Below are 60,948 nucleotides of genomic sequence, written 5' to 3'. Positions count from 1 at the left end.
TCTAAATCTACGATTCAATGCAGATTCCACTTATACATGGTGTACGTGCATATGCTTCATAATTTCGACGTGACTTGACGAACTTGCACGTGCGACTGTGTGTCTTGATGACATTGATATTTCTATTAATAGCATTGTTTTTAACGTGATAGTTTTATTTAAATGTCTTATTGTGGCAGGAAAGCAGGAAACAAGCTGTTTAATATTCATTGAACTCGAGATTGAAGTCATGCTATGCTGATGCAGATTGTGACTCCACTTTGATCTTCTAATACATCCTATTTTTGTATGTAATGAAGAAAGGTTTATGTTGTCTTATATACGGATTAAAATAGTTTTAGTCAAAATATTTAAGACTTTAATTTTGCTGAAGCAATGTCGATTTTGAATATATTTACTATTTGATTTGAATTATTTAGATATACAGAATAATCGGTAGTTAACTGAAATTTTAACAAGGAGTATTGCCATATTATTAAATACCTAATTTATTATTACATTGTGTGCAAAATTATAATATAAGTGAGATATATGGCATTTAAAGGTTTCCCATCACAGGTAGAAAGTATTTTAATAGCATGCATTTTGTCGAGGTACATAGAACGTGATTAATTTATGTAAAAGTATCGCAGACGATGGCGACTCGCCAGAGACGTCAGCATTTTGAGTAGCCGCACGCTTTGCAGCTGGATCAAACGAGACCGATTAAATGTAAAAACATAGCGACAAATGGCGTCTAGCCAATAAGCGGCTGTTACTACCAATAAGGTACAGTGCGTGCCGTTTTCAGTTCGGATTCACTTTTACAAACTTCGCTTTCTCTGTGAGCTCGAATCCGCTTCGAATCGCGGCTTCTATTTTCGAAACGTGTAAAATGTGAATGAGCTTTCGCCGAGATATTCCATTAGGATGATTGATTGTTATTTGTTTACATATTACAAGCATTACATGAAAATATTAATAATTTATATTAGTAATAAGGATTTGATAAAAATAATATTTTCACATCTGTCACATTTATTTCGTTTTTTAAGACAAGATGTTTGTTAATTTATTTTACGATTGACGATAGAGGACGGCATGATTGTGTGTAAATTATGTTCTTGACGATAGGTCCGTAGCTGTTTGTAAAGCTTTCGCGGATGCGATAGACAAAGTGAAATCCCGACATTACAAAATATCTTCTGGCATATCTAGAATCGAACAAGACTAACTCATTCAATGTTAAGGACAAGAAAGAACCGGAATTTCTAACGTGCACATAAATATTAATGAAGACGCGAAGACAATGGCATCATTGGCAAAAAACGCATTGTACAGTAGAATAGTCCATTATGAGTTTATAGCCATCATACTTGATCATACATTTCTAATGGTTTGCACGCCGATATTTAAAAGTACGGAATAGAGAGAGTAGGATATAAAATAAAAAGTCTTTTTGATCGCGAATGATGATTTCGATTTAAGGGAATTTAAGATATTTTTATATACAAGACAAATTTCTCTTAAACTTGTCTTATCCAGTTTTTGCACGGCTAAGTCAAGGGCTTTGCCTCGAATAAATCGTTAGTGAAGAGGTGTGGCGAGTGATAATAAAGTGTTTTCGATTTGAGCAGAGACGAGACACGATGATGAAATCCGTCGAGGCGCCCAAAGGAATTTCATGGAAAGTGCCTCCCACTCGCCTCTCTTTCTCTCTCTCTGTCGAGATCGACCGGTCCAGGCATTTTCCTTTCTCGTTTATCCCGATACTCTCTCGCTCGGCGTTAGCGCGTGTCGACTAATAACGCGTACGCATCTCTCGGAAATAATTCTCGTGTTTCCCATTTGCAAACGCACATTTATCACAAGTTTATGAGAGACGCGCGAGACGTCCCAGTGATTGTTGAGAGAGGAAGAGTTCTTTAAGTTATCTTTCTAAAAGACGTCTCTCAAAAATCTCTTTATTTTATCTGCTTGTAGATATGTCTAGTAAATGAAGTCGCAATGATTACCTGTAAAAGAAATGTATAAGATGTCACGAATAATGTTTTCTCAGTAATTTTAATATAACACGCACGCGCAGTTTAACTTTAGCAGTAGGATCTTTTATAACTTCCGTAGTTATTTTGTAATCTATACTATTTTGTAAGAGTGTTATTGTGATACAGCACAGAAACTTGCAGAGACATTGATTTTAGGTTTCTTTAAATTTAATTCCTAATCGTTTTTTACTTCGATTCGATTCATTAAATAAAATCTTCACCTTGTGTCCGAGCAGCGCCTTCTCTCTCTCTCTCTCTCTCTCTCTCTCTCTCTCTCTCTCTCTCTCTCTCTCTCTCTCTCTCTCTCTCTCTCTCTCTCTCTCTCTCTCTCTCTCTCTCTCTCTCTCTCTCTCTCTCTCTTTTTCTCTCTGTCTTCGGAGAATATCTACCATTGTGTTTCCTCACGTAATGACAATATATTACCACCTCATCAAAGAAATAACGGGATAGAAGTATGAGAGAAACATAACTGTTCGAGAGGTCGAAAGCAAAACAACGACATAATTATCTTATCATATTACAATAAGATTATTCTTTACTTACTTATGTCTTATTTGTATTATCTTTTATTCAAGTAGTAAACGTTACATATCTCGTAAGATTAAAAAAAATGTTTAGAAATTTTTTCAAAGAATAACTTTTTATTATGTGATTACTCTTTTCTTTTTTCGATCGTGGATATTTTATACGCATCTAATGTGCGCTATTGCTTTACGAAATGCATCCCGTCCGAGAATCGCTCGTAGAGAAAGATCTCGCGCGCGGCCGGGCATTCCGGTTTCGCGAAACCGGATATCAACTTGACCTACTTCGCACCGCGACGATCGCGAAGTTCTACATTTCGTTATATGCATAGCAGGGAATATCGCACAACTATCGTCCAGGGATAAGCCAAACGAAAGCAAAACTATGAATAATGGAAACTTGGGCGAAAATAATAGAGGAAAGTGCCCTATTATGAGACAGGATCCTAATATGAGATATGTTAAGCTAAAAGGCCCTATATAGGCCCTATCTGTTGATCCCACCATGAAAAAACCCCGCCATCTCATATTAGGATCCTATCTCATAATAGGGCACTTTCCTCTAATAATTTTTCAACTATAAACAGTTCTCTCATTTTCTCTTCTGCTTCTGATAATTAAAGTTTAAAAGAATGCAAAAATTAAGAGATAAAAGAATCTTTTTCTTCAGTTAATTTTAAGTCGAGACGTCTTGCATGAGATTAAAATGACCGATAATGATAACTTAAGTTATTTAAGGAACACGATAAAGACGAGGAAAGTGTACTAATAAAATTATGACGCTATTAACATTACGTGGCAATGAAAATTCTTGTCGTTCTTGTATTTAATGGAAGCAGATTCTAAATAACGATATGGAATAACGTAACGTTCTGAGGCGCCTCATTTCTTTACTGGTGATAGTTCTGTATGGATACCTTGTATGGTGACCTTAACATTGATACACACATACGCGACACGTGGCACCGCGTGTCGTGTGGGCGCCCGCCGCCCAATATCAATCGCGGTGTGCCGGTGAAAAAACGTTATAATTATACTGTCACTCGTATGTTATGTATCGCTTTTTCTTATATCGATATGTTAATTCAATATCGCGTCGAATGCATCGTATTCTCCGTGAATGACATCGTACTTCGCGATATGATTCGCAATTGAGTATAAAAAGTTGCGCAGGCGGTTGGATAAAAAAAAACCAAATAAGCATAAGTCTCGTAGGCGAATATACGGATTTATCGCTGCAGTCATCGTTAGGTAACAGGCCGGTTTAACAATTACAAATTCGTCACGGTGAGTCGTCCCATTCTTTCGAACAACTTCTTGTAATTTCTGCTTTCTCGCTTACAGTTGCGTGATGATGCGCCGCTCACTGATTTTTCCGGATTCATTGAAACTGTACCCTATTTTATTTATAATCAAGCGAGAGCGTTTATTTTCCTCGCTATCGCCGCGCTGTCCTCGTCGCTGTTGATCCTGCACGTTCAGCACGCGTGGACGGACGCGATATCAGGGAAAGTGAATAAGGATCTCCTCTCCGCCCGAGAGAGAAAGTCCCTTCCTCTTCCTCCCAACTCCTCTCTCTCCCGCGCGGATATTTCATTTTACTTTACCGCTGGCCCCACGTTATTATCGTTCATTGATTTCGCTGATCAGGATATAAACCGCTCGAGTCGCAATCCAGCTCGCTACCGTCGTAAACGTCAACGACACTTGTCGCACCTTTTTCTTATTGACACGCGTTCAATCGAGACAGGAAAGCTGTTAGCAAACGAGACATCCTGTTCGCGATTCTAAAGATCGATACCAGGTTGATTAATCGAACGATCAGAGACACGTGACACGCGATTCTTCAATATGTGCGTACTCTTGAGTATAAAAGAATTTATTTGGTTTGGGAGAGGTGGAATATAAGTATGGCTGTAAGTTATAAGATGTCTGAAAAATATCTCTGAACCCCTCGTTAAAATATATTATTAAAAATAAAATACGCATAATTATAAATCTCTTTTTAGGAGATATAAAACAGAGAATATGAAAGAGATATAAGAGATATAAAATTATTACTTTTAGAAAATGTAAAAAACATAATTTTGTTTTATTTTATTTGGTATATAAAAGATATGAAATTTACACGGAAGTCTTCTGCAAATTATTCTTTGTAAACCATCATTCTTATCTACTTAGCTAGCTGGTTAGTTATGTTAGTCAGTATACTATTATTATATTTTATTTTATACATACTTCCTGTATAGTTCTCGCCAACATTTCTCACCGAGCAATAGATAATATCTCATTATTATATTGTATCATCCTGCGAGATGAACAATGAACATATTTGCACCATCGTCGTGATGCGACGTCTTGTGTAATCCTTAGCCTCGCGAGAAATGATATATCAGGATGTCTCTTTCTAACGCAACACTCTCCTTTATCCTCGCAAATGAAATGTAATTACGAGCTGTTATAGCGCACGTGTAATCAGCAAAGACACTTATTCGTTCTTGGAGGATATGCACTGTTACAGTTTGTGCAATACGCTGAATTATAATGCCATATTTCTATAATCGTTTCCTTATGTCGCAATGACATTTTGTCGGCGACAGCGAATGCAATTGCAGTTTGCTGAGATGCACGCGTTCGTCGTCATAGTCACGTTTGTCGCGAAACCGTTTTCTTGTATAATTATTATGCTCACTTTCAATTATATATTGCTTCCTCATAGAGGAAGCTTTGTTTTCATGAATTTCGTATATGAACTTTCGATTGCGTTTAAGTTGGGTTTAGTCAACCAAATTTAAAAAAATTATATATGAAATAGGGGTAGAAGAAACCAACGAAGAGATTGGTTTTTGAGTTTTTTCTGCCAATATGTTCAGATTGTTGTAAAACGTCGAAATATCGCCTAAAAAAAATGTCTGTATGTGTGTGTGTATGTATGTATGTATGTATGTGCACATTTGATGTTGTGGTTGCTCTAATTTCCGCAAATATTGAGATATCGAGCTGTTTTTTTTTTTAATCGATAGAGTATCATTCAAGGAAGGTTGGTATTAAATTTGGCGACAATCGGTAAAGGGGTTCTTTTTTAAAAAAATTTTGAATTTTTTTAGAAATGTCCGTGGTTGCTCTAACTTCCGCAAATATTGAGATATCGAGCTGTTTTTGGGGTGATGATGATGGTAAAGGGGTTCTTTTTTAAAAAAATTTTGCAAATTTTAAAATCACAATAAAAAAAGTGTGCAAGTAGAAACTTGCACATTGTTCTTTAAGATTTGGCGAAGATCGATGAAGGAGTTATGGATTTCTGCTCAAAAAGTTACATGTATAAGTTGTATATGTAATTTTATATAGAGTATCAGTCAAAAAAGATTGTATAAGCTGATAATTTCACATATTATATGTCAGTCATTTTAGTAATCTGTCACCGAGACGTTTGAATGTACTTTAATATATATTTTAAAAGATATTTAACGTTTATATTTATTGAAATGGAAAATTTTAACAACAAAGTGAATGAAATGAGTGAAGAAGTTAGAAAAAGTAATAATTAATAAGTTATTATATAGATATAATAATTTCATTAATAATAATTATAATAATTTAATAAATAATAATTTAATTTTTTTAAATAAACAATAATATATTCTTTAAATAGTTTTAGATGATGGTATGGACGAGAAACTTCTAGTTAAAAAAATTTTGAATTTTTTTAGAAATGGCCGTGGTTGTTTTAACTTTCGTAAATATTGAGATATTGGGCTGAATTTTTTTTTAATTGATAGAGTATCATTTAAGAAAGGTTGGTATTGAATTTGGCGATAATTGGTAAAGGGGTTCTTTTTAAAAAAATTTTTCGACATATTTGTTCGATTGATTTGATCTGTGAAACAAGCATTTAGAAATGATATCTCTAATTGTCAATTTAAAAAAATGACTGAATAAGTTGCTTGTTTCACAGATTATATTTCCTTTTTGAATACGGGTCTTATAGAAAAACGTAATATACATAGATTTTGATATATATATATAGATATATATATATATATATATTTCTTTATATATTTCTCACGTTAACTAATGATTGGACGAAATCTCTGCTTCCTCTATGAGGAAGCAATGTGCAAGTTTCTACTTGCACCATTTTTTTATATTTAGAACTACTACTAATTATAAAAAGAAACATCTAAAGTCTCAAGCAATACAACAAGTGAACTTGCCTACATCTCTAAATTTAGCTTCTACATCAAATTCTTCATCAAGCTTGTGGAATGAAGAATTGAGTATTAATTCACCTGGTAAATGTTTTCAAAATTTTTACCGCTTTTTTAATATGTATTTAAATATGTATTCTTCATAAAAGTTTCCTATCTTAATTTCGTTGCTAGAAGAATCGCGACGGAAAAATCAGAATCACTCTTTTTATTCCGTTTTTTGTTTGCTTTAGTAATGCGATTCTGTTGAATATTAATGTGCTCGATCATCAGATAACTGAAACATCGTACACCTGAACAATTACGAATTACAAACAAGCATAAATTTCAACTCGGACGTAGTTCTTACAATTCAAATATTCTTCCCTAATTAAATTTCCTTCATTAAATTTCACTCGTAACATCCAGTTGTAATTATCATGAGATTACGACTTTATTTCTTTTTCTTTTCATATAGATTTCTTTAAAAGATTCCTTAGTTTTTTTAAATTTCCTTGGCTTTCTATGAAATTTTTATATATCTTTTTATACAACTTTTACAGTTGTATGATAATTCTCCTAATAAATTGTCCACGCATGTTTTTTGTAACCTATCCATCTATTTTTGATTGAGAAATTGGCTTTATGCCGGTCAAGTAATATATGACGTGAGATTCTAAATATTTTGTCGAGAAACGCTGAAACTTAAAATTATTTTAGAATCGATCATATATAATACAATTATATATATTCAATTTTACAGTAATATATATGAATATATTATATAAAAAATAATTTTGGTAAAAAATGAAAAATATGACGAGATATATTTATATCGATATATAAGTTTATAAAGATTTGCAATCATATTATATTATTTAATTATAATAACGCGATTAATGATTAATTATAATATCAATTGTGCGGGAATTTTCTTTTTTTCGAATCTCACGTCATTTATTTTATGTATCTTACTTGATACATTTTCATTCAATAGGTATGCGTGTCGCATGAACATGCACAATCACGCATCTTTGTATTTCCGTTTGTATCGGTCGGTTTTCGCGGTCGGTTTTTATCGAGAATTTTTCCGATTATTAATTTTTTAATTTTGTCCGCATTATAAATTTCAATTTTTTGCGAGATATAATTAAGGTATTCATATATAACGTGAAGTAAAATTTTTTTATGTGGGTACTTGATTACAATTCCAAATTTAAAAAACGGTTATTCAATATTCTCAAGTAGATAAAAGAATTAGTGATAGAAATATTTCTCAATGTTCAATTGAATTATTGTACAGTTAGGTTAGGTTAGTTAGTTTTATGAATTAATATACATATATATTTTTTAAATTATCTTCTCGTTGTTTTTGATACAATCGATGCTAGCGTGTAATTCGAATCGAACATAATATTATCTTTCGGCGATAATGATCCGACAAGGAAGGAAACAAGGAATTTTTCTCCTTCCTTTTGATCTGGTCGAAATGTGACTAGATTGCATATGGCCAGGAGCGACAAAGGTAAGTCCATCTGGCCCGAAGAAAGAAGATTGGATACATTAAAGGTAAGTGGTCAACATTGACCACATTGCAATGGTGAAATAAGGTAACATGTAAAATGATTATATATATATAGTATATATATATATATAATTTATTTATTTACTTATTTATTTGCCCCAAAGGGCTATCTTCTCTATATTTTCTCGCATAAATGCGAGATTGGAAAAGCCGCAATTAAATTTCAATCGAGCGCGTGTTAGAACTCCCAATTCCACTTTTCTCACATCTCAAGTGATCGTGTCACTTGGAGATATTTCGTTCATCAGGTATCCTACTAAAATAACCAACAAATCAGGCCCCTTATAAATCGTGTCGCGGTCTTCATTAATGTTTTGTATATTAGATTATAAAACTGATAGGTAGGAAAATGGATATAGGTAGGACTATAGATCGGAATACGGGTAGGTAAGAATTCGGGTAGGCAAGGACAAGGGGATTAAATTCGATAGAAAAAATTGTAAACAAATATTAAATAATATTAATTTTTATATTAGAAATTAGTATTTTATAATAAATATCAATTTTTATTTTAAATAATACCAATTGTTTATACATAATTGTATTATATTGCATTTTACTGTAAATATTATGTAATTATTATGTATATATTATATATGTGTATCCTGTATAAATTGTGTACATTATGTAATTAAATTATGTATATTATAATAACTCTTTTATAATGTTGTACATTATATTATTATATTGTAAAGTAAATTGTAAGAGATTGTTGTCTGCAAAAGACATCACGCTTGAAAAAAATTAAGCGTGTAAAAAATCTTGTCTGCTAAAGACATCACGCTTATAAAGTTAAGCGTGTAAAAAATCTTGTCTGCAAAAGACATCACGCTTGAAAAAAATTAAGCGTGTAAAAAATTTTGTCTGCTAAAGACATCACGCTGATAAAGTTAAGCGTGTAATAAATCTTCTTTCCAGGGGGTGGAGGGAGTCCTCCCGGACCCTTTAGGGGCACGGGGGAGCCCTCCACTGCGGGTTTTGCGCACCCGGAGTACCCGAGCACACCAGTACCGTAATCTACGGCAGCCCTACGGGTCTGTCGTGGACCGGGGAGTCCTTTTAAGGACTCGTGAGGTAAGCGGCCTCTATAAAAAGTCCGCTCGGCTGGTCGGAGCCGTGAGGGAGGAGCTTACCCAGGTAGCAAGCACTCGTCATTTTGACGTCAAATGACGTCAAAAGACGTCAAAATGACAGACTTTTGACGTCAATTGACGTCAAAATGACGAGTCTTGCTACCTGGGTAGGCTCTCCTAACCGACCTAAGGGAAGGAAAACCCTGACAGAAAACCGGGGGTCCGGCTGCCCTGCTTAGGAGTCTGTTGTTGGCTTCGGCCACCCAGACTCCCGCGTCGCGTTGTCTGCGGAACGACACCCCACGCTTCGAAAGTTAGTTAGGCTAAAAAACTTATCGCGTCGCGTTAATTGTCTGCTTGGCGACACCCCCGGCTTCGAAAGTTAGTTAGGCTAAAAAAACTTATCGCGTCGCGTTAATTGTCTGCTTGGCGACACCCCCGGCTTCGAAAGTTAGTTAGGCTAAAAAAAACTTATCGCGTCGCGTTAATTGTCTGCTTGGCGACACCCACGGCTTCGAAAGTTAGTTAGGCTAAAAAAAACTTATCGCGTCGCGTTAATTGTCTGCTTGGCGACACCCCCGGCTTCGAAAGTTAGTTAGGCTAAAAAAAACTTATCGCGTCGTGTTAATTGTCTGCTTGGCGACACCCCCGGCTTCGAAAGTTAGTTAGGCTAAAAAAAACTTATCGCGTCGCGTTAATTGTCTGCTTGGCGACACCCACGGGAGCTAGTTAGGGCTATATAATAAACATTAAACTCGTGTCTGCTTGGCGACACCCACCGGAGCTAGTTAGGGCTATATAATAAACATTAAACTCGTGTCTGCTTGGCGACACCCACCGGAGCTAGTTAGGGCTATATAATAAACATTAAACTCGTGTCTGCTTGGCGACACCCACCGGAGCTAGTTAGGGCTATATAATAAACATTAAACTCGTGTCTGCTTGGCGACACCCACCGGAGCTAGTTAGGGCTATATAATAAACATTAGACTCGTGTCTGCTTGGCGACACCCACCGGAGCTAGTTAGGGCTATATAATAAACATTAGACTCGTGTCTGCTTGGCGACACCCACCGGAGCTAGTTAGGGCTATATAATAAACATTAGACTCGTGTCTGCTTGGCGACACCCACCGGAGCTAGTTAGGGCTATATAATAAACATTAGACTCGTGTCTGCTTGGCGACACCCACCGGAGCTAGTTAGGGCTATATAATAAACATTAGACTCGTGTCTGCTTGGCGACACCCACCGGAGCTAGTTAGGGCTATATAATAAACATTAGACTCGTGTCTGCTTGGCGACACCCACCGGAGCTAGTTAGGGCTATATAATAAACATTAGACTCGTGTCTGCTTGGCGACACCCACCGGAGCTAGTTAGGGCTATATAATAAACATTAGACTCGTGTCTGCTTGGCGACACCCACCGGAGCTAGTTAGGGCTATATAATAAACATTAGACTCGTGTCTGCTTGGCGACACCCACCGGAGCTAGTTAGGGCTATATAATAAACATTAGACTCGTGTCTGCTTGGCGACACCCACCGGAGCTAGTTAGGGCTATATAATAAACATTAGACTCGTGTCTGCTTGGCGACACCCACCGGAGCTAGTTAGGGCTATATAATAAACATTAGACTCGTGTCTGCTTGGCGACACCCACCGGAGCTAGTTAGGGCTATATAATAAACATTAGACTCGTGTCTGCTTGGCGACACCCACCGGAGCTAGTTAGGGCTATATAATAAACATTAGACTCGTGTCTGCTTGGCGACACCCACCGGAGCTAGTTAGGGCTATATAATAAACATTAGACTCGTGTCTGCTTGGCGACACCCACCGGAGCTAGTTAGGGCTATATAATAAACATTAGACTCGTGTCTGCTTGGCGACACCCACCGGAGCTAGTTAGGGCTATATAATAAACATTAGACTCGTGTCTGCTTGGCGACACCCACCGGAGCTAGTTAGGGCTATATAATAAACATTAGACTCGTGTCTGCTTGGCGACACCCACCGGAGCTAGTTAGGGCTATATAATAAACATTAGACTCGTGTCTGCTTGGCGACACCCACCGGAGCTAGTTAGGGCTATATAATAAACATTAGACTCGTGTCTGCTTGGCGACACCCACCGGAGCTAGTTAGGGCTATATAATAAACATTAGACTCGTGTCTGCTTGGCGACACCCACCGGAGCTAGTTAGGGCTATATAATAAACATTAGACTCGTGTCTGCTTGGCGACACCCACCGGAGCTAGTTAGGGCTATATAATAAACATTAGACTCGTGTCTGCTTGGCGACACCCACCGGAGCTAGTTAGGGCTATATAATAAACATTAGACTCGTGTCTGCTTGGCGACACCCACCGGAGCTAGTTAGGGCTATATAATAAACATTAGACTCGTGTCTGCTTGGCGACACCCACCGGAGCTAGTTAGGGCTATATAATAAACATTAGACTCGTGTCTGCTTGGCGACACCCACCGGAGCTAGTTAGGGCTATATAATAAACATTAGACTCGTGTCTGCTTGGCGACACCCACCGGAGCTAGTTAGGGCTATATAATAAACATTAGACTCGTGTCTGCTTGGCGACACCCACCGGAGCTAGTTAGGGCTATATAATAAACATTAGACTCGTGTCTGCTTGGCGACACCCACCGGAGCTAGTTAGGGCTATATAATAAACATTAGACTCGTGTCTGCTTGGCGACACCCACCGGAGCTAGTTAGGGCTATATAATAAACATTAGACTCGTGTCTGCTTGGCGACACCCACCGGAGCTAGTTAGGGCTATATAATAAACATTAGACTCGTGTCTGCTTGGCGACACCCACCGGAGCTAGTTAGGGCTATATAATAAACATTAGACTCGTGTCTGCTTGGCGACACCCACCGGAGCTAGTTAGGGCTATATAATAAACATTAGACTCGTGTCTGCTTGGCGACACCCACCGGAGCTAGTTAGGGCTATATAATAAACATTAGACTCGTGTCTGCTTGGCGACACCCACCGGAGCTAGTTAGGGCTATATAATAAACATTAGACTCGTGTCTGCTTGGCGACACCCACCGGAGCTAGTTAGGGCTATATAATAAACATTAGACTCGTGTCTGCTTGGCGACACCCACCGGAGCTAGTTAGGGCTATATAATAAACATTAGACTCGTGTCTGCTTGGCGACACCCACCGGAGCTAGTTAGGGCTATATAATAAACATTAGACTCGTGTCTGCTTGGCGACACCCACCGGAGCTAGTTAGGGCTATATAATAAACATTAGACTCGTGTCTGCTTGGCGACACCCACCGGAGCTAGTTAGGGCTATATAATAAACATTAGACTCGTGTCTGCTTGGCGACACCCACCGGAGCTAGTTAGGGCTATATAATAAACATTAGACTCGTGTCTGCTTGGCGACACCCACCGGAGCTAGTTAGGGCTATATAATAAACATTAGACTCGTGTCTGCTTGGCGACACCCACCGGAGCTAGTTAGGGCTATATAATAAACATTAGACTCGTGTCTGCTTGGCGACACCCACCGGAGCTAGTTAGGGCTATATAATAAACATTAGACTCGTGTCTGCTTGGCGACACCCACCGGAGCTAGTTAGGGCTATATAATAAACATTAGACTCGTGTCTGCTTGGCGACACCCACCGGAGCTAGTTAGGGCTATATAATAAACATTAGACTCGTGTCTGCTTGGCGACACCCACCGGAGCTAGTTAGGGCTATATAATAAACATTAGACTCGTGTCTGCTTGGCGACACCCACCGGAGCTAGTTAGGGCTATATAATAAACATTAGACTCGTGTCTGCTTGGCGACACCCACCGGAGCTAGTTAGGGCTATATAATAAACATTAGACTCGTGTCTGCTTGGCGACACCCACCGGAGCTAGTTAGGGCTATATAATAAACATTAGACTCGTGTCTGCTTGGCGACACCCACCGGAGCTAGTTAGGGCTATATAATAAACATTAGACTCGTGTCTGCTTGGCGACACCCACCGGAGCTAGTTAGGGCTATATAATAAACATTAGACTCGTGTCTGCTTGGCGACACCCACCGGAGCTAGTTAGGGCTATATAATAAACATTAGACTCGTGTCTGCTTGGCGACACCCACCGGAGCTAGTTAGGGCTATATAATAAACATTAGACTCGTGTCTGCTTGGCGACACCCACCGGAGCTAGTTAGGGCTATATAATAAACATTAAACTCGTGTCTGCTTGGCGACACCCACCGGAGCTAGTTAGGGCTATATAATAAACATTAAACTCGTGTCTGCTTGGCGACACCCACCGGGAGCTAGTTAGGGCTATATAATAAACATTAAACTCGTGTCTGCTTGGCGACACCCACGGGAGCTAGTTAGGGCTATATAATAAACATTAAACTCGTGTCTGCTTGGCGACACCCACGGGAGCTAGTTAGGGCTATATAATAAACATTAAACTCGTGTCTGCTTGGCGACACCCACGGGAGCTAGTTAGGGCTATATAATAAACATTAAACTCGTGTCTGCTTGGCGACACCCACGGTAGCTAGTTAGGGCTATATAATAAACATTAAACTCGTGTCTGCTTGGCGACACCCACGGGCTTCGAAAGTTAGTTAGGCTACAAACTTATCGCGTCGCGTTATTGTCTGCTTAGCGACACCCCCGGCTTCGAAAGTTAGTTAGGCTACAAACTTATCGCGTCGCGTTGTCTGCTTGGCGACACCACGCTTACAAAGTTACTTACGGGGAGCGCGCTTTTAGCGCTATAAGCGTGCTCTGTCTTTGTTCAACTTTCAGTAAGTAACAGAGATAGAATGACGTTGTCAGCGCTAATAGCGTCTCCCCGAACGCACCTTTAATCGAATCGTTCATTTGAATGTTTCAGAAAATAACGACGCAGAAGATGACATCGGAGCAGCGAGGGAATCCTACGAAGCTGACATCCCGAGCAGCCTGAGAGGAGGAGGAGGCCTAGGATAGGCATCGGGCATCGGCGTACCAACACTTCTGGTGAGTGTTACTTTTTATTTTTTTCTAAAGAAGATATTATAGAATCCATTTTTTCGTTTATCCTTATTTAGTTGCTACATTAAACCGTGTTTTAAAGTATAAATTAGTAAAAAGAAATAATTTGAAAAATTTGATTCAAGTTGATTCTAACGTAGAGACCTTTTTGCAAAGAAGTAATTTAAATGTGTATTAATCTGAATAACGAATAAAATATTCAATTCGTGTGACAATTACCTAATCGATTCGATTATTTTTATGTTACAGAGAATATCCACGCGGGAAGAAGATCAGCTTCGCGGTAGCGTGGGGAAATAAGCGTGTAAAAAATCTTGTCTATAAATGACATCACGCTTATAAAGTTAAGCGTGTAAAAAATCTTGTTTTTGAAACAATGACAATAGAATTTAGAGTAATTAACCGGAAAAAATGATACCTTTAGAATCAATTTATAATTCCAATATATACTCAGAAAATTCAAATATGGTAATATATTGTAAGACAAACATTATGCATTCTATGAAATATGCCATAATCTATATATAGACGTGTAGACAGGTGTGTAAAAAAATTAAACATAGAAACATGATTACTCTCCTGCAATCTCTTCTGCGACATTATCGAAAGGTCAACATGGGACTTGTTGCATTGCCCACAGATATTTCTGTTTGCACTTAAAAGTTGTATATTATGACCATCTCAGGCATTTAGTTATGTAATTGACTATAATATATGCAGTGTGGAGTTGAATACGAATATATATTTATACAATTATTTCATCATTACGGCAGATAGAGATTCAGAAATGCATAACAGATAACAAATTCTTGCTTCATTGCCAGTGAATCTTAATTTCATAGAACATTGACTCTTAAACTCGCAATTACTTTAATGTTAAAAATAAAGAAGTTGCCGACAAAGGTGCGATATTCCGTGTATTTCTTCGCCAAGGAAAAGGCGTTCTTAAATTCGCTAGAGAATCCGTAGACAAGAAACAATCAGAGAATGGATAATGTTCGAAGATAAAGTCAGGTTTAACCTTTGCTATAATAACAGCGATAATAAATCGTGACGGTAAAGAGTCTCAGCCGCGCGTGCAGCCTGAGAAATCTTAAATAGCCACGTCAAAATTCTTCTCTCTTCGCTGCACGCTATTTTTTTTTCGTCCGTCATAGATTGAAATCGCGCGCGCGTTTATTTGTTTCCTTCGTTTATGACTTTCCTTCCGCAATAACGATAACGGTTTCGCTGCGACTGAGGGAAGTGTACGGTTGTAATAACGACGGAGGCTGAGAGAAACGGGAAATTCCTGATGGAATGTCGTCACGATCAAGGATGACCGGTAAACCGGGCGAGATCACTCCGGATTCACGATTAGAATCTTACGTAGGCGCTGTCGCAAAAGTATTGTCCATATATGCGTGTATCTTCGCGTCTTCGTTTGAAAGCATCCCTTTAATTGTTACGTTTGCCGTAATGTGTTAATACCGTTTCTTGATTTGATCATATTATATATCTCTTTCTCCATTGAGTTTAATGTCGATTTTTCGGAAGATAAATGCTGAGCGAAGTTGTTGCTAAGTTGCAAATATATCATGATTCCAAATTCCTTTATGTTTTTCAGAAGGAATTTATTTTACGATTATCTACCGTATTTAATTTCGTATATTTTATAAACAGCTCAATTAATATTAACTATTCTCCCACTGTGGCTTATAAATGTCAATTTTTTAACTAGATTTTTTGCTGGTTTCTTCAGGTCGAAACGTCTTGTTCTACCTATGACATTTCCTTTTCTTCTCTGACTTCTAAGAATAGCATCGATCCTTCTGCTCGCAAGTCACCGACGTGCTTTCGTTTTTTTCCTCTCCTTCTCACCTTCCCTTTCGTCGTTCGTGGCCAAAACGTTGCCATCCCGGTGTCAGGACGCGGCTCGGATGTTCTTTGTGAGTGAAATGTTTCTCGTAAAGGCCTCAAGGCCGACCAGATGCCACCTCCTCTCACTTTCCTGTCATATACCTCTGCTCTTACGATCCCCGTCGTGACCACCTTTCTCTCTCTCCCTCGTTTCTTTTCGTGTTTTCTAGCATTTTATCCACAATCTCTCCCTTGGATACTTCGGCGGTTCGTGGCCCTCTCGTATCGCGATTTGCAATCGACCCAAGGCTGCACAGGACAGCCGAAACCATAAATCCCCTCTATAAACCCCGCCCGATAAAATTGAGTCCACGATGAACTTTAAAGTTCAGCGCTCTCGTGCTCACGAACGAATTACAATCGCTTTAGGTCATGTAAACGCCGACGTTTCGATTAGTTTTGGAGTCCAGTCGCAGATTTGTATCGCGACCTGCCGATCGTAGTTTCCAGGATTCCAATCCTTTGTGCCGAAAACCCGTTATTGTCAATGTGTTGTAAGAGTCAATATGTGTGTTAAGATGTGCAATATTGAGCGACGATGAATCACTGGTACTCTTTCACTTTAAACATTTGTTTTATGAATAATATACATATTTTGCGTTGTCATTATACTGTCATAAACTACATTTAATTAGAATATGCTTTAATATTATTTCCTGATAGTTACAACGACAGCTGACTTGTTTAAGCACTTTACTTTTTAAAGCTTGGATCGTGCTTCGTGTCGATCGTACCGAGACATTTCTGCATATCGTGAGTTTGGGTGTGCAAGAGACATTTCGATGGGGGTGAAAGGCATTAAACGAGCGTTGTGAAGAGGTCGTGATTGGATTATTTATTGGCAATAAAGTGGGTCGGTCGCACCAAACTTTCGGAGTTTCGGGAGTGGTAATGCGGCACTTCTCGTGCGGCACACTCGCATAATGTAAGAATGCGGGAGTGCACGCCCCAAACGCCTCCAACATTCCGAAGTTCGTCGTAGGACGTTTTCTCCCGTGTGCACATTCCGCGAGGATGCGTGTGCATTATTTTTACACGACTCGAGCATTTGCGAACTGTGACGGGACAATAATGGAGAACGTTAGGCGTCCGGCGCCGATCGGATGAGTCAGGGATTGAATACGTTTGTTACAAAGTCGCCTAAATCTCAAACTATAAATTACGAGTTTAAGTCTACTTTCTGACTTCCAAAAAGATAAAATAGTGAAAAAGCGTATAAGAAATAATAAAAGTAATAAATATAGTTACCTACGAGTTTTTTCTTCGGTTTGCTGCCAAATAACTGTAAATAACTAAAAATATGTAGCGTGAATTAAACAGAATAATTAAAAAGAATGTTTCTGAGTATACAAGTTGAGTATATAGATAAATATTTAACTGTTTTAATTATTAATTACATACTCGTATAAATGTAATGTAAATATCTCGAAAATCAAAAGAGAAATGTTATTTGATTCTCTCCCGGTAAAAATAAAATTTTGTACGCGCACCAACAGAACGTTGTTTTGCAATTTTTGTTATACACAATTAAGATTTTACACTTGACTGATGATGTAATCCAACGACGTTTATTTTTCTTCAATTACATCTCATCTTTGTTTTGAAGAACAATGAGTTATTGTATTTTTTTCGTGAGATTATTAAAGTATATCTCATAATGAAACAAGTTTTACAGCACATCTATACTAATTGAAAAGATACATAAGAGATAATTGACTGAAATTTAAATTAAAAATAGTCGTACTTTTTTATCTGCTCGCAAATAAATTTTAAATTCTATTAAAAAATAGGTAATAATAAACAAATATTTTATTGGAAGTTATAAAAGTAATTGATATTGATTACTTTTTATAAATGTAAATGAATTACTTTTATTAATTTGCGTGTGTGTAATTACACTTTAAATTTGCATTATAATTAAATATTACTTTCATTCATATTTTTATCATATTATTTTTTTCCTTGCATCCTGAATTTAGTTATCACAGTTTAAATTTTCTTTAATATACACTATAAAAAGACTACGTATAAAAAAATGAAATTTTACAGAAGCTAATCTCGGTTTATAAATTTGTTTCAAATTTGATTTTAAACATTCCGTTTTCTCTATATTCATGTAACATAATTACCATTCTGTGTTAATGATAAAGTATCCTTTTAGTAAGATTTATGTTGGGGGGACAATTGAAAGACTACATGGAGTAGAGTCGCTTTCCAGAGAAACTTTATTGTCACATTAATTTACATTTATACAATAACTGATTTAGGTGCTTGACGGATGACAGTGTTTTGCTATGTACACATCATTTCTCCATCATCCCCAACATGCACGCGTCGATCGAAGCTTAGTATGGCTAAGGGGAAGATCTCATTCCTTTTTTCGATTAACACTCGTCGTAATAATCGATACTTCCCAGCTTTCTGTTGATCGTTTATATATTTAATATCGCGCGGTAAGACATAAACGAAGTTATTGTTCTTCGAGAAAGACGTGATGTCTCCATATGACTCCATATGATGCACAAAATGTACTACAATTCTTTAGTGTAATTAATTGTGTATCGAAAGTTCGCGTACACGGAAATCGAGACTACGGTATTCCGAATCTACGGTTCCTAAGAATTCGGCAAGTAAGACTGTTTTATAAAATCGTACAAGAAAATCGTGAGAAAGACGACGGTTTTCGGACACTGATCGGTTGTCGAATTCGATTGATGCGCGTTCTAAGAAATCAACAAGCTCAGGCAACTCTTATCACGAATCGCTTTAACTGCGCCTGCGGTAGGAGTTGCCTTTAGTTGGCTTTACTTGGATTTCCTCCCGCTGGGTCTCTTCAACCTCCTCCTGAACAGTCTTTCCTCTTCCTCCGAACCTGCCGCGTCCTAATGTTCTTGCCTCGTTACCTACGTTACTTGCGTTACCTGCGTTACTTGTGCTAGCCTTACGATTGTTTGTGCTGGCTCTGGAAATATATCATGCCATTATAATATGTACATGTCTCGCGTAAAAGAAACATACGACGTTTAAAACAATTATCTTTATGAGATACTGTTATCCTTTTAAAATAGAAGTCATTGTGCTGTTGAGAATCATAGAAGATCTGTTTTTTTTTTAAACATTGCTTTACTTTGACTTGGCTGTGGTATGTTCCACTGCAGAATGCGTGGCGGCAGTTTCACGTGAATGACTACTAGGTCCAGTTTGAGCTCTTCGTCTCTTCAAGGCAGCCAAAAGATCCTCGTTTGATCTGAAATTACATAAGCGCATACCTGTTATAAAATATCCGGATAAAATATCTACGGAATATTTTATCGTATAAATATAGTAATATAGTAATTACCTGAAGGGCCTGACGCCACCGTTATTTCGAAGTTTCTTCGCAGATTCAGTCGTCGTCGTAAGCGCTTCGTCCTGATTTTCGTCAAGCGCGTCTTCGCCTTCCACCTCTTCTTCTTCGGGTGCTTGCTCTACCGGTTTCGATGTTGTTGATTGTGCCTAGAGAGGGGAAAAAAAGAGAAAAAGATATAGATATTTTCGTATATGATTAAGATGTTGAATTTATTTTAATATTATTTTAAATTTACTTCGTATTGTCGCACAACGCGTTAAAAGATGTTGAACTCACCGGTGCTTTCTTTTTTCCTACATTTGGTACATTGACACGTCCTCTCGAAGATAGAAGACCTCCCAGTCGACCACCTGCTGGTTTTGTCGGCGCCGGTGTCACCGGCGCGGGCGCTGCTGCCTCCTCCTCGTAATCATATTCCTCTTCGGCTGATTTGCAGACGGCTATTATACAGAGGGCCAATATTCTGCAAAGAACACATTTACGTGAATTATAATTTCTCACTATACTAGCGTCTTTTTCCAATTTACGTTCCCGTTGCTTCTCAGAAAAAGCACAAGATTGTAAAATTCTTTTAATGTTCAGTTATAGCATAACCACGTTCAAAAACAGAGATTTATATTTCTTTATAAAATACACGTAAAAGTTGCAAATATTTAATGCGACATCATGCATAAATATCGTGTCAGATCGCATTGTCAGATACGCGACAGTTCAAGCGACAGATGCAGGTTACAGCATACGAACCACATACGCAGATCACGTCCTTAGAAAACGGTTTTTCTGATCGAGAGAAAAGTGCCAAGCCATCGAACGATCGCATGAAAATCGTGACAACTCTTGCTGCCGCTATTTGCGCTTAAAAAAGTATGTTATTCAAGTAGTAGCGTAACGCCGCGGCTGTCGCGAAACAAGTTTACGGCGTTTATTGCGGTTAAATTGACAGGCCGCACTTAGAAGACAGCGGAATACGCAAGGCGAAATATTGCCTAGAGAACTTAGTAGCTGGAACGCGAGATTATGCGGTTGTTATTTTAAGAACTTAAACGTAGGAGCCATTTTATGTATCGCGAGACTCACTTCTTATATAACTCACATCATGACTTTTATTATTTCGATTCGACGATCTTTATTTGATCTTTTAATGAAGATCTTTTTATTGGAGAGTAAGATTACTTAACATCCATTTTGCGTACACGTTTCAATCTGAATTTTTATCTCTATAACGTTATTTAATTCTCTTTGATTCTTGTTTCTGACTTTGGGATTTCGAGGATTTCCCTCGAACAGATTTTTGAATCTCGACAGCCACCTGCTTCTCGAACGTAGAATTTTTATTTGCGAGAAGCCAGCGAGTCGAGTTTCTATTTCTCATTTGAAACGAAAATGGGTCGAAGCGTCGAACGAATTCACATACGCGAGTTTTGCGCAGGACATACGCAGGACGGTTGTCCGGTCGCAACTTTCGCCAGGATCGAAAAAGGAATCCGAGGACAAAAGATCCTACTCACGACGTGAGCTGCAACGATTATTACGTACGCTCGGCGCGGTGCGGCGCGCTGCCCGCTCGTTCGCATGTCGCGTTCGCGTTCGCGTTCGCTCGTAGTAGATCCGCGTATACCAGGTGGATGTTGACCTGTGACATTCACGTACACGGGACTCACTTTCTCTGCGCGGTTCTCGTGCAACTCGCGCGCCGTGGCGCTCAGGATTGGCCGCGCCGTTACGACGGGACATTCATACGTGAGGCGGCTCACAAATGTCAAGAAAACCAGCCGAACTCGGGGCCCCGAGTAAAGAAAGGGGGAGAAATTTCGAGGGATCCGCGGGAGACGACGAGTCCGGCGATCTCGATCGATAGATCGCCGCAGGAATACGCATGCTGGACGATTGCGAAAGCACGAATTCGAAACGCGAATTGAAACGAGAACAATGACGGCATCTTTGACACATGAAGATAATCGGATGACAATTTGTTATTGTTTGAAAAAAAAAACGTGTTGTTTCTTTAAACCTAAATATTCTTTAATAGTAATTTTCAAGTTTTAATATCCTGCAATATATCAGGAGATAATTTTGTTACTTGTAGGGTAAACTCGGGTAAGATGGCCATAGAGGAAAGATGGCCAACCTATGTTCTTTCAATCTAGCTCGTCATGAAACATCGAATGAACATGTGTTGGTCATCTTTTCTCTATGGCCATCTTATCCGAGTTCACCCTATATGAATCCAGATCGAAAACTGTGTAAGTTATATTATATAATTTTATTTCTTTAGTCATCGAGTGCAATTATCGATCAGAGTTGATTTACGTTTGAAATTAATTCATTCATTTATCTTTTCATTCATTAATTAAACTCGTGCTCACATAGATAAATTGGCACGTGGGACGTAATGATCGGGTTAAGACGTACTTGAATTCTTTGCGAGAGATACTTATAGAAAATAAATTATTTTTTATAGTATCTACATTAAAATAATTCGGATAAACATTTTTATGTAATGATTCGCGAGATTTAGCAAAAAATTTCGTGCTTTCGCATTAAATATAACATAAATAATTCCGCACAGATAGTCGACATTTACAGTGCCGTTGTATTCGCGTCCTCAATTCCCAACAGACATTTTAGGATATATTACAACACGTCCAAACTTGGCCATTGCTCGTGCAGAATTCGTAAGCAGATTCCCAGATGCATCTATTGATCAAATAGCGTCGTCTGCGATATGATAATTTTGCCAAAATTTCTCAAGATTACCTTGTATAACGTTTTACGACGAGTGCTGTTAACAAATTTCAAGGAGGTTTTAATACATCTGTAAAACTTTGTAAACCATACGCGAATTTCAATGTGGGTCCAGTATAAATAATAATAGTGGGTTGATGTGTAAGATCGCGAATAGAATGTACTTTAAGCATAACAACACAGTTTACATTCATTATACTATTATCTATATATAATATTTTTATAAGTAATATTGACATATATTAATTTTTTGAAATGCCATTCGTCCGGACAGTAGTATTTTTCATCCGGTGACAAGCACGAGTCTCGCAGCTAATATCAACATTTTCACCGTCTTGAGCTAAGTGTCCTTTTTTACTTTCACAGTTTCGAGCTTCTCATTCTCTTTTAAAGGTTACACTTTAACAGTTTCTTGACGCAAGTTTCTTTATGCTTCTGGCTATATAATCACTATTACCTCTGCACAGAAGTCCTTTATTCGCGAGTAATGATCAAGCTCCTTGCTGAGAGAACACACTCTGAAGAATAAAAATTGTTCCGCGGCCTGTTCTCTGTATGCGAAGTTAATTGAAAATAACGCGTATCATTTATCAAAGTGTGCCTTGATAACGTCTCCGATGAATATTCTTGTATTGTGGATGCATTAGCTGGCGCTTCATTAATATTCTAGATGAATATCCTCTCTGTGTCGGAGATAAAAATCCGACTCCTGAGTTCTTCGAAGCGGAACGTTGTTGCTCATTATTCATCACGTGATACCATGCTTTTACCGTTAGCAAGGACATTTGCCGTCTACGCTTAACGGGATTAGAGTAACACAATCCGTACATTTTAATTAAAGTACAAACAGCATAAGCATTGAAGATTAAGTTTAACTTTGTTGTTCTCTTTGGGCTTATTTTTTTGTTCTACTTTTACTTTTAAAATTCCATGATTCTGCAGGTAGATTGCAATTATTTTTTAAATTATTTTATTAATTATTTCTTTTATTTAAATATGTATTTATAAAAAATATATCGCGCACAATCGAATTTGATTAATATCATATTAAATTTCGCATTATTGCAAAAAACTTGCAACTTTCTGGCATACATAGCAATTAGAAGTGTCAAACAAATATTAAAATTATTTATTATTAATCCTGGGTTTTGTTTTAATTTGACATAGAAAAATATTTTAAATAACTTTGATGATGAATTGCTGAACAATAGAAGGCATCTAATTTAAATCAGCAGGGAAGTTGCAGCCATTAACTTACCGATTCATTATTACTAACGAGATGTAGAATTGCATTCATGACATGTTTAAGTCTATTTTATGTCATAATATAAATGGTAATGCGGTGACGCTCACTGATTGATTCACGCTGGTTGATTCTCATTAGAATCGTCGTAATTTCTTAACTTCTTGAAATCGTGTCTTATTTTTCTTTACCATTTTTCTGATATTTAATTTAAGATTTTATTTTAATAAAGTAATAGAAATGTTGTGTGACTACTATCATTATTATCAGCCAAGAACTCTATTTTGAGAATGCATAAATATTTTTGCAGCAAAAGAAGTACGGAGTTTTTTTGCGATTCAAAAAAAATGTATCGAGGATACGAAGTGACAATAATTGATACAGAGGTCGTAGTGGAAAGTTAAAATGAAACACAAAAGAAGTCATATTCGTGCAATTGATTTACCCACCTGTGGAATCTGTGATCTAACTTTTTCTCTTTAACAGCGAACCGGTTCACCGGTAAACGAGAATAGCCACTCGGCGTAATTAATGAGCATAATCCTCGTTGTATGCGGGGGACTGCGAAACTGTCCGAATGCGGAATATATTTTCGCGTTAGAGCATAATACCTCTCGACGTACGCAAATCTTGATTTATATCTCGCGAAGTAATTCATCGTCCATCCGACTACTTCGCGCCGTGACGCGGGATCACTGAACTTGCTAGAACTTCGCCTTGGAAGGAAGCGATTACATTTGTATTATATTCCGCCTGCAGGATGCCGTTAGCGTTTGTGCGTGGGCTCTTGTCCTGCATAAAAAACCTTGTCACCTTTGATATTTCTCATCTTCCTCTCGCCATTGTGTTCTTTCTAATATTTTAGCATTTCTTAACATTTTAGCTTGTCCCTTTATACATCTTTTTTTTTTGAGTTCGGTGAAAAAGATTTATTATGTTTGTCACACAAGTTGAAGATGGAATCGTAAATCTCTGCAATACAAGTTTCAATGGAATTTTAATCAAAGCGATTATCGTCAACTTCAACGAATACATTTCTTCTATGAAAGGAATGCTTTAAACTTTTTTTAAAGAAAAATTGAAACGGAATTTAATTTTGTTTAAAATACAATTGATTATGTTTTGTGTAAACTGAGATATAATATTATTTTTGATTTTCTCTCTTTTTATATTTTCTTTTCTTTCTTTTTTTCAAGTTAAACTTTTACTTTCTTTTCTTTTCTCTTCCTTTGCTTTATTTTCTGTATGTCTCTCGGTTTGTTTTAGTATTTTTTATTCGAATCTTCTCATTTCTTTGACTATAATATGAATTTATACGCAGCATTTTTATTATGTGCTTAAGAAAAGTCGCTTCAGGAGAGACATTAAAATATAAGTAATAAATGTCTCTTTCTGTTTTTTTTTTCACGCTGACTTGTAACACAGGAACGAAGACACATTACTACGCTCATTAGTATAATGTCAAGGAGAAGTAACGGTGATATTTATACGAATTTCTTCTCGATTAAACGGACATGTATTTATTAATCAATTTCAATAATAATCGCTGTTATGCGCTCTCACTGTCGTTACGACTTTTCTAATCAGTTTCCTGGTCAGAACCAGGAAAGGACTCCAAGCAGCTACTGCAGTCGTTCGTTTGCATAACGTGCCTCTCTGCATCCCGTTATTAATACTCGGCTTGCAGCCGCCTGAGTATGAATCCGATCGAAATGTCGTCGAACGGGAGCGTAGCGTGAAGTAATCAATAGGCAACGCGGTTTATAAAACGCGGTGATTGAATAACTTCTTATAGAGCCAGGGCACGTGTTTTATGGTCGACAACCGGTATGCGTTATCCTCAATCCATGTGGAAACACCATGCTAAACGATCCAGGATATATTGGCTATTAAGCGTCATAAATCCGCGATCGAAAGTTATCGACGCTGGGCAGCCGCAATTTCCGCAGGCGTTAGCAATTTTGATTACAGGTAACAGGATGACAGATATTAAGCCTGAAACGACGTATACGGGTAACGTACATATACCTTTCAGTCATGAATGTATAACCGGCCTTGAAATTATCCAGGTTGTCTTAAAAGTGATCTGCGAATAATCCACGATCGTGTTTTATAAGGGCGAACGATTAAATTGTTAAGCGTCATTAACCCTTTCTTATTCCAATCGCTTATTATTGCTGAACAATGTTAATACACGTAAGTAAATCCATCTCGCTTCCCGATTACTGCAAGTGGGTAATTTGTTTCTTAATTTTTTAATTCTTTCAAACGCGTATACCTATAAGATTACAAAAGAATTTGCCACCTGCTCTCATAAACGCTCGATGAGGAAAATAGAAAAGTTTGTTGTATAAGCATGCAATTCTCTGTCAAAGTGAGGCATGATTGCGATTTCGTTATCATGAAAGTAGTTGGAATCGGAGAAGAAATCGATGAGGTCTATGCGAAAATGAATAGATCCATACCTTGTAAAGATTCTCTTTAAATTGCGAAGTCGAGAACCATATAAATTATGGATTTCATTTTCGCACTGAACCAATCGGTGATTCTCGGTGAACACACGGGATCGTGAGCCGTCGACGGCGTACTCACGTGAACAGCGTAAGTTTCATGGTGTCGGCGGCCTAGGGCGGATTCTGTTGGTCCTCTGCGAATGCCCTTCTGAGGCTTGCGAACGTGCGGAAACCACCGGTCTGTGGCCGACTGTTACCACTGGCGCGAGGCCCGCGAGGGAATGGATATCAGGCGACAACCTGGTGGAAGGAAGCCGAAAGAGCACACCACTGCAATCGCGGAGGCTGTGTACTTTGGAGTGCTGAGTCGAGTTTCCCCTTCTCTCTATATATATGGCACTCTCACTCTGCCAGCAACCACCCGTGCTAAAGCCGTTCGCGATAGCGTACGTGCGGTACCCCCGATATCTGATACGTCGCACACTCACCCCCTTACGTCGCACAATACGTGTGCAATGTCGCGAGTACCCGGAGCTTTTACGCTAGCTTTCGCACAAAGCCAATAAGTCTTGAGTGGTAGATCACTTACTCGCTTTATATACTTACTTGTTACCTTTTAAGCTCACTACAATCCATTGATATGTTTAGAGGATGAATATTAATATGACGATGCAATAAAATCAAAATGCAAGATACCTTGCATATTTATTGCGTAGTAGTCTTTGTATTTTAGTAATCGGGAATTTTTTTTTTGACATAGCCATTTCCACTAAATATTTTAATATTAGAGTATTAAACAAGTAGCATTAAAAGATTTGGAGAGGAGTCGACAGTCTTGGGCAATATGGCGCACCTTTTCACATTTCGATTGCAGAACATTTGCCATATATGCCGGCGATGGCGATGCACGTTGCCCGATAAATTGACGCGACAATATTTTCGAAGGTATTATTTTATTTCGCAAAAGTTTATACGTAACGCGTGATAAATCTCAGATAAATATTCTGCAATTCTGGATAAGAAATACTAACTGTTTCTCCCGAAATGCAGTATTATAAATGGCATTTTCAAGCAATCATCGAAATCGACGTGCATGTGACTTTAACTTTGGTTATTTAATTAAAATGTATTACGCCATGCTACAATACATCGCAATAAGAAAGATATCGCATTTAGACGTGCGCGTTATTCAAATTTATATATAAAAATATTTTGCTCAGAAATATTATATCGCTCTTTGCATAATGTTATTAAGTAATTAATAACTACGTAATTTAAATAATAATTTTATTAAAGTGCAAAAAATATGAGATGTTACACATAAAGGCGAATGCAGTAAGAAGTAGCATCTCAAGAGATGAGGCAGCAATGATGCTGATGCTCATAAGTCTAGATATAATTAATGGATACAATTAATATAACTAAAAAAGTAATATTATCTTATATTATATAATAATATTATCTAATAAAATAATATTCTGATGAATAGAGATAATTAATGATTCTGTAGATTATAGGGATGTGCACCGGGCAGAATTAGCCTTCCGTGAAATCTCTGAGAGGAATAATCGAATATTAATCTTTTTTTCTATCTCTTTCTCTCACTCTCACTCCGCCATCCGCGATCGAATCCCGAGGAGACGGAGGCGTACAGCTCCTCCTGTAATTCTTCCTTTCCCTTTCATCTGCGGTTTAGAAGACGATCGGCGCCGCATACCCACTTGTTACTTCTTTTCAATGTTCCCCCGTCTCACTCTCTGTCATCCTCACTATCTCGATTGCCGGCGCCGCACACACACGTTTCGCGAAATTTATGCCACGCTGGAATCTGTGAGCTCGTCTTCGCCCAGCGCGATGTAAATTCAAATTCCAATGGACGGTCTTGTCGCCGATGCGAACGGCAAAGGTATTGTCCGGCTGGACGCCGGAACAGACCGATCGCGATCGAAAACGATTACGCTATTATATCTAGTCGATCGAGATTCATAAATTACTCGATTGTTATTCTCTCGTGTTGGCTCGTGGCCGCGTTTGGCCATCCTGACAGCCCTTCGGGATGCAAAATGATGTTGCCGCGAGCGACAACATATCTTAGATCAGACCGCGAGCAGTGAAAGTAAAGACACGGACTCCTACAGCACCTTGTGTTCAAGAATGCCAGGGCACCCTGCTGGCTCCTACGGCGGTGCCCTATCGCCCGTTTCGTTTTGTCTCCGTGTCACATGAAAGAAATCGCGGGACCAGTGTCTCTCTCGGCGGCCGTGAAAATCGCGGTAAACTCCTTTTTTTCCGTTTTGCTCTTTTGAGAGAAGAACTGGTCGTTTTGCCTGACACGCTGGGCGATGCGAACAACGGCAGGTTTCACGCGCAGTCTCAAACACAAAAAATCGACAAATAAAAAGAAAAAGCATAAATCTCGCAATAAATAAACGCCAGCAGAATTTCCGCGGCTATTACATGAGCGAACGATCTTCAATCCGAATCGGTCATCATTATGCAGATCGTGGAATAGTCGCATCGGAGTTTCGACAACGTCAAGTCCTCTCGCGGTAGTAACTTACGAACAATATGTATGAAATATAAGAAACTGACGAATAAACAAAAGAAATATTAGCAAACTTAACAGGTACTAAGAATTTTAATTATGTGATTTTTCATTAAAAATAATATACTCGATAGAAAATCATCAATACATGTTGAATGTAGTTGATAATTGAAAGAAATGATGAATAAGAAGAAAAACTCTCCGACACATATATAATTTGTATTCCTTGAATACATTTCTTTAATGCCTCAAGCGATTGTGTTTGCGAATGTCGCTGCAAAGGCTATAAATTGCAGCGATCTACGAAGCTTTCTTAATCGTTCTGCGGCAAGAAGTATTCTTTCAGAATCAAGTTTAGTATTCTTTAAATCCCACATTGTATTCAATAATTTAAGACAATAAAAACACAATTGTTAGAAGAGATAGATAATAATAATGTTTTTAAAATATTATTTTATGTCAATTTGTAACATCTGTTTTAAATAACGAAAATTTTAACAAATAATGGAATTATTATCAATACATATTTATACATGTATGTGTTTCTAAGCAATAGACATATGGTTTTAATGAAGCATACATAAGTTTTTTATTTATTAGCGCATTAGTAAAATAGTAAACTGAGATAGAAAATATAGGAATATGTCAAGAGAAATAACGAAGAAGGAAGGAGAAAGTACGTAATGCTATATTAATCCCAAAAGGGACAGACATCCATAAAAGAATAAGAAAGCGCCTATCCGAATGGAACGCAAGCGAATTTTACATCAATTTGTAATCTGTCGTAAGTGATTTCTTTACGCTCTTGAAAGAGAGCAAGTAAATATTCGGCTAGGCGCCACATCGGGATCGAATTGCACCTCGAAAAGAAAGTTTCTACTATTTTTGTTAACATGTCCAAATGACAGATATACATCAATTTACGTATCGCCTGCGGCTTGTTAGATGAGTGATTGGCTCGGCTCGTTTATTTCGATCGATCCGATCTATCCACTCGATCGAGCCACCAACTCATCGATACTTCACTTCTATAATAAGATCAGGTTTAATTTCTTTGAGTGACGCCAGTTTGTCGCGCGCCTAATTAATTTTCGATGAGAAATCGATACTTGACATGACAGTACGAAATAACGATTATACACAATATAAAACGCATTAGCAAAATTAAACATTGTATTTATGAGACAATTCATGTTAGAAGAAAACATCGGTTTGCATAACAAAACTTGATTAGTAGGTATACTTTTTTTTTCTATATTTGACATTAACAATGTTATATAAATATGTTTACTAGATACATTAAATGAATTTTAAAATTATTTTAAGTTAGTCTAACAATAAGTTTGTCATAAAATTAGTTGTGTAAAAAATTTTTCTCTTGTTTATAAACTATATAAAAATTAATTAACTTTCAAGAGTTTCTGTTTTCTTTTCACGCGAAACGTTAGAACTCTCTCAAGTCCATTACGAGCATGTATGGAGTCCTATACGGTATTTGTGCTGTCATCTACCGGGTGTATCCTTAAGCAAATACAAGCTAAATAATTTTTCAGTTATTATGTATTTTTTAGAATTTTGTAAAATTGTGACGAAAGCATCCAACTTTTTCCTGTCTTATTTAGTTTAAGTATTAGAAACGTTTGAAGAAAGTAGAAAAAACTTAGAAAAAAAATTTATTACTTTAAAATGTATATAGATCTCTTGGAAAACATTTTATTTGTCAACAATTTTATAAAAATCTATCTTCATCGTTTATAAATTAAACATGAAGTCAAATTATGAACATGAATTTCAGAAACTATTTTATCAACATTGTGCTTACCAACGGTGTATTCTACATATGCGTAATATTATACATAATTTATTATTTAATAATAATTAGATACGAAATTTTTGTCAAAATTTTAATGACAGTGAGACTAATAAAACTGTGCTAAAAATACTCAATATATATGAACATAGTTTTAGGATAGGTTGAGAAAGATATTAAAATCTATGGTCAGTGATCATTCCGTCCGCGTCGGTAAATTAATGAAGATTAAGTTTTAGAATTCCGAGATATCAAAGAGAGAGAGAGAGTCTTGATAAACGCTTTTTAAATTCCTTTCTCAAATAAAAAATTTAAAAAACGTATAAATTTCCAAAGAGAGTTTCTCGAAAATTTTGCTAGTGTTTAACTTCTGTACAGTATTTTCCTGATAAATATATTAATTAATTATTTTCCTAATTAATAATTAAATTATTAATATACGTAACATAAAATTTATATTTTGACATCAACGTTTTAAGATCAATAACAAGTATAACAATATTTTTGCCTAAAAAAAGAGTTGTTATAATAAATTATTTCCTTTATGGTCGTAATCTGACTTTAATATATTCTGTTTTTCGAAATTGAAATTGAACTTAAAATATCAACATTTTCGTTATGCATTTAATTTTGTCAGAAGGAATGCTATTCTATAGGAATTGAAAGCTAGCAGGATTTTCAAGAAACTTCTTCGACAGTCTATCACACGCATTGTATAAGTAATATATTGAATCTCTAAAAGAGAGAGACTATTCAGGAAGAGATAAATTAAAAACGCATTATTCTGCGCGCTTCGGTTTTCGTATTCATCCTAATTTCATTATTTTTTGTCGTTCTGCGTGCACAAAGTATATAAATTATACATAACGATCTCATGAGGGTGAAAGTTTTTTCCTTCTTGTTTTTCTTCCTTTTTTTCATTCTGGATATCCTTCCAAATATTTTTAAGACAAAAATCAAAGGAAATCCGCCAGAGTTCGAGAAGTGGCGCCATCGACGAGCGCACGCATCTCGCCGGGAACTACGAGCGTCTACGAGCCGCGCGGCGGAGGCTGTCACTTGTTGCGTCGCTGTCGGGTCCATCGTCCGTCCCGTTTCGCTCCTGCTCCGGCTCCGGCTCCGGACCCGGCACGCTACCGCGGTCGCCACCCGCGCTTGGTTTTTCCGCGCCGAGATCGGGCTGGGAGTCGCGCCGCTCTGTTTCGAATTGCAACGCGTGCACAGTGCTGCGATTACGCGCGTCGCGAGTGAAGCACGTTTCTCCGTTCTCGCGCGCGACCGTGCAACGGTATCGTTCACCTCTCGTCGACGCCGATCTCAGCGAAAAATTATGGTGAGTGCAACGCAAAGGTTGGATCCTGCGGCAGCGAGAGATCGGATTCGGCCGCGATTCGATTTAACCGCGATCGTGGCGTTCCTCATTGTTTCAAGTTTGAAATTGTGCGACACGTGACACGGTGGTGCGACGACATAAACAAGTTGGATTTAATTTAAACCTGTGAAATAATTGAGTTAATCTATATATTTTTTATACGTGCAATTTTTTGCGTATCGTCTTTCCAAATCTTTCTGCAACAAATTATTTTTTATCCATCGAATTTTCGTACAAATATCTTGATTTTATATATTTTATATTGTAAATATCTTGAATTTATACCTGTTTTACTTTATCTTCGTTGGATCGACAATGCAAGTACAAGAAATACTGACATGAAAACACTCGTGCCAATGCCATTCTTTCGTCATGATTAAGAGAATTATTTTTACCTTAATGTCCTTAAAATCGCAGGCGATTTAGCAATTTAGCTATTCTCGATTTTTAATTCAACAGTCAATGTTTTTTTGAAGGACATTTCGCTTCGGAAAAAATACCTCTTCCACGCAGAAACTTCTCTTATTCATGTATTTAGTACATATAGTTATAGTTGGTGCGAAGAGAGCTTCGTGATTTTTCGCAGTTTCTCCGTAGTCTTATCTGGAAGACACATCTTTGAAGGATAGGAATAATTCCTAGCGATCGGCAGTAAAAGAGCTTCTTCGCGAAGCATCGTACGTGCTGCTCCTTTCAATCACGGACGCGCAACGCGCGCCTGCAAAAAGACGAGAAAAAAAATGCACCGCCCTCGCACTGTAAGCGAGACGCGTTCGCGTCATCGTCGCCGCCTGTCCCGACTTTATCTGTTCCTCGTACTCGCGTATTCTGCCTCTGTCTCGTCCGCTTCGTTCTCCCTTTGTCTCCTCGTCTGCTTCTCGCGCGGGCAAGCTGTATCCGAAGTTGCACGCGCGTCTGCGGCGAGAATCCTGAATTCGCGCCGTACGTTAACACGAGTTTGCCTCGTTGGCCACCGTTACTTACATTCGTGGATTGTTTAATCGATTTTGAAGTCGAGTTCAACTCAGCGAAAATTCGACACGTGGTATCAGTTGTCGCGACGTTTTGACATTGTAACTTAAAAATAATCTTGTAAACATGGTTCGAAGCAAAATTCGTTTTTATTGTATAAAAAATGAAGTTTAAGTTTCCTGAAAGTTTCGATATTTTTAATATAATTGATTAATTTTTTTAAATTAAAATCGGTGATATATTACTATTTTTTGCTATTAGAATCTTCGTAAAAAATAAACGAGAAACAGGAACATACGATTAAAAGATCCTCGGGAAAAAATTCACTTAACTAAAATTATGACGTGTGATTAATAAAGGATAATATTAGACGAGTGAAAATTGCTGCACACGTCGAAAACGGTGTCCCTAAATTCCTGCGCCCATGCTTCACCTTAGGACACCAGTAGTGCAACTATGCTCCTTGATTCTCTCTTTCCTTCTATCCTCTTTACCTTACACTTCTTCTTCTTTATCTCTCTCTTCTCTTTCTCTATGTTTCTGTTTTTCGTTTATTTTATCACAATAATATATCAATATATCACCATGTTTAATTGAAAATAAATCAATTATATTAAATCAATTTGGTAATCTCTGCACATTATTATCTCGTAATATAATGTGCATTATACAAAATTAGTTTATTTTTCTAGAAATGATAGATTTGACACATCGATTCCATTCTCTCGCAAAATCATTCATCATATTCCATTATACGCTTCATTTCTATTGCAAAACTTTTTCCTGCCCTGGAAGATATTCTCTCTAGAATACAGTAAATTTTTCTCCCTTTTTCTTCGCCGATCTCCGTTTTCTTCTTCTTTTGCTAAATCTTCTTCTCCCTTTCTTCGATTCTTCGTGGCTACGTTGGCGTACGCGGGTTCTCTCAGAAACCAGTTTCCAGCTGTCAGCGTCCAGTTTCACTGCGCCGATATGCCGATACATTACTCCCCGCACGCAACGCATATACATTTTTCTTTTGCGTGCGAACGCGTACGTTGCATTCATCTCGTTGCGAGAGGCACGCCGAACTGACCGGCGAACTCACACGAGTCACTCTGAAAGGGAAGACATCGTAAATCTGCAGGAATCCCCGGGGTTTTACCTGATGCGCTTTAATGCGTTATTTTCCGATAGGCTGCTACCTGTTCCCACGGTTTTCCTCTGCAAATGAAACTTACGTGACTTTACACCATTGTCCTTCTCATTCGTTTAGGAGTACCATTATGTGCGATAATATATTCGAAATATTATTCTCTTTACAATCGTAAAACTATTAATTTTTACAGTAGAGCAAAAGTACAATAAATTAATTTTGTGTGGTGTTGTTATAATTTTCCTTCCTTCATTTCACGTTTTTGTGGATTATGTGCATGCGATGTACACTTATTTCTATATTTCTTATACTGCAATTAACGATAAGTCTCGACTAACTATCGGTATTATACAGTGAATTGAGTTCTATTGTCTTCAGCATAAAGCATAGATCCCAGGGTTCTTTGTGCAGCAGATCTCACGTTCACGGGAACTTACCGGTAACGGAGAAGCGATTCCAAGTATGGAAGGATAGGAGCTATAATAGAATCCTCGTAATCTTCCGCGTCGCGAGAATGCCACGAACGTTTGTAAACGATCATTAATCGAGCCAAATGTAGTAAATCGAGGCGCCCGTTGCTCCACGTTCGGAGAAAAGATCGCTGCCCGGCTGCCAGAAATAATTTTCTCCCCCAACGAAAAGCGAAGGGCGCGCGTCTGCACCGAAATAGGCGGATGTGAGACGGACTGACGCTTTATGTTCACGTAGTCATTCATAGGAGCGAGAGAAAGGACACGAGCGCAGGAAGGGACCTCGGGGGAGGAGAGGGACCTATCTGAAATTAAGGCTCGGTTAAACGTTGCCTGTTTTCATTCAAGTTTGAGTTCGACCGTGAACGATATCGTAGTTCGAGTTGCGATCGTAGATTATTCGAAAATTTTGTAAAATTTGTTTATAATTAATTTTGACACTGAATATCGTGCATCTTTAATTTGTAAATAGTCGCATTATATACAAATACCGCTACAGAATGCAAGAAGTTATTTTGTTTTAGAATAAAATTGCATCTTGATAAATACGATTTCAAAATTTAGGAGATTATCGAGAAAATAATCATTTCATTGAAGAATATATTTTTATTTTTCGTATATTTTATTTACATTTAAAGAACGAATCATGCAAGACAAATTTTGTTACATGCGTCTGCGTTCGCGTGTACCAAATTACATTGTTCACAACTAGTTCCGAACTTCTCTATTTTTATGAACTACGTTACGTGCAATAATTTCAAGGAAGAACGTTTAATTTTTTATTTGAAGTAAATTGAAGTGCATGCGTACACACGGCGGTAAAGCATTTGCAAACATTTCGTCGGAAGTAGATATTCCGTGGAGAAACGCATTTCTCACCGTGTCCGACGTTTTTCTGGGCCTCCTGGAATCTTTCTTTCGTGAAAATCTCTGAGGAGGCAGATGGCGGCAGATGGTAGGCTATTGGATCAGGTCAGATCTCGCGGACAAAGAGTATCCGAACCTGCCGCCGTGAGAGGAGAATCCCCACGGTAAAACGCATTCCTTGGCTCCGGGATTGGGCGGCTATAATGTGCACGTACCTGCAACGGGCACTTCGTGTAACGGGGTCTTCACAATTGGCGCTTTGTGGCAGCGAAGTTGCCGTTGCACTCGCCCGTACTCGTTCATCGGCGTGTTAAGTCTTGTTCTTCGCCCTTCCGCATTCACTCTGGGATTCCGAGTTGATTTAAACGCGGCGGCGATGACGTCATTGCCACTCGAGTACCTTAGAGACCTTCGCAATCCGGAGCTGTTTAGGAGTGGTATATAAAGATCTATAGACGGAACGTGCCACGCGTGTCTTTCGAATCTTTAATATCATCAATACGTTCCCTCGTGATAATCTGTACTTGACGTAAAATCGTGTCTATTACGAGTATAATGGTCGGTATTCATATCTCATGTTCAGCGCTAAATATCACCCTTCGGTGATGATATCATCGTATACACCCGATCCTTGTGCAAGACGAATAAAACACTGAATAAGGCGACTATAAACCCGTTAATGTAAACCAGCTCATTTACTAGTTCTTTTTAAGACGAATACACTTTGTCGGAAATTTTTAAATACGCAGCTAACATTTATTTATTATTTTGTTTGTTATGCATATTATAAGAAATATACGACCAAGAATGACATATGCATGATATATTACATTTTGAGGCAATTATATTATTTAATTTTAACAATTTAATCTAATACAATTTAATATGTTTATATTTGTCATTTGTTTCGGAAAATTATTAAATGATAAACTATGTGTTGACATTTTGCCTGTATATTCAACGCAAAATTAGTTTGTATATTATGGCAATACATTATCGATACATCTCCTTTTATTACCATACATTCATCGAAATTATCGAGTTCAGTTGAAACAGTAATTATGTTTCATATTCGGCAATCAGCCTTTGTCGAATTTTCAGTTAATTTTATCATGAACCCGCGTATATTCTAGGATAATGGAGTACACACGAGCTCGAACAGTGCAGTTAAAGTCGAGTCGCAAGGAAAATAATTTCTTGCGACTCACCGCTTTTAATTGCAACCGCTTCTATTCGCGGTGTATATGACGTCAATCGCATGAGAGAGAAACAACTGTGAAACCACTGAAAAATCAATCGGAAATATAATTTGGTACATTTATCGACAATTCGGTACACGTGATTGGTACAGTATTATTTCTCGTTAATCCGTTGCATAACGGTTATGCAATAATTCTCATTACGTTTCTCTGTTACGTAATACTAGTCCCTTGGTCATTAAAAAATGGAAACAGGAAAGACTGAAGATAGTGTTATTGAATTAATTTTATGTAATGTTTATATAATCTTATATATGAATTTTAACAATAACATATCCATTTCTCGATGCAAGAAAGAAGCGTTCTCCAATTCGCAAAAACCATGAAGAAGAATCTCTATTGTTGCAGCACATAACATTCGTTAATGAAATTATCTTCATATTGCGTTTTTCGTAATTTATAAAATATACGGTTAATATAAAAAAATCTCGTAAATAAAATCTCTGAATCCGCAGTGCCAAAAATTGGTATAGGCATCATATACGTACATATGAAAGAAAGAGAGAGGATAAGAAATTGTGTGCACTTTGTCAAACACATGTGCATTATGCAACGATGCTTGTTTCCTGGCGTAATTACGCGTTTTGAATTTATAAATATTAATGAGGCACTCGTCTAGACGGGTTTCCCCGCTCCAAATTGTTGCTTCAAGCGGTGGATCTTCTTTAAAAAAAAAAACGAGAATTGAAAAGTAGGTTGTGTATAACGTGAAAAACTGTTGATTCAGTAATTCCATGATTAGCATGAATCACGAAAAGAATTTAGATGATTATTATTAATATATTTTGATGCGATCATACATTTTACATTTTTTTATCGTAATTATGTACTTATATATATGTAATGCAAAAGTCAGAAGAAAGACTAATTCTTTATTTATAGAGATATTTTATTAATAATTGTTACCACATGTGGTTATTGATTGAATTTTGTATTTTATTGAATCATTAAATAATTTTATAATACATTACGACGTAATCTCTAAGGATAGCAAAAGCGTTCGTTGTTCATCGATTTCATTCGCTTATTGAATTAATCACTATGATTATGGAACGACCACTAATAATGTAATCGCATATTATATTGATTAGGCACGTATCATTGTTTAACGAACAACGCGCGATGCATAATTATGATCTGCTGTGCCATTTTATCTGTCATGTTTTGCTTTACATTTTCATACTTTGCATATTAGTGCGATGAAGCTTATCATGAAATATCTACAATTCTATTTCAGATTGTTCTAAATAGTATAATATTCGTGCAATTAATACTTCAAAGCGTAATATTTAATTTAAAAATTTTGCGTTGTAATATTTTTTATGTGAGTATTGTTATTTCTATTATTTCGCTGTTCGCACACGAATAATAGAATCTTTTACAATGAGATTTTATTATAAAATTTCAAAAAATAAACCACCTTGTTTATCGCTGATTTGTCTACCTTATCGGCTACTCTCGTTTTCGCCTCTTCTAGTGTACCCGTCGTTTATCGACAGTAGGAGTACTTGATGTTTCCTGAGCCTGAAGAACTGTGTCACCGGCACAACCGAATATACCAGGATTGATCTGTAGTCATAAGTTTGGCGAACTTACAAATCCCGCGAGCACAACATACTCACGTTTTATAAACAATAATGCAATAAACATTTGAGGGAAAGGGGGAGTAAGATACAATTTAATTTAAAAATAAAATAGAAAGAATTCGAATAAGAAAAAATACTAAATCTATATACGTGTCTAATATAAATGGAGCAGGATAGCGAAAATAAATTTATTTTTTATTTATATCTCTTAATTAAAAAAAAGATATGTAAAGAAGGATGTACAATGTATGTGTGTGATTTTAGGGATGTCTAATTATAAAAGACATCACTTTAATATCTTTCATTTAGAACTGTGAAAGGAATAGTTCGGAGCTGACTTAGACGTTCTATAGGATCTGTCTTTAAAATTAATTATGATAGTATCTGACTTTTTTTTAGTTTGAATGACAGGATGATGGATCTTAGATAATGGGCCTTAATATTGTAAATAGGACAATGCGGTGCGTGAGTATATTGATTGGAGCAAGTATTTATCAATGTCGATGTTCTGGCCGCGTAGACGATAGCATTATACATAATTCAAATCTCCGTGACCTCGATATTCCGCTATTGAATTTTTTCGTACAGTCGAAGTAACACGCCGGCGTTCTGGTATCGAAACTCGGCTGCATACTCGACGTTTCTTGCGCAAGCAGTCGTTTACCTTGCAACTCGAGTACACTGGTGTACGTTTGATCGATAACTTATGATCGCACGACCAACGTTTTGTTCAGTCGAAAGGAAAAAAAAACCCGATTGGAAAAAATGGGGAAACGGAATAAATATCCTGGAATGGATCTAAGAATCACAGAGAATCGTGGAGATTCGATTCGATACGGGAGAAACAAAAATCGGAGGACGCGAAGGTTGAACAGCGGGAGACTCGACGTACGCTTGATTGAAGCCGGAACAAAAAAGAAATTCATCCTGCGATCGAAGGAGAAGGTCTCAGAAGATCGAGAGACCGTCTTGATCTCGCAGGAAACTTCCAAGTGTCACAAGCCTTTCCTTCGCATTATACGGATTGTGCACGCTATCCCACATGTATTTGCAGAACGCACGTTGTATCGCGACCATTTCTGTTTGCTGTGCGATAAAAAGCGCGATAGACATGAAACGCTTTCATTATATGAACGCGGCAAAATATGCAGCGATCCTTTTTGCAACTTTCAATATTTTTAATTGTTTCCCTGATGCGCGGTCTTAAAATCACGTCGAATAAAAAATAATCTTTCTGGAGCAGACCGAGCAGACGCATTCTTTAAAACTGATTTTTTTCTAGTCTTTGTAGATATAATTTTCAGAAGATGAGAATAACTGCGATTGTGGAGAATAATCGTCCATAAATCAGAAATAAATCATGCTGTTCTATAGAATCATGATAATACGAGCTGGCGATAACTACCTTCGCGGTAATTCTCAGTTCACACGCAAGGTGCTTTAATTAAAATTCCATTTGCTTGTTCAGTTTAATAGGAAGTTTTCACTTGCCCAGGTGCTCCTAGATTATCAGGTGGTATCTGTCTATTCTTGTCTTTCTTACAATTCCGGACATATAACATAATTTAATTTCAACACTGAGCAAGCATTACGTAATAATAAAAAATAATTACACACGTTTAATAAAACATTACGGTAAAAAATTTTTACAAAAATTTTTCAAAGTTTTTATATAAGTTATATAATTTTTTAGAACATTTCTTAAAACAAAAAAGCATTTCCATTAAGAGAAAAATTTAAGTCAGTAATGATTTATTTCCCGTAAACTAATTATTGCACAATATTTACAGGTTATTCTGATAATAATTACATATATGTTAGAATCAAATAATTAACGATTACAATTTATATTTTATTTATTTGCGGTTCGTTCTGTACAAATCAGTAGAGAAATAGATTGTAAAATATTTAATACGTATCCTCTATAAGACAAATAACAAACTTTTTTTTACTAATTGGGATATAATCAGGATTGACAAACAATTTTATCAAAAACTTATAACTACATTCGACTAAAACTCTCTTCCCGCGATCATTGGTTGCGATCAAGAATCGGCACTTTTATCAACGATTGAGAATCACTGCAGTTTCTCACCGATACCGCTGATGTGTCATTGATAAATACATATGTACCTGTAACTTGCGTGTTATCAGCGTTTAACACGCAGCTCGCTCACAATCGAGTCTTCGCTCGCGTGAGAGGAGAGCCCGCGGAGGCTCCGTCTCTCTGCTCTCGCCAGTTTACGCGGCCAGTTCTCTCGTCCATTCTCTCTCTCCTCATTATTCCCTACCCTCGTCTCGCTCTTTCTCGCATTCCTAGTCCCCCCCAGCATTCTCTCTTTCTCGTACTCTACGTACATTATACGAACAACTCGTCGTCAGTCAGTACAGAGACATCGTTGCCGGCGCCTCGTCCGTCTCACTCCCTCCTTCTCTTCTTCTTTCCTCTTTCTTTCTCTCTCTCTTCTTCCCCCGTCCTTTCAACCACCACCCTCCCTTTAATTTCGTTTAGTTTTTCTTTCCTCGTTAACCATGCCGTGTTATCATCTCCTCCAGAACCAGCGCTTGTTTCGGAGTTTTATTTAAACGTTCTTATCCGCGCGCGTCTCCGCTTCGTTTAAAGTCCTTCTTTATCCGTCTTGTGTGCAAAGAAGAAAATGCCGCGAAAAATCGCGCTCCATTTGTTAACGGTGCGACAGTGGCAGTGACAGTGTGCTCGTGTCCGAGGTGTGACAACGATAAGAGTCCCTTCTCTCTACTTTTGTGATAAGGTGTTAATCCATCGCGTACCAGGAATACGCAAACCGGCGTCCTTGGTTTCTTCCGGCGAGTCGTGTGTTTTTCGTTAAATACGCTTGGAAGATCATGAAAACAACTCGGTAGCTCGTTTCTTTTTTTTTCAGCGACGATTGCGTTTGCAAAAGTTGCAACGCCTGCTTTCTGTCGTCGTTCTTTCGCGAAGTCATCTTTTATTCTCGTTCCCTGTTTCACGTTACATCGCCGATTTGATTTTCAAATAAATCCCAAAAGATGCGACGTGCGACACAACATAAATATGTAAATATCGTCACCTTTGCCGTAATCCTTTCGCCGTGACTTCGCTTTCCGCGATGTGTGCGTGAGTAGCTCCTGCAACAAACAGTTGGCTTGCAAGCGGACGAAGAGCTTGTAAGTTTACATTTTGCAACTTGTAAATCATGACTTACACTGTGTGTAAGTCGTGTCTATTTTTATCTCGCTCCTGCTTCGTGCATTCGTACCCAAGCGTGTCAATAACGGTCTCACGAAGGTACTGCTCGGTGGAAATAATCGAGACTGAAAATGAAAGCGTTGACAACATCCCGAGGATTATCGCGTACCCGGTCGAGTAATTAATGCTCAGGCAGAATCGCAGATCGGCGTGACGATATCGTGACGGTGATGATTAAATTTAGGAATGATCGATGTAATCGCGAATGATGCCGTGCACGACGACGCGACGCCGTACACGATCGCGAGCATCGTTCATTATCATATTAGCGAGAATTGAGCAGTGCTCGTTAATCTGTTAAACGTTCACTGACAGCTTTACATCCACCGTGTGCGATCGGAACCAGGGCACTCATGAAATCAATCTGTTTCTTGTTTATTTTGCCGGAGTCGATTTAGTCGTCAAATATAATGTTCGTTACAATGCGAGTATTAACGTTTATGCAGTTTAGCTTCTCCGATATCAGTTACAAATTACAATAGTATCTATTACATAGTTGTGTTAATATTTTCATTTTTATTTTCAAGAAATGCAGATAGCGTTATATGTGAAATCTAATTTTATAAAAGTATAAAATTTTAGATAAGATCCAGCCTTAATAATTGACTGATGCTAATTATGCTATTATGCATTGTTGAACTTTTAAAATAATGATTATATAATTTGACAATCACGAAACCGTTAAGTTAATTGGCTTCCTTATCTTGTTATTGATTAGCTGGACTGAATTGAAATTATTGCAAAGATCGATTCGACTTATCTTAATCTTAGTAATTGCTTCTAGAAATATTGCCGTGACCGTATAATATTTTCGTTGTTGCATATTCATAGTTATAGGATATAATTTATATTCATAGAATATCACGCGACATAGTTGAATTTATCGTCGTAGAAACTTCGAGGTTGTCTGCCTGTTCAAAGGAACCGACGTGCTCTTGATGGTTATCTTCAGGCAACCACTCTTTACGTTACTATGCATTGCATACTCGCGCATTTGCGCTCGTTACATATTATCTGCATGCGAATCGAGACGTGCGATATATCGTTGAACGGGTGAGAAGAAAAGGAAAAAGGGTATGAAATTTCCGCGAACTCTGTGGCGCTGGGAATTATTAAACGCCACATAGAAAACGTACGCTGCAGTCGCTATCGGGATGCATTTAACCACTTAACGAGGAAAGAAGCAAACCGGTTTGTGATGCGCCTTTTTATCGAAAATCGCACATCGCATCGCCGGTATTTATACGCGTTTCCGTTGGGGATTGCTGAACGAACAATTAATACATAATTAGACTCGGATAGACGCCGATACGTAGACCTCGTTTTGTTTGTATAAAACGTGCCGACACATATCTGCGATGAAATCGCGCGCTCGTCTCGCGCTATCAGATAATATCATGCTCCGCACATTCGTTCCTGGAAATACGACTGCAGGATTGTGGTTTTCGTATAAATACAGGTATGAACAATACTCGAGTTGTGAATAGGCTGGCATAGAAAATGTTTGGCACAAAGACTGTCTTTTGTAATTCTAGCCAAAACAGTATGTTTCTCATCGAGGGAAATACATATTGAATGATGACTTTTGATCATTTGAGGTAGTATTATATTTTCTAATTAAGAGAGAGAGAGAGAGATTTCTTTGTATCAAATATATGTGCATGATTTTGCGCATGGTGTGTCAAGAGAATTTATATTTTTTAACGACAGAGAAATACGAGGGGTCAAACACTATCCTTCCTCGAATCTGACAAGTGTCTTTTTCTCTCCTTACGTATATCTGCATGCTATCTCGTCGGGTTAGTGCCATGCATTCCGCCATCGTATGCAAGCTGCGAGTCTCGATTTTTCCGGTCGAGAGACCGGATCGTACTTCAAACACGTGCAAACTAACTTATGACCTTTGCATTATCCATCGTTTTGCCGATTTAATCTGACGCGTGAGAAGGGAATTGCTATTGTATCATACTGTATATCGGCGCGAAACGGAGCATCCAATAACGGAATTGGCTCTTTTAACCTAAAAACACTAATTTTAATGAAACGTAAAATACAATGCAGGAAAAAATCGCAATATAAATTTAAAACTTTTAAACATTTTGGAAAATGAGGCCTTCGATTTATGAAGATAAGATCAATTTTTGTAATATCTATTTCCTAGAGCATACTGCTGGTAAATATATTTTATCCAGAATTGTCTTAGAACAAAAAGAGTCTTAATAAACCAAGTAAGAAAACTTTAAGAATAGAGTTTCTTCTCAAAATTGAAGAGACTAATTTCTGTTTCTTCTCATTGCGTTTGTTTGACATATTTCCGTGCAGAGTTTTCGATATCTAGGATAAATCAGATATATCGGAAAATTGTCCCATCGGATTTGTCTGCACATACGAAAAGAATTGATATACGTCTAACATATGTTAGAATCAATATTCGGGGACGATCACACTGTTATAAGTATGAGAAATGTATCTTTGAATACGCACACATGGGTATATCGAGTTCGCACTCCAAAGGGCCACTTCCGAATCGTCCACTTGGGATGCTATCTAATGACGATAATTAGATAATGAGTACCGCGATAATTAAGCGAGAGTGGCGGTACGCTGGCCGAACAAAGCGCGTTTGTCAATTACCGGCTTTGTTCTTCAGTTCCGTTTATTTCTGTGTCCCGACCGACTTGTCACGTCTCGCCAGCTCGCCGTTCAAGTTCTTTGGCTGATGATCGTGAAACGCGGATAAAGGATGATGGCGTTTCCGCGTTATTACCGCGTTATTCTCGCATACACTACTTGCCGCCGTTATCTGCTAATCTACCGTCTTCAGCCTTTTTGCATTTATCGTACAGTCATTACACCGCGAAGCTAGTTACGTCGGCAGATATAAATTAACCCGGCAATAGGTATAATAGCGGACGTTCCGGAGTTCCTTGAACTTTTTTCCTAAACATTTTCATTTGTTCTTGTTTTAATTACGATGCAGTACAGGCCTTTAGTAAAATGAAATGAAAATATAAAAACCGAATTAACAAACATTTTGTAGAAAATATCGTGAGTCAAGTTCGTAAATATTTATTCGAAACGAGTTTAAGTTATCGTAATACCGTTGTTTCATTATTAACGCATGTTGTAACGTATTTCAAGCGTGCATTGTATCGTTATTATGTAACGCTATGTTATTATGTTAACGTTATTATGTTTCGCTCGCTTCTTGTTTTTATCGTAAAAAGCACATATATATAGTATGTTGCTATTTTTGTTAAATGAAATGTCGTGTACTTGGTCTAGGTAAAAAGAACCTTGTCATCACGTGAACGTATTCTTGCAATTGCGACATAATTGTGCATACGCCGCGTCACGCTAGCAAGTTATTTACGTAATCGGCGGCGATAGCAAGCAGATATTTTGCGAAACGATCATACCGTAAGTTAACACCGGTGTATTGGTTTCACCTGTGAATATTACGTTTCTTTCGCTTTCGTCTCGCTCTTTCGCCGTGTCACCACGCATCGCGTTCGCGAGTAACGAATAATACTCGAATCCTGGCCAGTCGATTGTAAACGCCTTCCGGGAAACGTCGGTGCGACGCGCCGTTGTGCGGCTTAACAATGTTAAGTTTTATTTGCGCGCAGCCTCGGACCGGAACGTGCCGATGAACGATGCACTCACTCGGAGTGTCACGCGTTGCATCGGAATTAGATGCACTTGAAGGTGCGCCATGATAATCATTAACTCGCTTTTTCTTTGGCCTTTCGTCCTTTTTCATTTTCTCTTCTCCTCCGGGCGCGAAGATTTCAAGCATGGAAAGCGTAAGAGCGAATTATTGGAACAGAACGAATACTAAGGGGATTGTTTCGTTAATTCCGTAACCGTTGTGAGCTACTAGATCTCTGGGTCAATACGTGAGAGTTTACGTACATGTAATAGACATTCAATAGTCGCACGAGAAGGTAATCGCGTTCGTCAGTTGTTTGTGGATTTATGCAATATTAAACGTATTGATGCCAGATTAATGACGAGCGTCTCCCTTCTTCTGGCAAACGGGAGTGTAACGTGGCAAAAAGTAGTTCATTTTGGATATTGCCGTTAGTTTCTGGGTTAACGCGCCATTAAATGAATATCACGTGGCACATTGCAGACTGCGCAATCGGCTGGAGTTATTACAATCGCAGAATTAGGCAAAGGGATTCAGTACGTGCCTCTCTCGTCGATCTTTTACTTTTCCCCTCTTGCGCGATGAAAGTATTCCGTCACTTAATTCTTTTCTGAGCGAAATGGATCTTTTTGTATCTTTTCTTTCGTATTCATATATATGTTTATCTTTCTTAGATGTACGAGAAGTTTTACTTCAGTTTTTTCCATTCATCTCTGTCGTTACCTTTTAATAAGTAATTCGTCTTTCTTTTGCTAACATCTTTTCTTACTTCTAGTTTAATAATATGTTATATTTACAAGATAACTTGCTCTGATATGTACACCCAAATTAATAATGTCTTCGGAAAGCTTCTGCCCTACGACCGTGAAGAAACGTATTTCCACTTCTCTCCCTTTCGACGTGTGTATCCTTGACACTTACGTCACGATCCGGAGAGGGGAAATACGGGCGGAAGTGAGCACAACGGTATCATGGGGAAAAAGGGATTCGAAGTTGTGCGCGGTTGTGTATTCTCGTTTTAGACGCTTTGTAAGTTCCCGAACGAATTCGTTACGGTCGTTGCACTTTGCGACTCTACGCCGCGGCCGCCACGATATCCTTCGAGAGACAGAGAAAGAGAGAGACGTTGACCGCGCGGACGAAGGCTACGGACCGAGGAGATTTTCCGCTTCGATGTTTAGAATATACGCGTATTTAGACTACACCGACTACACTCAGTTCGTTGGTGCACTCGCACGAATCTGGGAGCACTGGCACGTGCTCGTGAGTGTATACACGAGCGGCTGGTGCGCACATGGTCGCGTACATGCACCACGTACTTGACCGGGTCAAACATCGACGCGGCAGCCCGCAGCCACGATGGACTAATGGGAAAATTTCGAACGACCACGCAGACACTTATCTAGTTATCTCGAGTCCCCCTCGTGCCCTCTCGACGCCTGTATCTCTGTATACATCGGAGCGTCTGGAATTGTTCATCGAATATAAAAGATAATGGCATTAAACGAGGCGTCCCACTTGTATTCGATATCTTTTAATGGCAGATTCTTTGTTTTAAATTTGACCTTTTTGTAACGAAAACGTCACGGTGATTATTATTTGTTGTATAGTTATGTAATGATATGTGCGATATGTGTAAGAACTTTTTAGACCGAGATGATAAATTACCGTAGATAGCTAATATGTTTTAAATAAAAAAGAACCGATTGTGAGAGCTTATCTCGATACTTATTCGATACTTTTCCCATATATTTTACTTTGATTTTATAAAGATAAAAGGTTTCTTTTATCTCAATCTTATGTTCATGAATTTTTAGCATTTTTTATCTTACTTTTTATTCATACTTTTAAATTTGTTTTTATTATTTTGCAAAATATATCTTTTGGACGTGTCGAGAAGATCACAATGAAATTCTTTCAGGCGTCCTTAAAAGAAGAACGGCGCTCAATAAACCAGCATGGAGCCGAAGGAAGGAGTCTTCGGTAGCAATATCTCGAAAACGGATGTGCGGCCTAATCGAGACTCATTTAAGGGTGACGTGGAAGAAGCGAATGCAGGAAACGTGCGAGTTCTGTCTGTCGATAAAGTTACTGTTGAAAAAATCGTCCTCGAATCGTCGAACGGATCGCGAGAAGTATTGCTGACGAAGAACGAGACTTCGAGGAAACTGTCTCTGAGTTCGGAAACGACGTCGAATGTTGTCAAATGTGTGAAAGACGAGCGGCAGAAATCGGCGAGTAACGATAGATTTCGAGTCTCGATACAGGAAGACGCGTTCACGTCAAAGTCAAAAGATACTGGTTTTAAGACCGTCCAATCGAAACTTCCTATTCCGAAGAGCCGGAAGAGCAACGGTATTTCAAGTGTTTCAAGCGAAGAGACTAGGATCAAGCCGATTAAGTTTGCTAAAAGTCCATCGATCAATAGCATCGTGATCGAAGGCTTGAATTCGACGAATGCAATTGTCAAGAAGAATACGGTGCCACCGAAGGTCCCGGAGAGATCTGCAACTAAAAATGAGCACGATTCATCTTTGATAGCGACTTCGGTCTCTTTCACGAAAGCAGAATCTTCAGAAGATTTATCGTCGAAAAGGGAAAAAGTTGTTGACAAGGTAGTGGCTGAGGTTAAGCAAGAGCAAACTGAACAAGAACTTTTCGAGACGAAAGACGTTGCGGATGATAAAAAAGGTGACGGCGATATAAGCTCCGCCGAAATCGATAAACACAATGAGACGTTTGAGGCGACGAACGTGAACTGCAAACGTGAATCAGACGAGATTAAGAAGCAGGACGACGTTGATAGTCGCGGAGTTGACAGAGACGTGCGGGATCGCTTGGAGAAGAGTCAGGCGACTATCGACGATCTTCAAAAGAATCTGAGCACCAAGATTCACGCCAGCACCGCGCAAAGCTACAAAGAGAAACTGTTGGGTCTTCAGGCGAATTATGCTCTGAAGCCGCCGGTTATTGCGGATTCGAACTGCGGCGAGAGATTAAGTCCCGGATTCGACAAGGATTTTCTCGAGAGGCACAATCTGGATAAACGGCTGAAGATCGAGGAGAAGAGGCTGCTGGAAACCGATCTCGATTACACGTCCGACAACGACAGAGCCAGCGAGACCGACGAACGGTCGTCGAGTAAGGTCGACGTCAAACGAAAATACAGCGAGAAAGTGACGGAGGTGGAGAAAAGGTGGTCCGGGGAATATCTGGATAATCGCTTGCAACGGAATTCCTCGGAATCTTCGAAGTCGTCTTACGTCGAGGAGTTCGGCAGCGTGTCTTCGCGCGAGAGTATCGTCGAGTATCGCGACGCCCGGTTGCTTTTTGGCCGGAAGCATCCGGAAGCGAAGTTCACAGAGAGGCGAACATCGATCGACGAGTCGAAGAGACGAACTTCGGAGGAGATCCTTGAGAACAGTACCGTGAGCACTGTCGACTCCGATTCGTGTCTGGAGGATAGAATCAAGGCAGTCGATGAGGACATCGCCCAGGTGGCGAATCGAGAAGACGAAATACAGACGGATGATAATGACGATATCGATGAATCTGATCGAGCTTACGGCGACGAGGAAGATAAGGATTGCGTTCGAAATAAACAAGTAGAGAGAGATACAAAAAAAATTGTCACAACAACGGCGATAGTTCACGAAGATCTAAGCCTAAGAGAAGAAAATATTAAAAGTGACGCAATTAACGTTACTAGCGATTCAAATTCGAACGAAGTAAAGAATAATTGTAAAAAGGATATCGAGGAAGCAAAAAACGAGATACTTCTTGCCGATAGGAAGAATCTTTTAACTGAAAAGAAAAACGACAAAATTTCCAATTCTTTTACAGTTAATTCGAAAGAATCCATTGATCCGACCTTCGTTCGGAATCATAGCGGCAAAGACGGTTACGCAAATCTTATAAAGGAATTCACGATGGAGGCGGGATCGTCTAAGGTGAAGAAGGAAGAAAAGCAGAAGAAGAAGCTCGGCTTTCGGCGTCTATTACCGGCTATTTTCTCCCCGAAGGATTCTCGAAAGGATTACAAGAAGAAGGAGCAGAAGGAGCGAAGGAGGTACGAAGAGCGACATTTTACTCGTTATCAGCAAAATGGAAATTACACGAGGTCGCCGGACACGATGAACCTGAACGAGGACATCAAGAGAAATGTCAAACTGGACAACAGTCTGAACGGTTCCATCATCGAGGAGAGATTGGACGAGATCAAGCGCGAATTGTTTCCCGAGCAGGGGCCAATTACCAGTACACCCGATCACTTCCTTCAAACGGACGACACGCGACTTCTTCGCGAGAGAACTAGAGGTCAAAGGACGTACACCGCTGACTCCAGTCTCAGCTCGATCGCGCCGGACGAGAAATGGTTGGAGCGAAGCGGACAGTTCGGTATCTCGCCCGATATCGAGCAGAATACCGCTCGATACCGGAAGTACGAGCAGAAGCAGAGACGCGAGGAGCAGGACATCCGGCGGTACGGCCATCTGGAGCGCAAGCACAGTCTGCAAGAGCCGAGTCACGGCGCGCGTACTTACATTTTCCAGAGAAATCACGGTGCCTCCGGTCGAATCTCGGCGCCGCCCGGAGAACGGTATTTACGGTCACGAGTTATTCATCCCGTCGACAGGCCGCTACCTGAAATCCCGCAGTCGCGAATCGAGCTGTCGAACTACGAAAATTACCAAGACGGCGTTGATCAGCTGTGCGACAATCTCAGTGGGTTTGACGTTGCTGACAACGTGGATTACCGTAGTCAGTCCGGATTTTACCAGAATGACAGGAGCCTCGAGGTAGGTCTGATCCACAGTCCGCCGCAGTCGGTCGCTGCGCAAGTTAAAATCACTCGACAACCGATCGTGAATCAAAATCAGAGAGCGCCATTGATTGGGAGAACCACGAAATATCCGTCGTCCGGTTCCAGCCAAAAGTCCGGCGATTATGCCGACTCGAGTTGTACACCTAACTCGAGTCAGAAGAGCGAGTTCTCGCCCACTAGCTCGAAGAGCGGCGAGTACTATTTGAACTCGCCTCGTAGCAGCGCTCGAACTTCGCCTGCCGACCGGCCGCTCTTCGAAGATGCGCGTGAAGGGATTTACGAGAACCAAGGTCAAACCACGACTTCCCAGTCTTCCGATAACTACATCGAGGAACACGTCTACGATGAAACTCCGTCGTCACCGTGTCGCGAGGAACATTTTACGAGCACGGAAGCATCGGAATGTATAGCGGAGAATTCGCCGGAGAAGACAGACGATTTGGTCTTCGAACAAAAATGTTTATCGAATCAACGATCGCCCTCGAAGAACTGTTCTTTCCAGTATTGCGATGATAATGAAAATGCGCGAACGGAGTCGAAACGAGAAGTCGAAAAATCGCGTGAAGATTGTTTAAAGAGTTACGAGAACGCTGACACAAATTTGAAGAATGACTCATTAGCGTGCAATCAAGCTGAGAGATTATCCATTCAGAGCGTATCACCATCGAAACCTGGGTCGACAATAGCGATGTCCCCGTCGATGGGATCTCGAGCTCGGAGATCACAGCCCGACGATCAAATCTTGATAGCTTCGCCCAAGCGAGAAGTCATCTGCCAGTCACGAGTTTCTCGGCCATTGAACGAGGCCAGGCTCTGTGACGCGGAATCGCCCGTTCCTATAGCGGATTCGCGCGATGGTATCTCTGGCATTGTTCCAATTGAAGCGCGAAATCAGTACGGCGGCCAGAATCCTTCCCCCACGGGAAGATCTATGAGACAAATGAGTACATTGTCCTCCTTCTCGAAGGGTATCTCGCGTCCCGAGCCGATTTACGGACATCGCGGACAGCCGAGTCCATCTCGCAGTAACGCGGTAACTTTGGAGATGAGAGAAGGCGGACGCGAGAACGACCAATTGCCGCCACCCGATCCGTACGGTTCGACCAAGCCGTGCCGCGACATCGACGAGAGAATAGCTCGGGTTCAAGGTCGGAATTCGACATCGCAAAGTCCACAGTCGTGCGTCTCGGAGACCAAACAAATAATGCTTAACGAGCCGGCGAGAAGAGTAGCACGGTCCCCGATACGCGAACCGGCTCGAGATATTTGTCAACAACGGCGACTCGATGCCGCTCAGCAACATCGAACCCCGTTCACGGCGACCGCGTCGTCGTTGGAGGCTCCTCAGTCGTCGCCGACTGCGAGTCAGGACAAGATGTACTTAAGCGCGAGTTCGCTTCAGCGCGAGCCGATTTACGAGCAACGCCAACGGCAGTATCCACCGCAGCAGCCACCGCGACAAGTTCAAGAGTTGTACGTTCAACGAGTTGCCGACACGACGTGCGGTCAGCAAAGTCATCCGACTTGCGGACTATTATCGCCCTCGAAGCAAGAGACCAGGCAGCATTTGGAGGCATTTTATTGGCAGCAAAAGGCGCTGGAGGCGCATCGGAAGTCGGCCATCCCGTCGGCGAGCCCCGGTCCGAGGCAAATCGCGCCGAAGATCGATTTGCCAGAAATGAGAGAGGCGGTGTATTGGCAGCAGTTGAAGAGATTGGACGAGGAGCAGCAACGGCGGATCTACGAGCAGAATATGATGGAGGACGGGCTGTGCGAAACGTATCACAAGACGAGAACTGGAAGCCCTGTGATGCCGACCGCGTCACCGAATCAAGCATTTAATTCCAACATGACGGCGCTCGGCCCTGTTATTCGCGGGGACGGATCTTACTGGAGTAACGTGCAGCAACGTCTCAAGATGAGTCCGACCGGAAAACCGCCGTTAATGCAAGCTCAAAAGGGCCAGAATCAACCGGTACTGATAGTTAGGCCGCAGCAGGCGCTGCGGGATCGTCAGGAGATGTCGATAAAGTCTATAAACCGGCGTGATCCCGCGGTATATGACGCGCAGAGATCGAAGAGCGCTTCCCCGCATTTCCACAGAGGCGACATCGAGCGCACCAGTCTTCACGTGACGTGCAGAAAACCTGTCGCGGATAGAAGAACCGGCACGGCATCTCCGGCGAGGAAACCGGAAGTCGGCGGGGTTTACGAGGAAGACGGCAACGACAGCGAGGGCAGACCTCGACCACATCCTATATTTAAGAGAGGAAGCCTGATAGGAGGAGACTCGATAGACCAGTACGGAGGTACTGGTCCCAAGAGAGTCAGTTTCTCTAATCAACCGAACGCCGGGCCGGATTTAGCGGCTGGCAACTGGCCGACCAAACGTGGAACGGCACCCGAGCCGCCCACCAGGCGACACAGAAGCGAGGACAGCGCCTCGGACACCGACTCGGTGTTTTTGCATCAAGATCGACACGACGGAACTCAGGACGCTTCGTACGTCACCCGCAACGCGGGCCCGTCTTCGAAGTGTCGCTCGGACGGCAGCTGCTCGGAGCAGGAGTACGACGCTAACAAACCCCTGCCTCCTCTGCCTAAGGACTCCTTGATAATCACCCGCCGTGGAAACAGTGCCAGGAATTACGTCTGCAACGACGCCCGATGGAACAACGAGGAGCAACGCGGCTGCCGGCGAAAGCGGGGTGGTGAGTCTTGATTTATTTTATTTTTACTAAAAATGCTAGATCAATCTACGTTGGACACGCTAAAATTTATTACGAACGATATTTTAGAAAAGAATTGTTAACATTTTATGCGAATCGCTTTTCTCTCGTGAGACATAAATAATGTTAAAATTTAAAAAAAAATCTAGAACAAAAGTCGCAGTAACTCGTATTGTGAGAACTCAGTCGCGAAGTCGTCGAGATGAGAGAAAGATCGTTTTGCATTTATCGTGCTGCTGAATCGGCGGGAAGTCGCGAGAATAAGCGCTCGCGGATGCTTTTTCATCAAATAATCCCGGGCGAGGGTGCGCTTCGCAGCTCGTAATTCGGTAGACGATATGCACGAACCGCACGACACGACTGCGTATGACCGTGCATTCGAATGAGCCTCTTAAGACGCGGAGACGTGTGCATCGCGTTGGGGCACGTTCGCGTTAACGAGGGGGAGCGAGAGAAACGTTGTTCCCCTCACTATACTTCTTCGAATCCGCAGACAGTGGGGCACTAAGACGTGCGGGTCTTACGTGGATTTGCCGTTTTCCGTGGGACCACTGCGGAATCTCTCTTTCGCATATATGTAGATGTACAAGATACCGAATTTTGGTCTCGCGATTACCTAAATTCCTTCTTCCGCTTGCTTATTCGCCTATTTAGCCAATCTCTCGCTAAGTCGTTTGAAGCTGTAAAAGCAGCGCGCGGTAAACCAAAGATGACATTATCGGCTGGCTGAATTTTAAGATTAACCGCGACTTGCTTTGTCACTTGAAAAGAGGGAGTTCACGAACCTTCGTGACTACGCAAATGCGCTTTTGGTCTCTAACACTTCCTTTATTCGATGAAGTTACAAAGTCGCCCTTCAAAGGCCGCATTTTAATGTATCCTAGTGCTATTACCTTCTAGTTCCTTCTCGTTTCTCGTTTAAAAGCTTATTTACAAAACAATATATTAAATTGATGCTGTTCAAAGAATTTATTGCGTATTGTAATTGTTCTGATCTTCAATTAAATTTTTCAAAGAGCGCAATTGGATATATATTATAATAAATATAAATATATATATATATCCGTATTTATTTCTTAAAAAATTGTTTGATTCTATTAAAAAGCAATCTAGCTTACTGTCTTGGGGCTAAAACTAAGCGAAGTATAAAAATAAGCAGGCTAATATATATAAAGATATAAAGACAAAAAGCAATTTAAAAATACAAAAAAGCAGAAGTCATTATTCTGTTGTTACTAGATCGATATATTCTTTTGATATATAGTTTACAGTCCCCTTTTAATTTTCATTTGGAAAGAGATGGTGCACGTTAATGTTTGACGCATTTTCAAACATTTAATAGAATATAAGAGCCATATTATCTCAGATTATTAAGTAGGTAGAATAACGGCCCTCCGGGCCGTAAAGATCTTTCCGCACGGCGAACAGAGTAATTAATCGCTCGTTTAGACTGCGGTAAATAAGGTCACTGACATTGCATCCCGGTAAACTGTTCGACCGATGCGTAAGACGTCGCTTCATCAACCAATGCACTTTTGTACTCCCACGCTCTTCCGGTCGTGCGATGCATCGAATCGCCTACACGGAAGAGAGCTTCGCGCAAAGCACGTTGTTGATAATAATGTTGCGTTACACGAGATGTCTAACGTTACAATTAACGTTGAAATAAATTACAAGTTTATACGCGTTGTGCGCAAAGCAGCCATTTTTTAAATTGTAGTTTTCACAGTACTAATTTCTTCGTGTGATTGAGTTGCTCGTATCTATTTAAAACTTAATAAATACAAAATGTAATGTAGGTACTACATGTACGGCTAACCTTTTTGTGCTATCTTAATCGGTTAATTGAATAACCTGTCTGTGAAAAATTGTCTGATAAATTTTAAAATAGCTATTGTTGTCTCTAGAGTACCTTTTACTTTGTAAATGAGGGCACCGAGGAAGAAAAATAGCTGCGTAAGAAAACAAAACGTTGCAAGGTATGAGGCTCAGTCTCTATTTGTTTCAACTCCGACCTCATCTTCACGGTCATTCATGTAAAATCCACGACGTTGCCTTGCTGCATTGCATTAGAATTTTATAGCTCCGAGAGTACACTTACAGAAAGTGTGCGCGGCTCCGGATATGTCACAGAAAGTCTTGTTGCCCGACAAAGATGTCCTCTTTGATTCTCGGCAGAGTTTACGAGCTGAATTGCATCGCATTTAGGAGTTACTGACTAAACTAGCTTGGCTGTTGAAAATACGTAATATATAATAATAATGCAACGTAGAATAAAATAATAAGTTTCACTTGCATTTGAATATTCACATCTTAAATTGATGTATACGCGATACATCAAAAGTATAAGCAAGATAAGTTATTATTACATTTTATTATTTTTTTCCCGCTTATTTTTTTGAGCTATCATAGCTTATTACTTTTATGCAAAGTATACACGGAAAAAATAATGTATTAACAACATTAGTCTAATTGGAAATAATCTTGTTAACTCAATATGTGTGTCATGCTTTTATTTTAACAAAACAAGTATATTTGCTTCATTAATACTATTATCGAATTAACAAGATTATTTTCAATTAGAGATATAATGCTGTTAATAAATTCTTTTTTATGTAGGTACTATACTGAATATTTGTATCGTGTCACGTACACACATTTTTACGATTGTGCTACTTTAGATTGGCGGGAGTGAATATAAAATCTCTGTATTGATATATAAGACTGCTAACTGTATTTCATATAGGTTGAGCGAGTTCAATGCTCTTTTCGTCACCATCAAATGATAGGCAAAGATCGAGAATGATGATCGAGTTCTTTTAACGTTTCTTTTCGGTCAAAGGAGCGCGCGTGAGATTTTCTCTTTCTCTTTATTCTCAGTCCGCATCGACGTCGGTTTCACTGGGTCTCCTCTCCGAGACGAAGCGGTGAAAAATCGGGGATCAAAAGACGACGGGCGAGGACATTATCCTTCCTTTAATGCCACTTGAACGCCGAACTGGCACACAAACGATTCCCGAGGACAAAAGAATTCCTGATGGGGAAATAGAATAGTAGTTTGCCGAATTTCCCCGCGCGCGTTGCACGGCGCAATATCTATGCAGATTAACCGACCCGCAGATGCAGATTTGAATGTTCGATGTTTGGAATTGAGAGTCATGCCAACGCATCCCGGCCTCATAACGAAGGCAAAACAACGATCCGGCTATCTGGCGTAGTGGTACTAGTTTTATCCTCATTAATTACGTCGTTATCCAGGCTTGCGATAGATAATTGATTACGTACGTATATCCAGGCTTGCGATAGATAAATTGATCTTCCTGGTTAATCCTTGCGCAATATTTTCTATTAGTCATCGGATGGACGATATACATGCCGACGTATTGTCACGGGACTATATTTGAGAAGTATATATTGACATATAAAATCGACATATTTCCCAAAAGAAGAGACAATTATTATTGTAAACTGTTTGATTTTTTCTTGAGTTATTGACATATTTTGCAGACTAACGCGAAAATTCACGTTTGAACTGTGAGAACATTTCAGTGAATTTGACAGTTAGATGTTACTATAAAATCTGATGTAGATATTGATTTAATTAGTACAGCTTTGATTTTAGAAGCAGATAATAACGAGTACATTTTTTAAAAATAGTTCTTTAAATAAATGTATGCAATATGAATATTTTTGTTGTAATTAAATGTTTAGTATTCATACATGTAAACGATATTGTTAATTACAGTGTAATTTCCTTTTTTTACGGATGGATGTGTCGATTTGAATAATAGAAAAATTGCGAACTTTATTTGCGAGAAAGGCACTGTGTTTTACGTAGCACAGTTATTTGTTAGCTATACGTCAGTGCACATTTTTTATGTAACAGTATATCGTAGAAAAAAGCTTCTCTTGTCCCTAGAAAAAATTTACAAACATACAAACAAACGTTGCAAACGCACGAGGATAAAAAAATGCAATCTCATGCAGTTGTCAGTAAAGAAAAATATGACGCGTCCAAATATCTGATAAGTAATAACAATAAGGATAATAAAAAAAAAAACACTTCTCTTCAGATAGAAAGTTTAACAATATTTATTCATTCAGGAATTAAAAATTATCGGGGTTCAAGCGCAAAAATGTCTTCTACGAAACTTGTCTTTTGACAGGACACGTTTCCTCCCTCCGTTCATCCTTGTTCTATTTTCCCGCGCGCCGCTTCATCCCTTGGCGGGATCGCGGTGCAACCGCGAGATCGCCGGTGCACTCCATCCGGCGAGAAATTACGCCCTTCCGCGCCCTTCCGCCCTGCATGGTGCGTGTCACTGGCTGCGTACATACATCCGGGGGGTCGCTGGAGGTTGTCGAGGGAATGGCCGAATGTTTTCTATCCGGTCAGTACCGTTCGCGAGAGAGAGGATGCGAGCCTAGAGGTGGGCGTTCGGGATCGATCCCCGACCCCGACTCCATTCCCGTGACGTCACTCGAAGGGAAGATAGAAGGAGAGAGGAAGACGCCGGGAAGGATCGCAAGTAGGAGGGACGGGGGATGGTATAGCCGGGACTTTCCGGGCGTCCCAGCACTCCCAGCGACGTATCGTTCTCCTCTCTGATGGTGCTGCCACTGCTGTTGCTGCTGCGGCTGCTGCAGGTGCACCGACGTGTGAAACGACGTGTAGCCGGCGCGGTAGTCGTAGTGGTGGTGGTAGTGGTGGTGGTGGTGGTGGTGGTGGTGGTGGTGATGGTGGTGGTGGTTTGTACCTCACCGTTTCCCACATTCGCCCCTCTCGCATGCGGGCGTCTTTTTCGAAAAGTACTGATCGATCGCGACCTTCGTCGCCGAGAGTCGTCGCGGGCGAGAAGTACGCGCCACTCGTCTCGTAGACAAGTCACGGTGACATAGTCTCCGACCGATATATCTGAGGGTGGAAACCGCCGGGTCCCCAAGAGTACAACCCTCGCCGGTGGTAGTGGTGGTGCTAGTGCTGCTGCCGCCGCCGCCGCCGCTACGTCCTGCATCCCGTTACCGCGTCCCGTGAAACGACGTGTAGGTGATGGTCGCAGTTGGTCGTGGTGGTGTGTCTCGTCTTTCAAGTTCGTCCCCCCTTTGAACGTCTGTCGGCGGACCATCGACCGTGATCCTCGGTAAACGTAAGGGACCGTTCGCCGGATCCGTCATCGTCATCGTCGACGCGCCTAATCGCGACGATAATCGGTAAAATATTGTGCCGACCATCTTGATTGTGGTCCCGTTGCGGCACAGTGCGGAGCAACGTGCAGCTCGGTACCTGTACTTTCGGTTTCTCTACTTTCCGATTGATACTATCAATCTCTTTGACACGGGGGGAGGTCACTCGATACCACGATACTCGGTGATCGCTGTCCATCAGGTTCGGGATCGTTAAGGTGCGAACGAGAGATGCGGGCGATGTCCGTTGTCCTCCGTGACAATCGTATTTGCGCATCGTATCGATTAATAGTTTCGAATATCCTTGGAAGAAAATGGAGAACGGGACGTCGCCGGTAGTGCCCGTGCTGTCCGGTGCAGGCAGCAATATGGTGAACTACCGAGTGCCTTGACCTCGGTGCGGTCGCCGTCCGCATGTGGAGTAGCGCGTAGCGGCTATCCTCGATTTACGCGTTCTTCCCGTTTCACATAATCCCCAGGAGAGTTTTCAGTATCTGTTATGAATGATATGGTTATGTAGGACATTTAAATATATCATCCATGAAATAATATACCGTAATCACGAATATGTTATAATTCATGCAATAATGACCTTTCGTATATCTCTTTTGTAATCGTAATTTCAAATGTTTGATGAACTCGGGGTATTCAGTAATCATCAACACCAGTATGATTCCTTAGAGATGAGGCATTAATCGATTTTTAATTTTTTATTACTATTTGAAAAAACTACGTACATTCTTTTTTTTAAATATAAATTCTTGTGGTATCCATAATCATTCAATAAGCAAATATAAAATAAGGTTTAAAATTAGAAAAGTGATGTGCGATTTATAAATGTGTAACAATGTAGATTAAGAAAATAATTCTGACATATAACGTTCAATTATCTGTTGTTTTTATATAAATTGTTACTGAATAGAGAATGTACAGAAATCAGACAGAGATAACGATTATTATTATTATATCAAAAGATATTATTTCTCGAGCAGTGATAAAGGAAACCATAATCTATCTTATTCTTCGCAGACAGGGCGTGAAAAATAAGAAAGTGACAACTCATTTCCCAAGTAAGTTTTGTCCTTAGGCAATATAAGAGATATACTTAATAATTGTGAAAAAGAAAGTAAGAAAATAGAGTAGAGAAGAATAAGGACGTTGATTTATTATAATAAGAGAAGAATAAAAAAATTAGTCCTTATTCCGTCTATTGTACCAATGTAAATCTACTCCTGAATTTCTTGCCATTTTGCAAAGCAATAAGATTTAACGTTGCACTGTCGAAATAAAATTTAAAACGATCTTATTGCAACACAAACTAATTTCCAAATGCTAAGTATTAAAAGCTAAATAATGACTTGTCACTTTATTCGGCTTTGACTATGCCGATAGATAGTGCCTCCGTTTTCTTTTACTCAGGGAGTACCTTTGAAGTTTAATAACAGTCGCATTCAACGTTTACGAAGCGTGACTTGAGAGCATAGTCACGGCTAGTTTGTTTGTTGGAATTTTCCCAAAAAGCCATACATCGACGCGCTTGAAATCCATGTAGCCAGATGCAAGTTCCAATTCGATCATAAAGTAAGTTTCGCGGTTAGCCTATAAATCAAGATGAACGAATCAGAGTGAAGTGGTCTCGGTGAGGGATAAACGGCCAAAGGGGTATTGCCAATCGAATGATCCGCGAATCTCTTTGCCGCGGCACTCGTTCGTTCGTTCGTTCGTTCGTTCGTTCGTTCGTTCGTTCGTTTGGTGACGAGGTATCGAAAGGCAATAACTGTGCGAACTGAAGTAACGTTCATTTGGCGCACGCGAACGGGCAATCACGAGCAATCCACGAATCCAATTAATTATCGTTTTACCAAGGAAGTAAAAGATCCAATTAGTCTTGTTAATTAACTGGCACGCAACACCGAGCGTCCTTCATTCGCTTTTCGGAGATCGTCGTGACATTTAATATCAAAGTGAGTCGCCTATCCTCGGAGGTATGTATTAGGCGGTATCAATAATGGTCGTCCTTCATTTTGAACCTAACCCGTCCAGACTCGTCGATATTCTTTGGCTCAATGGTATTGAATGACTAGCGCGATTATTGCGGTTTTTTGGGAGGGGGGCGACGCGAATTTCTGTTTTGTCTGTTAAAACGGCCGCGTTCATAAAGGCAGTTCGCTAAATTTGCTGGTTTGCGCTTTTTAATTTGATCCGCTTTGATATGGTAAAAGCCAATGAACGAAATGTCTATCAAAGTGATTTCTGTAGCGAGCGATGTTACATGAATTATTAGTTTGAAATTATACGCTTCGTGTAATGTTATGTTAGTTCGCATTGCTGTTTAACGAGAATGTTACCTGTTAATTAATTTTGACTTTTTATCTTATCACGATCGTATGAAACAATGTATCTGATGATTGCACCATGAATTTCGTGTTCGGATGATAAAATCAGTAACAGAAAAATTGATCGTTTAATCTTAAAAACTCTATATATTTTTTAAATCAATATACATTTCATCGATATTATCGTCTAATTAGCACGATTGATCGTTTCGTAAATAGTGACGCAATAACGATGGAAAAGTAAAGGAGAAAAGTGAAAAATGTCAGAGGTTTCGCAGTTGGGATTGTTGTATCAAGCTAGCGGCTCTTTTAATATTGAGCGATGATAAATGACGTCTAATTAACACAGTCGATGCCCTTGGCAAATTGTGATAGAATGACGTAGGAGAGTTCGTAGACGGCAATAAAAATCGTAAATCCTGGAACGGAGCTCACAGTAGTCGGAGAAGTAGCGCGCTATCTCCATCGTTTTCGGCGTATACTATCCATCATCGCTGTCTCTCGCAAACGTCTACGGTTCCGTTTCGAAACGCCAACAAGCGCGCGCACGGATAAACGAAGTTATTTTATGACGCGATGCCCTTACAACGATGAACTGTCATTCTTTTGATCCGATTCGTAAGCAGCCGTTCCGTAAAACACTCCGCGATCGGAAGGTGACAAAGTCAATGGCGCCGAGACGATGCGGCGACAATTGCGGTATCCTCTCGAAATCGGTCATCGCCGATACGATCGGATCCAATATAAGATTGCGTTTCGTACAACGCGGCTCGTATCACGGGATTTCCATCCTCCACAATGGCTCCTCCATTTGTTAACATCGTCGATAAA

At 39.5% G+C, this 60,948-nt stretch overlaps 2 protein-coding genes across 6 annotated transcripts; one reads left to right on the top strand and one right to left on the bottom strand.

Annotated features, from left to right (window-relative positions):
* Positions 1-18,537: 18,537 nt before the first annotated feature.
* Positions 18,538-26,579, bottom strand: LOC139770867 (uncharacterized). Its single transcript, XM_071703127.1, has 5 exons — positions 26,265-26,579; positions 19,961-20,147; positions 19,676-19,830; positions 19,463-19,582; positions 18,538-19,297 (listed from the first exon to the last, which is right to left on the bottom strand). Exons 1-5 carry the CDS (start codon positions 26,282-26,284, stop codon positions 19,102-19,104), a joined length of 678 nt encoding a protein of 225 aa, XP_071559228.1. The 5' UTR covers positions 26,285-26,579; the 3' UTR covers positions 18,538-19,101.
* A 4,979-nt stretch (positions 26,580-31,558) lies between these two features.
* On the top strand, positions 31,559-52,605 carry LOC139770781 (uncharacterized). Of its 5 annotated transcripts, none has more exons than XM_071702963.1 (2): positions 31,559-31,813; positions 46,965-52,605. In XM_071702963.1, the coding sequence occupies exon 2, from the start codon at positions 47,002-47,004 to the stop codon at positions 52,588-52,590; it is 5,589 nt and encodes a 1,862-aa protein (XP_071559064.1). In that variant the 5' UTR covers positions 31,559-31,813; positions 46,965-47,001; the 3' UTR covers positions 52,591-52,605. The 5 variants fall into 5 exon arrangements, with proteins under 5 accessions (XP_071559064.1, XP_071559066.1, XP_071559065.1 ...); XM_071702965.1 differs by lacking the exon at positions 31,559-31,813 and adding an exon at positions 40,337-40,868; XM_071702964.1 differs by lacking the exon at positions 31,559-31,813 and adding an exon at positions 40,337-40,912.
* Positions 52,606-60,948: the final 8,343 nt, after the last annotated feature.

This window comes from Temnothorax nylanderi, unplaced genomic scaffold (genome assembly GCF_030848795.1).
Source record: "Temnothorax nylanderi isolate EJ_2023f unplaced genomic scaffold, tnyl_v1.0 TNYL_tig0033_pilon, whole genome shotgun sequence".
In the NCBI taxonomy this organism is placed as follows: Eukaryota; Metazoa; Arthropoda; class Insecta; order Hymenoptera; family Formicidae; genus Temnothorax; species Temnothorax nylanderi.
The sequence above is the reverse complement of the archived record's forward strand: the minus strand, read 5'-3'. Positions and strand labels throughout refer to the sequence as shown.

Excerpts from the sequence above, each read along its gene's own strand:
- LOC139770867 (XM_071703127.1), bottom strand. The coding sequence starts at position 26,284 with ATGAAACTTACGCTGTTCAC. Across the intron at positions 19,831-19,960 it reads TAGGAAAAAAGAAAGCACCG|GCACAATCAACAACATCGAA; the intron begins GTGAGTTCAACA and ends TCCCCTCTCTAG. Across the intron at positions 19,583-19,675 it reads GGTGGCGTCAGGCCCTTCAG|ATCAAACGAGGATCTTTTGG; the intron begins GTAATTACTATA and ends ATGTAATTTCAG.
- LOC139770781 (XM_071702963.1), top strand. The coding sequence starts at position 47,002 with ATGGAGCCGAAGGAAGGAGTCTTCGGTAGCAATATCTCGAAAACGGAT.